The sequence below is a fragment of the Pinus tabuliformis genome, chromosome 5_2, assembly GCF_031772625.1.
Source record: "Pinus tabuliformis cultivar Carrire ecotype Pingquan chromosome 5_2, CPIR1, whole genome shotgun sequence".
Classification (NCBI taxonomy): domain Eukaryota; kingdom Viridiplantae; phylum Streptophyta; class Pinopsida; order Pinales; family Pinaceae; genus Pinus; species Pinus tabuliformis.
The window spans coordinates 417288090-417360178 of NC_142306.1; the positions used below are offsets into that span (position 1 = coordinate 417288090).

Consider the following 72089-nt stretch of genomic DNA (forward strand, 5'->3'; position numbering starts at 1 on the left):
TATACGGAAGACATGCCCTAACTTTCCTGTATGTGCATACCTTTCGTATGTGCACGTAGTTCGTGTATCTACTTCGTATACGTGCAAATTCAATATACAGAAACTGTGCATATATGGAAGACACGCGCATATCTTCCGTATATGCCAAATTTCCGTATATGCCCAATTTCTGTATATGGAATTTGCGCATGTTCGATGCAGATACACGAACGACGTGCATATACGGAAGGTATGCACATACAGGAAAATTAGGAATATACGGAAGAAATGGGTATGTCTTCCGTATATGCCCAGTTTCCGTATATGCGCACATCTTCCGTATATGCAAAGTTTCCGTATATGCGCAATTTCTGTATATGGAATTTGTACACATCTTCGTTTATGTTATAGAAACTGCGTATATAGGGAAACTGTGCATATACGGAAGATGTGCGCATATACGGAAACTGGGCATATACGGAAGATATGCGCGTGTCTTCCGTATATGCACAGTTTCCGTATATGCGCAATTTCTGTATATGGAATTTATGCATTTGCGAAGCAGATACATGAAAGATGTGCATATATGGAAGATATGCACATACAGGAAAGTTAGGGATATACGAAAGACATGCGCATATCTTCCGTATATGCCCAGTTTCCGTATATGTGCATGTCTTCCGTATATACCTAGTTTCTGTATATGCGCACATCTTCCGTATATGCACAGTTTCCGTATATGCGCAATTTATGTATATGGAATTTGCGCATATACGATGTAGAAGCATAAACGAAGATGTGTACAAATTCCATATACAGAAATTGTGCATATACGGAAACTGGGCATATACGGAAGATGTGCACCGTTTCCGTATATGTGCACCGTTTCCGTATATGCGCACATCTTCCATATATGCACAGTTTCCGTATATGCGGAATTTATGTATATGGAATTTACGCATATATAATGCAGAATGTCTTCCGTATATGCCCAGTTTCCGTATATGCGCACATCTTCCGTAAATGCACAGTTTTCGTATATGCCAATTTAATTTCTGTATATGGAAATTGTACACATCTTCGTTTATGCTTCTACATCGTATATGCGCAAATTTCATATACATAAATTGTGCATATATGGAAACTGTGCATATACAGAAGATGTGCGCATATACGGAAATTGGGCATATACGGAAGATGTGCGCATATACGGAAACTGGGCATATACGGAAGACATGCCCATGTCTTCCGTATATCCCTAACTTTCCTGTATGTGCATACCTTCCGTATGTGCACGTCATTCGTGTATCTGCATCGTATACGCGCAAATTCAATATACAGAAATTGCGCATATACAGAAACTGTGCATATACGGAAGACACGCGCATATCTTCCGTATATGCCAAATTTCCGTATATGCCCAATTTCTGTATATGGAATTTGCGCATCTGCGATGCAGATACACGAATGACGTGCATATACGGAAGGTATGCACATACAGGAAAGTTAGGGATATACGGAAGACATGGGCATGTCTTCCGTATATGCCCAGTTTCCGTATATGCGCACATCTTCCGTATATGCACAGTTTCCGTATATGCGCAATTTCTGTATATGGAATTTGTACACATCTTCGTTTATGTTATAGAAACTGTGTATATAGGGAAACTGTGCATATACGGAAGATGTGCGCATATACGGAAACTGGGCATATACGGAAGATATGCGCGTGTCTTCCGTATATGCACAGTTTCCGTATATGCGCAATTTCTGTATATGGAATTTGCGCATCTGCGATGCAGATACATGAACGACGTGCATATATGGAAGATATGCACATACAGGAAAGTTAGGGATATACGGAAGACATGCACATATCTTCCGTATATGCCTAGTTTCCGTATATGCCCAGTTTCCGTATATGCGCACAGTTTCTGTAACATAAACGAAGATACGTGAACGACTTGCATATACGGAAGATATGGACATGCAGGAAAGTTTATGTATCTGCATCGTATACACGCAAATTCAATATACAGAAATTGTGCATATACAGAAACTGGGCATATACGGAAGACATGCGCATGTCTTCCGTATATGCCCAGTTTCCATATATACGCACATCTTCTGTATACGCATAGTTTCCGTATATGTATAATTTATGTATATGGAATTTGCGCATATACGATGTAGAAGCATAAACGAAGATGTGTACAAATTCCATATACAGAAATTGCGCATATACGGAAATTGCGCATATACAGAAGATGTGCACCGTTTCCGTATATGCGCACATCTTCCATATATGCACAATTTATGTATATGGAATTTACGCATATACGATGCAGAATGTCTTCCGTATATGTCCAGTTTCTGTATGTGCGCACATCTTACGTAAATGCACAGTTTCCGTATATGCCAAATTTCTGTATGTGGAATTTGTACACATCTTCATTTATGCTTCTACATCGTATATCCGCAAATTCCATATACATAAATTGCGCATATACGGAAACTGTGCATATACAGAAGATGTGCACATATACGGAAGATGTGCGCATATACGGAAATTGGGCATATACGGAAGACATGCCCATGTCTTCCGTATATCCCTAACTTTCCTGTATGTGCATACCTTCCGTATGTGCACGTCGTTCGTGTATCTGCATCGTATACGCGCAAATTCAATATACAGAAATTGCGCATATACGGAAACTGTGCATATACGGAAGACACGCGCATATCTTCCGTATATGCCAAATTTCCGTATATGCCCAATTTCTATATATGGAATTTGCGCATCTGCGATGCAGATACACGAACGACGTGCATATACGGAAGGTATGCACATATAGGAAAGTTAGGGATATACGGAAGACATGGGCATGTCTTCCGTATATGCCCAGTTTCTGTATATGCGCACATCTTCCGTATATGCACAGTTTCTGTATATGCGCAATTTCTGTATATGGAACTTGTACACATCTTCGTTTATGTTATAGAAACTGCATATATAGGGAAACTGTTCATATACGAAAGATGTCCGCATTTCCAGCACACCACGTTTACAAGTTTTCCTGGAGATTTAGATCTCCCACTCGATGACTTATTTTTGTTTTTGTTTTGGGACCATCCTCGTACAGACAAGGCATCACCATACTCGCTCTCCATATTTTTTCGTCTCATCTCCTCCGTCAGCAAGGATGAGACTATTTCATCAAATTGCAAGGCAGTTGTATTGCTACCTATTGTAATAATCAGACTATCCCACGAATCTGGTAGAGAACACAACAAACTGATTCACTTATCTTCATCTGAAATTTTGATATCAACAAATAATCACGGACTTACCACAATATTAAATGCATTCAGATGCTCTGTCAGCGAGTCTCCATCTTTCATCCTCAGGTTATATAGCTTTTTCTGCAGGAGCAGTTTATTCACCAGAGACTTAGATTGGTACAAAGTCCCTAACTTGTCCCACAAAGCCTTCATCATAGCTTCCCCAGATACATTTAGAAAAATGAATCTGAGATGCACAATCGTATTGTGCTCTTTGCCTTCTGATCCAACTTCTTCCATTCTTCATCAGACAGTCCCGTTGGTTTAGTACCCAGATCTACTGTGATCCACTAGTCTTTATCCACCAATAGATCCTCCATCTTGAGTTTCCATTACTCAAAACTATGACCATTAAATTTCTCGATCTTTATCTTTCCACTGCTCGCCATATTCTTTCACCACTAGAATCGATCTTCCAGATTTTCCATTGAACAAGGTCTACCACAAGCCCGAGCGAAACCCCTTAGCAATAAATGCATCCCCTTGAATCCAAAACATCTATGATACCAAATGTAGGTTCTAACCCCGTATAGAAATTCCCTGCATATGATTCTAGAACACAAAAAATAAACAATGCGAGAGCATAACACATAAAAAACATATACACAAATATTTTCCCTTTGATCCCAAATTCAGGACTACCAGTTTGATTTTTCATTATGTTCCTTTCAATGTTACAATACATATTTATACATGTCGAAGCATCCAATACCATGGACCAAAAACTATCACGTCCAAAACCATGGACCAAAAACTATCACGTCCAAAACCATGTGCGAAAAATTATGCACAAAACCATAGGTAGGTCTGCCCAACCTAATATAGGGTTAACTGCACCCCTCAAACCCCATGTGACTCCCTCTGTTACGCAATCGGCGCAACGAAGGGGGGGCTCCACCCCCCTTCTAACCACTCGGTTAACTACATGGGCTAGTCGTGGAAAGAATATAACACAACCCAACAAATGACCCCTAGTGGCATGGGATAAGTTGTGTAAACCAAAGATGCATGGTGGCCTAGGACTGAAAAATCTTGAGTTGTTATCTCATGCCCTTAATGCAAAATATTGGTTGTGATGGCTACACGGAGGACAAGAGATATGGAAGCCACTTTGGGTGTGAAAATACAGGGTTACGGGTTGGAAATATCCATTGTAATACCATCATAGCCGACGAAATGACTCCTCGATCTGGAATCGAGCAAAAGACCACGAGGGCCTCATTCGAGATCACGAGTTCTGGGAACTTAGGAATGGAAGCAAGGCCAAATTTGGAAAGAGGCTTGGATACAACACCCTATATTGGATCAAGACCTTACCCTCAAATATCTCCAAGCATTTACCTCCCAGTTAGGGGAGGTTCGCGTTAAGGACTTTTAGGAGGACCCATTTCCAGAGTCAAAATGGAGGGAATGAAAATCTTCAGCTCACTGGCCAACCCATGACCCACCTCTAGACTAGATCCAAGACCCTAGATCCAATTATCTTCCTCCTCCACCAAGTCAACCTTTCAATATAGCTCAGAAACCTTCAATAGTCTCTTCTCGTCCAATATCTATGACCCAACAAAAACCCAAAATTTCAGCCCCTAGAAACTCAGAATTTCAGCCCAACTTCAGCACTGCAATTTTTTCCCTCCAATAGCTCAAAAACTCCACACGTAACAGAGAGAGAGATTATTTCAAATTCTTATTCTTGAGAGAGATATCCTACTCCTTCGCTATCAATTTCTTGGGAGGCTAACCCAATCCTCAAATATTATTTCAGCAGGGTTCCATAAGATAGAAAGGCCTCTAGCACTGCCTCTAGCATCTTGAGTCACTACTTCATAATGGGGTTTGTAGCTCTTCAGTATTTCCTTAAGCTTTAATTCAATAATCTTGGTTTCTTGGATCACCATAATACTCAACTTATATCTTCTGAGTCTGTGCTTCAAATACCTTTGTTTGCCCATGTTGTTGACGCCGCTTACATTCTAAGATGTAATTGTCATTTCAAGGGTTTGTTAAGTTGGTGGAAGATCGCTGACAATGACACGACCCTTCCAAAGTTTACCAATGTTTCTCCTACCATCTGGATGGATTCACTCAGATTTTTCCTTTCTCACTTCTTCCTTCCTTTCCCTTGCGGTCCTTGTTCCAGTCCTTGTTCCAGAACTTGGCTTGCTTGGGATCCCAAATGCTCCAATTGATCAGTGGTTGTCATTATTTGCTTGGATTTGTATTGTTGAAAGGTATCTTTGTAGAGTTTCTTCCGATCCTCCAATATGAATCACTAATCTAGATGTCGTCATTCATTCAATAATCTTTTCATTACTTGTTCTTCTCTTCTAAGATCCTCCTTTTGGCTTTCGATCTCCATGTTGGCTTGATCCACTGTTTGTATGGTGACTTCTCTTTCCTAGGGTTGCTCTTGCTCTTTTCTTTTAGTGGTGTTCCCACCCTTCTAAGGGGTTGGGTGGTGTTCCAAACCCGTATTTCCATTAAGGATTTCCACACCCTCTTCTTCCTCCTAAAGAATGTCATATCAATTATGGTTTCGTAAACCTTTACCGCTTGGAGACTGGTTGGAATTTTTTTGGTTCCTTTCATTTCGTTTCTTTCTTTGAACTTCCTAGAAACCCTATGTGTCTTCTTTTTCTTTGGTCTAGCCATTTGCGCTGGGTGATTCTTGAGGTTTGAATTGGTTCAGAGGGCATTCATGAAACATGTGCCCATACTCGTGGCATCTATGACATCTAAAAGGTATATGCTCATAGTCCAAGGGCTATTACCAAAACTCTTCATCGTATTCAAGCTCTATGCATTTAGGTAATGGCTCTGTTATATTCATGTAGACACAGATCCGAGCATAAGAGGTATACCTTCCCTTTCACGTGGAATCTGCAACCTTGAAAAAGTTTCCAATGGAGTTTCCAATCCCTTATAAAATCTCTAGATCCTAGAAGTCGTCGGGTAGGGAGAATATCGGAACCAAACAGGCGTTACTAAGAGTTTCTCCTTATTAGGGTTATAACATTCTTCTCAGTGTCCCATTCCTCTGTATATGCCCAGTTTCCGTATATGCGCAATTTCTGTATAGGGAATTTGTACACATCTTCGTTTATGCTTCTACATCGTATATGCGCAAATTCCATATACATAAATTGCGCATATATGGAAACTATGCATATACGGAAGATGTGCGCATATATGGAAACTGGGCATATACGGAAGACATGAGCATGTCTTCCGTATATGCCCAGTTTCCGTATATGCGCAATTTCTGTATATTGAATTTGCGTGTATACGATGCAGATACATGAACTTTCCTGCATGTGCATATCTTCCGTATATGCAAGTCGTTCACGTATCTTCGTTTATGTTACAGAAATTGTGCGCATATACAGAAACAGGGCATATACGGAAACTGGGCATATACGGAAGATATGCGCATGTCTTCCGTATATCCCTAACTTTCTTGTATGTGCATATCTTTCATATATGCACGTCGTTCATGTATCTACATCGCAGATGTGCAAATTCCATATACAGAAATTGTGCATATACGGAAACTGTGCATATACGGAAGACACGCGCATATCTTCCGTATATGCCCAGTTTCCGTATATGCACACATCTTCCGTATATGCACAGTTTCCCTATATACGTAGTTTCTATAACATAAACGAAGATGTGTACAAATTCCATATACAGAAATTGCACATATACAGAAATTGTGCATATACGGAAGATGTGCGCATATACGAAAACTGGGCATATACGGAAGACATGCCTATGTCTTCCGTATATCCCTAACTTTCTTGTATGTGCATACCTTCCGTATATGCACGTCGTTCGTGTATCTGCATCGCAGATGCACAAATTCCATATACAGAAATTGGGCATATACGGAAATTTGGCATATACGGAAGATATGTGCATGTATTCCGTATATGCACAGTTTCCGTATATGCGCAATTTCTGTATATTGAATTTGCGCGTATACGATGTAGATACACGAATGACGTGCACATACGGAAGGTATGCACATAGAAGAAAGTTAGCGATATACGGAAGACATGGGCATGTCTTCCGTATATGCCCAGTTTCAGTATATGCGCACATCTTCTGTATATGCACAGTTTCCGTATATGCGCAATTTATGTATATGGAATTTGCACATATACGATGTAGAAGCATAAACGAAGATGTGTACAAATTCCATATACAAAAATTTGGCATATACGGAAACTGTGCATTTACGGAATATGTGCGCATATACGGAAACTGGGCATATACAGAAGACATTCTGCATCGTATATGTGTAAATTCCATATACATAAATTGTGCATATACGAAAACTGTGCATATACAGAAGATGTGCTCATATACGGAAACGGTGCACATCTTCCGTATATGCCCAGCTTCCGTATATGCGCAATTTCTGTATATGGAATTTGTACACATCTTCGTTTATGCTTCTACATCGTATATGCGAAAATTCCATATACATAAATTGCGCATATACGGAAACTGTGCATATACGGAAGATATGCGCATATACGGAAACTGGGCATATACGGAAGACATGCGTATGTCTTCCGTATATGCCCAGTTTCCGTATATGCGCAGTTTCTGTATATTGAATTTGAGCGTATACGATGCAGATACATGAACTTTCCTGCATGTGCATATCTTCCGTATATGCACGTCGTTCACGTATCTTCGTTTATGTTACATAAACTGTGCGCATATACGAAAATTGGGCATATACGGAAGACATGCGCATATACGGAAACTGGGCATATACGAAAGACATGCACATATACGGAAACTGGGCATATACGGAAGATATGGGCATGTCTTCTGTATATCCCTAACTTTCGTGTATGTGCATATCTTCCATATATGCACGTCGTTCATGTATCTGCATCGCAGATGCGCAAATTCCATATACAGAAATTGCGCATATACGGAAACTGTGCATATACGGAAGACACGCGCATATCTTCCGTATATGCCCAGTTTCTGTATATGCGCACATCTTCCGTATATGCACAGTTTCCCTATATACGCAGTTTCTATAACATAAACGAAGATGTGTACAAATTCCATATACAAAAATTGCGCATATACGGAAACTGTGCATATACGGAAGATGTGCGCATATAAGGAAACTGGGCATATACGGAAGACATTCCCATGTCTTCCGTATATCCCTAACTTTCTTGTATGTGCATACCTTTCGTATATGCACGTCGTTCGTGTATCTGCATCGCAGATGCGCAAATTCCATATATAGAAATTGGGCATATACGGAAATTTGGCATATACGGAAGATATGCGCGTGTCTTCCGTACATCCACAGTTTCCGTATAAGCGCAATTTCTGTATATTGAATTTGCGCGTATACGATGCAGATACATGAACGACGTGCACATACAGAAGGTATGCATATACAGGAAAGTTAGGGATATACGGAAGATATGGGCATGTCTTCCTTATATGCCCAGTTTCCGTATATGCGCACATCTTCCGTAGATGCCCAGTTTCCGTATATGCGCACATCTTCTGTATATGCACAGTTTCCGTATATGAGCAATTTATGTATATGGAATTTGCGCATATACGATGTACAAGCATAAACGAAGATGTGTACAAATTCCACATACAGAAATTTGGCATATACGGAAACTGTGCATTTACGGAAGATGTGCGCATATACAGAAACTGGGCATATACGGAAGACATTCTGCATCGTATATGCGTAAATTCCATATACATAAATTGCGCATATACAGAAACTGTGCATATATGGAAGATGTGCGCATATACGGAACCGGTGCACATTTTCCGTATATGCCCAGTTTCCGTATATGCGCAATTTCTGTATATGGAATTTGTACACATCTTAGTTTATACTCCTACATCGTATATGCGCAAATTCCATATACATAAATTGTGCATATACAGAAACTGTGCATATACGGAAGATGTGCACATATATGGAAACTGGGCATATACGGAAGACACGCGCATGTCTTCCGTATATGCCCAGTTTCCGTATATGCGCAATATCTGTATATTGAATTTGCGCATATACGATGCATATACATGAACTTTCCTGCATGTGCATATCTTCCGTATATGCAGGTCGTTCACGTATCTTCGTTTATGTTACAGAAACTGTGCGCATATACGGAAACTGGGCATATACGGAAGACATGCGCATATACGGAAACTGGGCATATACGGAAGACATGCGCATATACGGAAACTGGGCATATACGGAAGATATGCGCATGTCTTCCGTATATCCCTAACTTTCCTGTATGTGCATATCTTCCATATATGTACGTCGTTCATGTATCTGCATCGGAGATGCGCAAATTCCATATACAGAAATTGCGCATATACAGAAACTGTGCATATACGTAAGACACGCGCATATCTTCTGTATATGTCCAGTTTCCGTATATGCGCACATGTTTCGTATATGCACAGTTTCCCTATATTCGAAGTTTCTATAACATAAACGAAGATGTGTACAAATTCCATATACAGAAATTGTGCATATACAGAAACTGTGCATATACGGAAGATGTGCGCATATACGGAAACTGGGCATATATGGAAGACATGCTCGTGTCTTCCATATATCCCTAACTTTCCTGTATGTGCATACCCTTCGTATATGCACGTCGTTCGTGTATCTGCATCGCAGATGCGCAAATTCCATATACAAAAATTGGGCATATACGGAAATTGTGCATATATTGAAGACACGTGCATATCTTCTCTATATGCACAGTTTCCATATATGCGGAATTTCTGTATATTGAATTTGCGCGTATACGATGCAGATACACGAACGATGTGCACATACGGAAGGTATGCACATACATGAAAGTTAGGGATATACGGAAGACATGGGCATGTCTTCCGTATATGCGCACATCTTCCGTATATGCCCAGTTTCCGTATATGCGCACATCTTCTGTATATGCACAGTTTCCGTATATGCGCAATTTATGTATATGGAATTTGTGCATATATGATGTAGAAGCATAAACGAAGATGTGTAAAAATTCTATATATAGAAATTTGGCATATAAGGAAACTATGCATTTACGGAAGATGTGCGCATATACGGAAACTCGGCATATACGGAAGACATTCTGCATCGTATATGCGTAAATTCCATATACATAAATTGTGCATATACAGAAACTGTGCATATATGGAAGATGTGCGCATATACGGAAACGGTGCACATCTTCCGTATATGCCCAGTTTCTGTATATGCGCAATTTATGTATATGGAATTTGTACACATCTTCGTTTATGCTTCTACGTCGTATATGCGCAAATTCCATATACATAAATTGCGCATATACGGAAACTGTGCATATACGGAAGATGTGCGCATATACAGAAACTGTGCATATACGGAAGATGTGCGCATATATGGAAACTGGGCATATACAGAAGACACGTGCCTGTCTTCCGTATATGCCCAGTTTCTGTATATGCACAATTTCTGTATATTGAATTTGCGCGTATACGATGCAGATACATGAATTTTCTGCATGTGCATATCTTCCGTATATGCACGTTGTTCACGTATCTTCGTTTATGTTACAGAAACTGTGCGCATATACGGAAACTGGGCATATATGGAAGACATGCAGATATACGGAAACTGGACATATATGGAAGACATGCGCATATACGGAAACTGGGCATATACGGAAGATATGCACATGTCTTCCGTATATCCCTAACTTTCCTATATGTGCATATCTTCCATATATGCACGTCGTTCATGTATCTGCATCGGAGATGCGCAAATTCCATATACAGAAATTGCACATATACGGAAACTGTGCATATAAGGAAGACACGCGCATATCTTCCGTATATGCCCAGTTTCCATATATGCGCACATCTTTCGTATATGCACAGTTTCCCTATATACGCAGTTTCTATAACATAAACGAAGATGTGTACAAATTCCATATACAGAAATTGCGCATATACGGAAACTGTGCATATACGGAAGATGTGCACATATACGGAAACTGGGCATATACGGAAGACATGCGCATGTCTTCCGTATATCCCTAACTTTCCTGTATGTGCATACCTTCCGTATATGCACGTCGTTCGTGTATCTGCATCGCAGATGCGCAAATTCCATATACAGAAATTGGGCATATACGGAAATTGTGCATATACGGAAGACACATGCATATCTTCTGTATATGCACAGTTTCGTATAAGCGCAATTTCTATATATTGAATTTGCGCGTATACGATACAGATACACGAACGATGTGCACATACGGAAGTTATGCACATACAGGAAAGTTAGGGATATATGGAAGACATGGGCATGTCTTCCGTATATGCCCAGTTTCCGTATATGCGCACATCTTCCGTATATGCCCAGTTTCCGTATATGCGCACATCTTCTGTATATGCACAGTTTCCGTATATGCGCAATTTATATATATGGAATTTGTGCATATACGATGTAGAAGCATAAACGAAGATGTGTACAAATTCCATATACCGAAATTTGGCATATACGGAAACTGTGCATTTACGGAAGATGTGCGGATATACGGAAACTGGGCATATACGGAAGACATTCTGCATCGTATATGCGTAAATTCCATATACATAAATTGCGCATGTACGGAAACTGTGCATATATGGAAGATGTGCGCATACAAGGAAACGGTGCACATCTTCCGTATATGCGCAATTTCTGTATATGGAATTTGTAGACATCTTCATTTATGTTTCTACATCGTATGTATGCAAATTCCATATACATAAATTGCGCATGTACGAAAATTGTGCATATGTGGAAGATGTGCGCATATACGGAAACTGGGCATATACGGAAGACATGCGCATGTCTTCCGTATATGCCTAGTTTCCGTATATGCGCAATTTGTGTATATTGAATTCGCGCGTATACGATGCAGATACATGAAATTTCCTGCATGTGCATATCTTTCGTATATGCACGTCGTTCACGTATCTTCGTTTATGTTACAGAAATTGTGCGCATATACGGAAACTGGGCATATACGGAAGACATGCGCTTATACGGAAACTGGGCATATACGGAAACTGGACATATACGGAAGATATGCGCATGTCTTCCGTATATCCCTAACTTTCCTGTATGTGCATATCTTCCATATATGCACGTCGTTCATGTATTTGCATCGCAGATGCGCAGATTCCATATACAGAAATTGCGCATATATGGAAACTGTGCATATACTGAAGACACGCGCATATCTTCCGTATATGCCCAGTTTCCGTATATGCGCACATCTTCCGTATATGCATAGTTTCCCTATATACGCAGTTTCTATAACATAAACGAAGATGTGTACAAATTCCATATACAGAAATTGCACATATACGGAAACTGTGCATATACGGAAGATGTGTGCATATACAGAAGATGTGCGCATATACGGAAACTGGGCATATACGGAAGACATGCGCATGTCCCAATGTATAAGCACACATTATAGAGACTCAAGGTCAACTGGATTGGATTAAAAATTGGCCTACATTGCTTTTAGGTATGTTATATGGGAGAAAGGTAGAAGAAGAAAGAAAGAAGTGGGAAGTAATAGAGAGGAATGCGGGGTTTTATCCACAAGAGGAGAAGACTACAACAAAAGCTTGGAATGTTAGGGAGACCACCAAAGCAATGAAAGACATGGACATAGATTGAGTTGCTCAGAGGATGAGCAACATTTTTAGTAGGGGTGTGATGATGAGGCTCATCAATGAGTAAATTATATGGAACTTAATGCACCTCCAGCTTACTAAAATCAACTTCTCTCATCATTCTTTACATGTTTTAATTATGTTTTGCTTAGTGAGGAGAGTAAAGATGAGATGTCATGTCTAGTGGTCTAATGTGCATTGATTGTAGGTTTTGGAGTAAATTTTGGTTAATTAAAGTGCAGGAACTTGAATGGGGATAAGCAAGAGGGATTCTAGGAGACATGATCTTCCTCCTTAACTCCTCACTCACCAGAAGAGTCCTCAATCAAATCTCATCAACTTGGAGTTGTAAGCAACCGAGTCATGAAGTTCATTGCCAGCCAAGCCAGTGATAGTTGAAGGCCAGTTGATCTTGAGATTGGAGCCAAGGCTCCCTAAATTTAAGGAATTTGTTGGTAAATTCAGCTGTATAAATCGAGAGACCTAAGACATCATTAAGATTTTGATTTTTTGTTCAAGATAGCTAAAAGGTTTTCGAGTTGAAGCATTGTAACCAAGAACTCTTATGTATTTATGATTTCTTTAATGAAAATGAGTAGCATTCCCTTGATCTAGCACTGAGTTGACACAGAGAGCTGAAGCTCTTGGATTATGGCTCAACCTTAGCAGCAAAGGTTACTTTGTTGTATATGTATGCTTAGGTTAGGTTCATAGTTAGAGTTACACTGATTTTGGTGTTGCTAATTTGCAAGCATCGATAGATTTAATTAGTTTGCTTCCATTTGTGGATAGTTCTAACAGTAGCATTGTAGTGATAAGAATATATTCCAAAAAGGCTGACAACAAGTGGTTTTCACCTCATTTATCCCTTTTAGGGATCATGGTTTGAGGAACACTTCACATACAACCCAAAAAGACAGAATTCTTGCTTTTTGTGTAATTTAGGGTTTTGTTGCTAATTTGGTCATTATCTTGCAGTTTCATAGATAAGTTGCAATTGGTATTTTATGATCTCTTAAGTTTTTCACTGCTTTCATCTCTCTTTCATATTGGTTCCAAGCATTTCCGTGCATGAGCTTAGTAAGTAAATGGTGATAACTCTGTTTTCTTTTACTTGAATACACTTTCTTGTTTTTGATGAGTTTATATATGAATTCCAAGAATGATGTTTGTTGTTGCAGGAGTTTCTAAATTGCAGGGATACCTCATCTCAGCAACCTTAGCCAAGCCATATCCACCCATGATTGCCAAAATTCACTAAGGTCTCAATTCAAATTCTTATCTTATGAGGAAAACTTGCCATCTCCATTGAGAAAATCCAACCATATTAAAGCATTGGCTTGAGTTCTAAGTAAGTGCCTACCACTCCCATGCCTTATTTCCACCTTATTCATGTTTTCCAAGCTCCACCCCACCTTCTAGACCACTCCATAAGATTTCAGCCTGTTCCTATAGTAAAACAAGGAATCCTATAGGTGAACTAGTACTTCTCATAGACATCCTATAGGAAGACATGTAGTAGCCTGTTTAGAGCCCGAATCGAGAAAAATCATCACTAAAAACCTAGCTTAGGTCCCTACTTGCCCTCCAAGTCATTTAAACCATTATACTATTTTTCCTTCACCCCTGTCTCCCCTGCCAAAGAACCAAGAAAGATTAGCATTTAGATTTTTCAAGCAAAAATATTAAAAGAAAAAGTTCTTTTATATTTATTCTTGCACACAACAGGTAGCACTCTTTAGATCAAATTTCATGCTTAGACTAGTTAAAACCTCACATGTGTTAAAATATGGTTCTTTTGCAAGCAAAGTATGTTAGCAAGTAGATAGAGGATTTCATGTTGTTTTGCAAGCATTTCTTTCAGTATTTCTTTCATGCAATAGACAACATTTCTTTTCTTCCAATTAGGGTAAGTTTCCCTTCTCCAAATTGGTAATCGGATTTCTTGTCAATAGAAGGTTGGTTTGAGAAACCCTAGTGGTCTATCACCCTAACTCAACAGTGACAAATAGTAGACCAGTTACATCTATTTGTGTATACAACACTGCCACCTCCAAGTTTGTACGAACCCCGGGTTGATGAAGTAATGTTGGTAGCCCCAGGAGTTGTAGCGTACTTGCTGCAATAATGGTGCTCATTAGGGACCCAAGAACTGGAGGGCCTTTGTTGGTGCTGCCATGATTGCCTGTTGTCGTTGCTCCTTGACTACTTGTTTCCCCAGCTGCTACGTTTCGGTAGGAGGGGATCTCTCACCCCCCTCGTAGGTGTACTCATGCCTCTATCAGAAGGCCAAAGTGAGGTAGGTACATGTGAAGGAATCGCCGCTGCTGAGGGATTGTTGTAGAGGTGTCAGGGCTTTCATACCAAAATCCTAGCCGATCACATAAACTTCTCGATATTTTTCCAAGTGTTAATTTTGATCCTTACCAATTAACTATGATTAAAAAAAAAATCATACAACTAATTATACCACTCTATAAATGAGTATAATCTCATACTATTTTTTTAAAATGGTTTGAATTTAACATTTTTAAACATGTAAATCATATGAAAACATTTTTGAGTTAATTATAAAAAAACAAATTGTCATTTTATGATCTTAATTTCACAATATAAGTGTTTGATTTAATTGTGAGTGAAGTGGATAACTATTTTCCAGCGTAAACTTAATGGATAATTACACTTTGAAAAAATAGAATCAAATTCTTATTACTAAGAATTTACATAGAGCTACTAACAATAATTATTTAAACTATTTTTCTAAACTATATTGAAAAATGACAATTAAATCATTACAACTAACGTATATATAAAACGAGTTAATTATTAAAAAAAAAATATTATTAATTTTAAAACAAAAATCATTATTAATCACAAATATTGCTTTGGAAATTTTTTATATGGTATAAAATTAAGATAATTATATAAAATAAATGTTCAACAAAGATGTTGATAGATATTATAATAAAATCAAATTCTTAGTAACTCAATTAACAATAATTAATTAAATTAATTTTCTAAATTATATTGAAAAATAATTGCTTAAAAAGTTTAATTATTAAAATTAATTATACTATGCATATATAAAATGTCAATTATTAAAAATTATAAAAAATATTATTAATCCTAACATAAAAAAACATTATTAATTACAAATTTTATTTTGAAAATTTTATATGTGATATAAAATTAAGATAATTATATAAAATAAATGGTCAATAAAAGTTGATAAACATTTAAACATGATCTTATGATACATTTCAATTTTTTTTAATGAGAACCTCACCTAATAGTGTCGAGAGAATTGAACTTATGATGCACAGAACTAAGCTAAGCCTCAAAGCTCATGATACATATCACGTTACCAACATTTAAAAAAACATTAAAATTAACTAAATTAAAACTTTATTATTATTATTATTAATTATATAAAAGAAAATTAATATGTATGTTAAACATATTTATTTTAAAAAACACATACCAAAATTATTAGCCATGGAGATTCATCCCTATTTTACCATGAAAATTCTTAATTTGCAAATAACTTTTATTATAATACTGTGTGCCAATACCAATACCATGGCTTATTAATACCAAATATCCACCAATCATAATTCATATTCTTATGACATTATTTTTTATAAATTAATTAATTAAAAGAACAAAAATACCATAAGTACTTTTAAGATAAACCTTAACTTTTAAACCGTAATTACTATTAAAACCATCTAAAAATATTTAATAAAAAATAAATCTTTAATAATTAAACTAAAATTCTAAACATTCTACTCAAAATAAAAATACTTAAAATTATACCTATAAAATGTGTATGCCTTTAAAATATCTAGTTAAAAAATATTAAATATTATGCCTTTAAAATAACTAGTTAAAAAATATCAAATATTAGGGAAAACATTGAAAATATTGTATAGCTAAAAATTAAAACAAATTCCAACTACAAAATATATACAAGGAAAACCTCAAAAGCTAAGGCATCATGGCGATATCGAATTTAATGCATCATTTCTATTCCATAAGACTCTAGTAACCCTTTCCACACTGAACCATCACTGCAGGTGGTTCATAACAACGACGGGTCTTAACATGCTGAAATTTTTGTGTACATTTCAATTCACCGCTAAAAAATTGAGAGACCAATGATTCAGAAGAATCGTCGTCTTGGACAGAACCAAGAATAAAAATCAACCGAACATTAGAAAAGGAGAAAGGCCTCTCCTCAGCTTCTTGGGATTTACAGTTAAAGGAGTCGATGTATATATGTATGTTTACGACCGACCCAGCAAAGACCAAGAGTGCCAATTTTCGGTGTATTAATGAAGTGGCAATATTTTCCATGTGAGTGATTCTTCCCTTACACTACTTCTTCATGGGATTGAGTTGTTGTCTTCCTCTTCCTAAAATCTCTCTCATTATGTAAACTTCTCCACCAAGGTGTCAAAATTAATGGACTTGAGTTGCTCACTAGAATGTCGGGATTCAAGATAGTGAGAATATGTAAGATAGAAGTCCTTAAAGAAGGTTGTGAGACGAATGCCCATCTTCGTTCCAGTGAAATCTACATTATGCCTAATGGATCTAATTTCAAAGGCTAGAGGCAAGGAGTTATCGTCTTTCAAATCAAGGTTAAAGAGTTTGACCATCAATTGAACAATCTCAAATTCAGAGTGTGACTCATATAAATATTTCAACTTTTTCAAAGAACCATAATAATTTGTAATTAAAACTATATGATGACTCACCTCTTCACTTACACAACTAGCGATTAGGGCATAAGATTTGTTTTCTTTGTTCTCCCAAATGTCGAGATCTTTGTTTGATGTGAGCTCGGTAGGTGCATTGTCCTCCTCTCCTTCACATATGTCTTACCATAAGCCATTAAAAATAAAGGTATGTCTAATATTTTTGGACCACTCTCAATGGTTCTCTTTGCCAATTAGCATGATGTCGACAATAGATACAAGAGAATGCATATTCAACAAAGTTTTTGAGTTTGAGATTGAAAAACGAATAACTTCAAATGTTTAAGAGATAAGATTTTCAGAAACCTTAAAAAAATATCCATGTCAGTCGAAACACTTGATACCATCACTTCATATTGTATTTAGATATGCCTCAATTTATTGAAATTCGATTCATTTATAAAATTATCCATCCCTCACCGACATTGTGGTATGAACCTTGTTGTTAAACCAACTTCATGATCTCGGTGCCTGTTTAGAGCTAGTTTTTTATCCCTTTCTCAAACTCTTTCTTGGTGTTTCCATTGTTGGCTAGCAGAATCAAAAATCCATCATTCGATATGTTAATCGATGGAAAATTATCACATGAAAATCACTTGAAACACATGTTACACAATATCTACATAGTAGGACAAATCATCATTGTGCACAACTAGATTCTACAAATGTATTAATTCCAACCTCATATATGAGTACAATACAAAGGAGTACAAAGAAGGATGTATTGTGAAACATCATGTACACTTAGGAATTAGAGAAAAGAAATAACAAATCAAACAAAGACCATAATTAAAGGACCAAGAGATTGCACAGAATGGGAGGAAGAGTGGATAGTGTCTTTCTTCAACAAAGAGATTTGAGCTTGCAACATGTCATGCATAGTTCAAACTCGCAATTATTGTAATTGTTGAATAATCATACAACAATTAACAAAAGTATGTGGGTAGCATTGCATTTTATAATTGCAATTATCAACCAACACCATTTTTTATGGCCATAAAGTTGGAATTTGGAATTAGAGATATTAATGAAAGGTGGAATGGTAACAATGATTGGCAGAAGAAGTGAAATATAAGCCATTGCTCAAATTTTGAATAGTTTTATCTAATTTGTAAGTTTGTAATTCTTACTTATTTAACCTCATAACATATTTCATGACTTAGTTACATTATTAGAAAGAATAATATTAATATTTTGGGTAGTTTTTAATTTAGTTTTATTCATTTGTAGAAATGTTTAATTACAATTTTATTAGAAATCCTATTATAAAGAAAAAAATCTCGTTTTATAGGTAGTTTTTAATTTGGTTTCCATTTAATCTGGATGATTAGTTTCCAATGAACAGTATATATATATATATATATATATATATATATATATATATATATAGATATATATATATAATATTTTTTTATTTAAAATAATAATCTAATTATATATTTAAATTAAACCACTAATACTATAATTAAAAAGTATAATACTGCAACACAAAAAATATCAGAGAAGTTTATGCATACTAATATAAAAGAAAAAATGCTTATCCTAACATATGGATAACTATGCATTTTCTAATTACTATTACCAACCAGTACCATGTTTTATGGTCATAAGGTAGAATTTGGAATTTGAGAAAATAATGGAAGATAGATTGATAAAATTGATTCACTGAGTAAGAAGTGAAATATCAACCATTGTTCAAATTTTGGCGAGTTTCTAATTCTTATTTGGTTTTGAATATTAATTAAACATATTTTATGATTAAAAAAATAGTATTAATGTTTTGTTAGTTTTAATTTGTTTTCATTTAATTTGTAGATTTTTAATTTTTATTCATTTAATTTTATTATTTGTTAAATATACTTGATTAAAAATTTTATTAGCAATTTTATTACAAAGAAAAATAATCTCATTTTATGGGTAGTTTTCAATTTGGTTTCCATTTAATTTGAATGTTTAATTTCCAATCACTATTAACTTTATTTTAATCATTATTTAAATATAATTAAAAATCTCATTACAAAAAATAATAATCTAATTTTGTGTTATAATTTTCAATTTGATTTTCAATTTTTTAATTTTTCTAATTTAATTTCAATCACTAATCAAACATACTTAGCTAAATAGAAAATTTATTACTAAGAAGAATAATCTGCTTAATAAAATTTCAGATAAAAAAGAATAATCTCATTTTTTGGAGTAAATTTCAATTTGGTTTTAATTTCCTTATACAGATTTTCAAATGTCTAAATATAATTTTAACCATTAATTAAATATGTTTAATTAAAAATTTTTATTACAAATCTTATTACAGTGAAAAATAATTTCATTTAAAAAAAAATCAATTTGGTTTAAAAAACTCATTCCAAATCTTATTACAAGATCCAATAATCAAATCTTATAACAAGAAAGAGTAATCTCATTTTACAAAGAGTTTTCAATCTGGTTTTAAAATCTAGTCTTAAATCTCATAGCAAGATAGAATCATCTCATTTTTAAAGCTATTTTCAATTTAATTTTTTAGGTTTCCAATTCTCACTTGTTTGATTTTAAATATTATGAAGAATTATCTCATTACAAGGAATAATCTCATTTTAGGGGCAGTTTTCAATTTAGTTTCCATTTTAACTTTTCATTTTCCAATTCCCATTAATTTGATTTTAACTATTATGAAGAATAATCTCATTTTGGTGGGCCGTTTTTTATTTATTTTCCATTTTCGATGTAACTTGTGGTTTCCAAATCCCCTTAATTTGATTATAGCTATTAATCAAACATGGCTCTTTAGAAACTCTATTACAGGGAAAAAAATATCTCATTTTATCAACCGTTTTAAATTGTTTCACATCACAAGGTAGAATAATCTCTTCAAAATTGATCCATGTAATCATATGTATTTGATGATAGTTACTCTTTCTTCAAGAGAAGATATACATGGAGCTTAAACATAAACTTAGATACTCTATACATGACATTTAGTATATTTGAGAGAAACAGCCCTATGGTTGATGCACTCTGGCATTTTCATTGATTCAGTACTCTGATACTTTGATGTGAAGTCCTTTAGGACCCACAACCCTGGAAATTTCAAAATTTCATCTCCCCCGACCTCCTCCCATCTGTCAATAATAAAATTTATATAGAAGAGACGAGAGTTACCAGATTTATCAAATGGGCATTATGAGATAACAATAATAAATGCTGTGGAATAGATTATTACCTGTGGCGAGTGACAAAATGGTGGAGAAACATGGATATCTGAACTAAACCCAATTCCTTGCCTGGGCACAGCCTGCTTCCTCCTCCGAAAGCTGTGAAATACATGACAGATTCACCGTTCTTTTCCTGAATAGAGCTATACACATTAGCCCTGTGTGACTACTCTATATCATTGGATTTAAATGTGGGTTAAATGCGGAGAAGTCTGGATAGAGAAAATTATCGTGATGGGCTTCTGTCATGTAAACATAAATTTTCCATCCTTTGGGAATCATGAAACCTTTCATTTCCATATCTTGAGTTGTTTTTCTCAAAACCCCATTTACAACAGTTGCAAGTCTCAGCGTTTCATATATCACCTGCAATCAATGAAAGCTTCTTAAGAAACAACGAGGTAAGCAATCAAAATCTGTTAATCAAATTTCAGTGAAGGTATTTTTCACTAAAAAATTTTAAGGATTTAAACATGAGGTTTATTTATAATATTTTGGATTACTATTTTGATTTGAAAAATTATTCAAATAGCATTTCATATATTACTTGTCTAAAAAAAAATTAAGAGAATCAGTGTGTATATTTTGCAGGTCTGGGGCAATAGAATCAGAAAAATATTTGGCAATAGAATCAGAAAAACATTTCATTTTGGAATGTGATGCATTCAAAGACATCAGAGAAAAATTATGGCAATATATAAAGTTATGGTAATATGTTAGCACCGGTTTCTTGGCATTGGCATTGTCTTTTTGGCAAGGAGATTGTTGGAAGGTTGGGTCAGCTCATCATCAATTTGAATAAGAAAAAGACTGAATTACAAAAAGCTAAAAATAAAAAACTAATAGTACCATAAACTATTTTTAATCTCTTGGAGATTAAAATATCAATTCATTTCTTGCTAACACAGATAAAAGTTTTTGACGAACAAAAAAGAAAAAACTAAAATGTATATATTATATTTAAGCAAAGGCATTTTTTAAAAATTTAAATATTATACCTAACAAAAAAAACTTTTAAACCAAATGAAAGAATATAATATATCCTAACAAAATAGTCTAGTATCAAATTTTGCCCCCTAAAACCCCTCTGGAAACAAATCTGGTTTATGATGATTCACATACACTCTGAGTAAACTTCATAGACTTGTAGTCATCCCAATTGACAGTTTCGCCCGGATTTTTTCTCCTCTGAATTGCTAGGTGTTCTTCCTGCAAGCAGACAGTCAGGTTTATGTATATATTCAGAACAAAAGCCTTAGATCTGAGAGATATGGATAGATTTATATTTATATTATATTAAACTCACTCTAAGCTCTCGGAGAGCCTTGGGACTGTCATGGAGATACTTGACAGCTATCATGGTTGTGGTGGAAACTGTTTCGTAGCCAGCATTGATAATAGATATTAGTAAATCAAAGATTTGTTCATATGTGAGCTTGCAATTAGCAGATGCGCCATCTGCTTCTTCTTCTTTGTCATTGAGAAGCATTGCAATCATATCATTATAAGTGTCCATGGAAGCCCTCCTTTCCTTGAGCACTTCTCTCAACATTCTCAGGATATTTTCCCTTGCCTGCACATAATGAGCAGTATGGGTGATTGATTATTCTTCAAGTTTCCAGAAAATCCACCTAAAACGTTCACCACTAATGCATATTCTAGTTTAGGGTTCACAGCATTTACCAAACTCTGGTGTGTAGAAACGCATTACTGGTTTTTGGGGGTGATTTACATACCTGGAAACCACGTTTGTAGCTGGTACCAGGAAGATTTATAGGCATGGAAATGGTTCCTTCCACGAGTTTACAGAATTCTGACAAAAATGCCTCTGCCTTCGGACCAGACTTGATACTCATTACCTGTTGTAAAGACAAAAGCAAAACCATCTGCAGCCACCGAATCATGGATAGTTATTATTATTTATTGGACATTATTGTATTTCTTGGCCATCTTTATCACAGATTCATAAATTTGATGGGGAAGAACTAGGTTAACAATTATTTTTACTCTCTTTTTCTCCTGGTCCTTGGGATTTCATTATTTTATTTCTTGGCGATCTTCACTGCGGATTCCTAAATTTGATAGCCAAAACAGAGCCTTCATTGCTTCATTCATTGTCTGCTCTTGAGTTTTATCCCTAGATGATGCAGCCCAGGCCACTCCCAGGCCACTCCTACCAGGATCTTTCTCCCATCAAGCATATAAAGCTTGATTCATGACTTTCCCTTACGCTCCTCTGCAATCTAATCACTGCAATTTATCAACGCATGCAATATGGACATATGGCTAAAACTCATATGACTGCCCACTACCTTATTTGTTCAACACACAGGCAGGTTATGGTATTCTTTATAGAAACATACTATAATGGCCAAAAGCATACCATACATATATATAGGTATTTGCTTACGCATATCCACACCAAAACCTCCCCTTTCTTTGCTACCAACACAGGTTAGAGGCTGTCTCTTATTACTCTAACCAAATCTCGTGGATATATGTATAGCCTTTATTTTAAACAAAGTATGGAGCATCGAATACATGTATTGGGTTACCATAGATAAAGCGCATATACACCTCTGTCTCAACACACTATTTTTGTCTGCGCATATACATAATTCGCATTGCATATATGATTACGTGTGGCCTCATAATGTGGTGCCTGTCCCGCAGTTCGGGTAGCTCAAAACCCGAATTTCGTTGTATATGCAATTGCCCAATCAAACAGGCTCTCCAGAACTTTGTTACACTGTGACTTCAGTTAACTTTGCATGGCTTCGACCTTCGATTTTAATGTGGAAGCTGACCATCGTAACCTACAGATTGCCACCAACTCATGGTAATAACATGATGTAAATGACTTGGAATACCAGCGTGTCAACAGCTAACAGTTAATGGTTAACAATATTTGCATGTTGGAAAAACCCGATGTCCACCATTTAATCAAAGAATTAACATCTAAACGCTGTCCGCCCACAGATTTAAACATATATCCAAGGAAAATCAAATGCGCCCTGTGGAGATTGCGGAAGGGCTAAACTCAGTACATAGACTTTTCTTTAAATAGCATTACCATTATAATTGCGCAATACAGAGGAATTTAATCTGTTTGTAATGAAATGAAATCAGAACGCCGTTCTAAACTCAAAGTAGATACCACCATACGAAGGCAAGCGAATTCCATTATGAACACACATCAGTTGCCCCTTGAATAAGAACCATTCATTTCAGGATTTAACTGAACCTCTATCCATACATAAAACCAGTGAACTCAAGAACAATCCAGTCAGTACCAATTTCACGCCTTTCTCATTCAATCAATAATATATATATATATATATATATATATGTCTGAAACATTGTTTACATAAAACAAAAGGAGACTACTTACAAACTTATCTTTGGCCAGATATTCGATGTTGATGGCCTTTTACAAACTGCCCGAAGGCTCCCAAGGAGAACCCTTGTTCACTCCTCACACTCACTCCTCACACTTCTCTGCCTTCAATGCCTTTGAGGCTCCCTAATTTATTAAACTCAGCATGATAAGAAAATCCTAAAATCACTCAACTAAAGCTTATGCAATGCATACATATGGCAAAAGCAACTTTTTAGCTTTATTCTTGTCTTTTTCCTATTTAAAAATAGAAAAGTTATCCTTATCACTTAAAGTCCATATCCACTCCTTTATGCCTAAAAGCTCTCCTGATTTTATTTGAGAATATCTAATTAACTAATGCATGACCCCTATTTCTATTATTTACAATAATTTCCCTTTGGACTAGATGCTCCCGCATCATACTGCCAAGGTAGAAAAATTTCATGATCTCCTGATCATGTGTTCAGCTCTATGTTTGCATGGATCCCATATCTTGTGTTGTAACTTTGCACTTGCCGCTGCTTCTATCGGTTTTTCTTCTCCAGGTCTCCACACTTTATGCTGCTTTGCTCACTAGCTGCACTCTTGCAATCTTTTGCTATCTTCCTCTTGCTGCTTCTGCTACTTCTCTTCTTTGCTGATGTCTTTTTCTGAGACACTTTCATCATGATTCTTCTGATTAATTCAATTTCCTTGTCCAATAAATATTCAAGCTGCTGATTTCTTGCTTCTATGCTGGTCTCTGTTCTGACTGCCACCCGATCATCCACCCTCTCTTGTCTTCTGGAACAGAGAACTTCTTTCCCCTTTAATTGACTGTTCAGCTGAGTCAAATGTTTCTCAGCACTGGCGACCATACCTGCATTCAAAGAACACATGTTAAAATTAAAATCACAAGGCATCAGTGCCTTACTTCCCTCTGCCAGTATCTCAGTATGTTGTTCCATCCCAATCAGCACATTAGTATGCTGATTTGCCTTCACCATGAGACTGTTAGCTAGTCCTTCCTTCTTACTATCTTCAGCTTTATGATCGTCATTCATAAAGTGTCTCTTCCCTTGTTTGTCCATCCAATAAGTCCTCTGTCTCTCCAACTCTCTTCTTTGGAGATCTAGTTTCCTATATAATTCAACAACTTCATTAGGAGTAGACCTTGGAAATTTCACATGATTTTCTATACCTCCACTAGTTTTTGACCAATCATCAGCTGGTCCTTCTCTTTCTGCCTCAACATCTTGATTAGACTCCTTCTTCTCCATCTGCTTCTGAGATCTTGCTAACTCATTATCGATCTGAACAGCTTTCAGGTTCAACTCTTCTTGCACAAACTCTAAAGCTTGTTTATCTTCCTGTTCTGTACCTGCAAACATGCACAACTCATTAGTTTTAAAACCATGAGACTTTTCAGTCTTGACTGCTTCCTTCAACATTTTTCTTTTAATATATCTGCATGTGGGAATTTCAAACTCCAACTCTGGCGCAAGAACTCTAAGTCCCTTTTTCAACAAGGCAATCATAATTTGCTTCAACCTCCTCTGCAACTGTCGCCAAATCACTCTCTTTCCCTTCAGTGGAAAGATCCATTTTCCATTTTGATCTTTCTGCTCTTGCAGCCATTCTTCCAGTACCTGCAATTGTACCTTCATTACTTCAATCTTTCTTTCTCGAATTCCCGCAGTCATCCCATCAACTAATTGTCTTTCACCTGCAAACATCCACAAATTGTCAGATTTTAAAATATATGACCCTTTGGTTTTACTTGAAGTTTCAGTCTTCAAGCCTTCATCTTCACTATCTCCTAGAAATTCTCCTTGTTCTGGTTCACAAATGTATTCTTCAACTTCCTCTGGACTTATATTCTTGCCATTTACCTTGGCATCCTCTTTCTTATGTCCTTTACCGTGGCTTTTCCCTGAACCTCTGTTATGACCATCAGTAGTCATCTTCTCCTTCGCCATGAGTTCCTCACCTATGAGTTGCATGAAGCCTCTGCCACAGCAAATTCTCTTGCTGCCACTTACCTCACCAATCCTTCCCTCCGGATCTGGTCTTTTGGTAATCATTGGTCCTCTGCTGGAACCTTTCGAGCATCCTCTACTGCTCTTTCAGGCTTCTCTCATCTGCAACTTTCTTCAACCTCTGTTGATTCTCCTTTGCAACAAGCCTCTGCAACAGTCAGTCCTCCTGGCTGCAATCTTACCTCACTAAGCTCTCCTTACTTAGTCTTTTGGTAAGCACGGTCCTTTGTCTAGAACCTTCTTCTGAGCAACACCTTTGCTCCCTCTAGGCTTCTGCAATCTCCTTCTCTCTCCTGAGAACACTTCAGTTGTCCTCTTTATCCAATTCCTTATTGGATTCTTCAGGTTCACTGCCACTTTTCTGCAACCATAAACTTCAATTACAAATTTCAAGTCAGAAAAATAATCTCACCTCTTAAGATCTTACATGATCTTGTCCTCCCTCTTCTTCTGCAATCCTGTTCACTTGTGTAGTTTGCATATCAGATAAAAAAAAATCATTCATCACACATTCAAAGAAACATACTTCAGTTTTCAACTGCACTCATGAAAAAAAACAAACAATCTTCAACAAAGTATTCCTTCTCTGATACCACCTGATGCAGCCCAGGCCACTCCCAGGCCACTCCTACCAGGATCTTTCTCCCATCAAGCATATAAAGCTTGATTCATGACTTTTCCCTTACGCTCCTCCGCAATCTAATCACTGCAATTTATCAACACATGCAATATGGACATATGGCGAAACTCATATGACTGCCCACTACCTTATTTGTTCAACACACAGGCAGGTTATGGTATTCTTTATAGAAACATACTACAATGGCCAAACGCATACCATACATATATATATGTATTTGCTTACGCATATCCACACCAAAACCTCCCCTTTCTTTGCTACCAGCGCAGGTTAGAGGCTGTCTCTTATTACTCTAACCAAATCTCATGGATATATGTATAGCCTTTATTTTAAACAAAATATGGAGCATCGAATACATGTATTGGCTTACCATAGATAAAGCGCATATACACCTCTGTCTCAGCACACTATTTTTGTCTGCGCATATACATAATTCGCATTGCATATATGATTACATGCGGCCTCATAATGTGGCGCCTGTCCCGCAGTTCGGGTAGCTCAAAACCCGAATTTCGTTGTATATGCAATTGCCCAAACAAACAGGCTCTCCAGAACTTTGTTACACTGTGACTTCAGTTAACTTTGCATGGCTTCGACCTTCGATTTTAATGCGGAAGCTGACCATCGTAACCTACAGATTGCCACCAACTCATGGTAATAACATGATGTAAATGACTTGGAATACCAGCGTGTCAACAACTAACAGTTAATGGTTAACAATATTTGCGTGTTGGAAAAACCCGATGTCCACCATTTAATCAAAGAATTAACATCTAAACGCTGTCCGCCCACAGATTTAAACATATATCCAAGGAAAATCAAATGCGCCCTGTGGAGACTGCGGAAGGGCTAAACTCAGTACATAGACTTTTCTTTAAATAGCATTACCATTATAATTGCGCAATACAGAGGAATTTAATCTGTTTGTAACGAAATGAAATCAGAACGCCGTTCTAAACTCAAAGTAGATACCACCATACGAAGGCAAGCGAATTCCATTATGAACACACATCAGTTGCGCCTTGAATAAGAACCATTCATTTCAGGATTTAACTGAACCTCTATCCATACATAAAACCAGTGAACTCAAGGAACAATCCAGTCAGTACCAATTTCACGCCTTTCTCATTCAATCAATAATATATATATATGTCTGAAACATTGTTTACATAAAACAAAAGGAGACTACTTACAAACTTATCTTTGGCCAGATATTCGATGCTGATGGCCTTTTACAAACTGCCCGAAGGCTCCCAAGGAGAACCCTTGCTCACTCCTCACACTCACTCCTCACACTTCTCTGCCTTCAATGCCTTTGAGGCTCCCTAATTTATTAAACTCAGCATGATAAGAAAATCCTAAAATCACTCAACTAAAGCTTATGCAATGCATACATATGGCAAAAGCAACTTTTTAGCTTTATTCTTGTCTTTTTCCTATTTAAAAATAGAAAAGTTATCCTTATCACTTAAAGTCCATATCCACTCCTTTATGCCTAAAAGCTCTCCTGATTTTATTTGAGAATATCTAATTAACTAATGCATGACCCCTATTTCTATTATTTACAATAATTTCCCTTTGGACTAGATGCTCCCGCATCACTGGAATACCGAATTTGAAGGGCGAGGTCATGATATTCTATCGTCTGCAACTTCATTGACAAAACAAAACTGAACAGAGAATCAATATGCAAAAGAGCGGGCCGGCCTTTTTGAAAATATTTGAAATGATCGCGGGAGATACAGATGTGCGATTTTTCCGGTTGACGAAGCTCTGAAGAAATTCGAATGTGGTTGCTGAAATATAGATGAGCGCTGAATTTTGGGCGCTTAAATTCAAATTTGAATTTGAATTCAAATGGGCTCATTATTTGAATAACATTAATGCCGTGATTACTATCAGTGCATCGGAGCGCACTACTTGCATTGATTACGCTGAACCGTTGGGCAACTCGGGCAGGAACACCGGCGCTGGAGGCGGGCAGGAACACGCATCGCCGGAACTGGGTGAGGAGAGATGGATGCATGGATGCATGCCCATGATCAATGGTCCCGGTGACGTCAAGCTCCTGTCAGGTGAGTGTAAGGACGGAGCATTAACTTTTCTATAGAGGTGGATTTAGGAATCGCCGGAAACTAGTGGTCTTGTACGTTATGGTTGATATACATAATTCTCATGAATTACATTTATAGGAAATCTGGGTCTGTTCAGGATAACTCTTACCAAGATCTGTTCAGAATAACTCTCACCAATTACCGATTATCGATATACGTAATTCTCATCAATCACATCTATAAAAAACTAGTGATCCCAAGAAACATCATCTACAAAAATTCATTGATTTCCTTCGAATGAATCTTGAATTCATAAATCTAGGCAGATGAAATGGATCTTGAATTTTTGTAAAGCACATAACTTTGGTTTAATTTGAAAGCTAACTAAATCCCTCACTCTGTTTTGCAGAAATTCCGTAATTGATTCAATTGCAACTTCTTAACTTCCTAACTTCAAGTATCACGTTCCATTCAAATTCCAAAACACGTTGTAACTTCAGGTGCTGTAGTTATCAGCCGTTGCTCATAATTTTTAAGTTTTATTTTTTTGGTGGGTTAAGTGGCGGTGAATCAGTAATTCTAACATCAGCCCAATCAACTTCTATGGAAAGTCCGGTAAGCAATTTCCATGTTAAAATTTAATTTCATATTAATACATTTTTAATATACAAAGGATGGATTTTTTTTCTATTTTATTAGATAGCAAGACTTTCGGAACTTTGTTAAACTTCTTATTATTATTATTATTATTTTGAAAAAGTTATGGGTTCAATTATATTATTATCCTATCAGTCAAAGAGTTATATAAACGTTATTATTAATTATAAATTAGAATTTATTACGTAAAAAAATTTGCCAGTGATTAAAAGAATTTGGTAAATTTTGTTAAAAAGGTAAAAATTTATTTTTATATAATTATTTTGAGTTTTGGATAGTTAATTATTTTATATTTAAGAAAACAAACTCTTAATTAAGATAAAAATAGTTTAAGATCATATTCTAAATAAAATCATTTCCTAAAGTATGATTATATTATTATCCCTCATCTCATAAAATAAAATAAATTATATAACTTTAAGTAATATTTCATTTATATATATAAAACACTAAATTATTTATAACTGAAACTTATTAAATTGCAATAAATAATTTATTAAAATTTTAAAATAATAATAATAATATTTATTTTATCTTTTTTTATATGGAAATATTGAATATATCACATATATTACAATAATTTTAATTAATAATGTAATAATGTAAGGTGTATATTATTTACCCTCATAAGAATGGAGTTCATCAACTTTATTTTATTTATTTGGAAATAATGAAATACCAAGTTTATTAGATAAATGGGAAAGAGAGCAATTTTTAATACGATATAAATTTATAAAACGAATTAAAAAATAAATAAAAAGAAAATAGGTAAATATTAACAATATTTAAATCATTTGTTTAGAAAATTTTTTGGCGAAATCACATAATTGATCATTTGTCGATGCGTTTCGAACCAACTAGTGTGGTTGTCCTGACGATGAACCACACTAGTTGGTTCGAAACGCGTCGACAAATGATCAATTATGTGATTTCGCCAAAATTTTTTCTAAACAAACGTTATGGATCACAGAAGTCTAAATTCCTTGAATATTTAAATCAATCAATTTGTTATACATATATTAGTTTTTATTTGGGATTTGGGAATCAATTATATATATATATATATATATATATATATATATATATATATATATATATATATATATATATTGGTTTTTATTTGGGATCTAAGAATAAAGAAGAGTTGGTTTATTAAATTATTGCAAATATTAACAATATTTAAATCATAATGAGATTGTTTTTCGAATTAATCACATTATTAAAATTTGGTCGACATTTCTAACCAACCATTGTGCTTAATCCTCAAGATAAAAATGAAAAAATTAATCTATCTATAATATCCCTATTTGGGGTATATTTTACACAGAATATTAATTAAAATTTAGTTATCCTTTATTACATGACAGTTGGATTAGAATTTAGTTAGGGTTTGGCTCTTGATAAGTGTCATTTCCTTTTACTGTCATTTCCTTTTACTTACTGGTTGTGCATTGTTTTCTAAATGGGATGGCCATGGCGAGGCAAAGGACATATGAAACTTTATTAAAATTTGGTTTCTACCACAATGTCTCCTTTCCATAACCAGTTTATTCTTTAGCTCATGGCCGGTGGAGCCGCCATTTAAGAGCAAAGCAAAAGTAATTGGTGGAGATGCCATTTAAGAGCACAACAAAAGTAATTGCTCAGCCAAGGAATAAGTAAATGCTCTGAAGGAGGCATATGTGGATTGGACGACATATTGAATATACTGGCCTGAAAACATTGAAGCATCCAAATGCCCTTCGTTGAGGCGAAACCATTTGCCAGTTCATGGGTATTGCGGTTAAGATAAGTATATCCATTTGCCATTTCATGGTTATTGCGATTAAGATAAGTATATCCATTTTCCATTTCATGGGTATTGTGTTAGATAAGTATATCCATTTGCCAGTTCATGGGTTAATTATATATTTTATTTACATTCTGTTTCTTGAAAAGAAAAGATACAATATGAATATTCTTGCACATATTTTGTTATACATTTTATATGTGAATTTTGTGTGTTAAAAACTAATTAGATTTGTGATTTATTGAAATGGAAGATAAGTGAAAATGATTTAGATTTTGTGGTTACACAAAACTCACGTTAGTTTTCTTAGTAAAGAAAATATATTACTACCCTTTCTTGTCTTTATATAACATTTCATGTGCCTTTTATGTAAGAAAAGATAAGGCACATGCTCTTTTCTTAAAAAGGGATTTCATAGTCATTTTCCTTTTCCTGGAAGTGAATATAGATTAAAGAGGGTAATTTGTGAAATATTCTCATAGCTAAGAGAGTTCTTTTGAAAAATAATACTTAGTATGAGAAAATATAATAACCTATGCATAGATGAAATGCACAAAGACAATATAAGTCATAGGAATCTTCTTTGGAAAGAATATGTTTTTTTCCTACGCATAAAAGATGAGTTAATTGTGTTAATTCCTTTGCAAGAGTTTGCAAAAGTTGCATGTATGAAGATATAATTATTGTGTTAGATATTTTAAAGAGAAACATGAATTTGTAGAACTATTGTGTTAGATCATTTAAAGATAAATATGGCATGCATAAAAGGTTACCATTATTATTATCTTAGTTCTTAAGCCCAAAAGAAAGATTGATTATAATACTTTCTTGAAAACAAATGCATGAGAAATTTGTTATGATGATTTCTTGAGAACAAATGCATAATAACTTTGTACATAAATGATAGAGAAACTATGTTGGATTCTTGAAAATAACTATGTGAAAAGAACACATATGCACATATGCAGAAGTTGATTACCATAATTGATTACATGTATGAAGATATAACTATTGTGTTAGATATTTTAAAGAGAAACATGGATTTGTAGAAATATTGTGTTAGATCTTTTAAACAGAAATATGGATTTGTGTGCAGAAAAGAGTAAGTATTATGGAAAATAAAACAAGTAGTTACTTGGAATAAATTTACTATCTTTCCTTTGTAAAATACATATATCCGCATGTAAGAAATAATGACTAACACATTAGTTCTCATTTAGAGCAATGCATATCATTGCGCACATATCATTGCACATACAATAGATTTGGTAAATAACTTTATCTTGGGAAAGATGCTTTTCAAAAAGGGACTTGTAATTGCTTGCGCGATAATAATGTCTATCATGTTAGTCTTTCCTTATAAGAGATATGTATTTTTATGTATTATAATTATATCTACTGTATTGGAAAGATTACTTAGCAACATGCACAGAAAAGAAGCTAAGGGTTTAGCTGTCTTTGAATAAGTTTTTATCTAATTACATGCATGAAAAACAAAGATAAGTTTCTAGTATCCTTTAAGTGAAATGGATGGTTACAGTGGTTTCCTTTGGATATGAATGTGTGATGGTGCGAGAATGATCATATTAATGGGGTAATTATTTGACATGCTTGATAATTATTTGTTTATACATGCATAATGTTGTAAGAAGAAGAATGTTGCAATATTATATTTACATCTCGTGTATGCACATGAATAGATGTTAAAAGATCGCTTTCAAAGAATGATTATTGATTGATTAATACTTTATCTAATCATGTTACCAAAGATTTTTGATGACATCAATGATAGGAAATGATGGTGATTTGTGCAAAAGACAAATCATGTTCAATATTGTGACAAATAAGAACTAATGGTCTATGCTAATGAGTATGAGTTGTAGGATGGTCCACTGATGGGACAATCATGCCACAAGCATATAAAGAGTGGTCAATTGTGGGTAAATGGTTTTCATGATCATTGTAATAAATTTTAGTTGGGTATGTTGTATTTTAAATGATATTCCATTGTAATATTTTGTGACAGTGGTTAAGGGATGGAATCACTTATAATCCATTGAGTGAGGGGTGAACACCCTCACGAGCACTTAATAATAAAACTAAATGTTTGTTGGCCAACACCCTACGGGGTTTCCAGGGTATATCCGTGTTCAATGATGCGATTTCTTATTATTTCAGTTTGGTGATGTTCATTCTTTGCATAATGTGATGTTGATAATGTCAAGTATGTGATTAATTAATATGGTTAAAGGAATCATGAAATGGATGCAAGGTTAGATCATATAGTTTATGTTAATTTACTACAATAATGGTTGTTAATGGTTATGCAATTTATTGTTCCTCTACTGAAAGTTACTCTATGTAATGATCAAGATTTTATCAAATGGTTAATGAGGAATCTAGATTAATAATTTGGATAGTTACCGATGGGTAATTTGTGTAAAAATTTTCTAACTCCCTTCATTTTCATGTGAGGCTATCGAGGTATGTTACAAGTGGTATCAGAGCAAAAGGTTGCAGCACTGATGTCTTTGGGAATTTTTAAGCAAAAAGGAAATCGAGGTATGCTATTAGTGAGAATCAACTCAGATATGAGTCTAACAACCTACACACACACACACATATATATATATATATATATTTATATATATATATATATATATATATATATATATATATATATATATATATATATATATAATATATATATATATATATATATATATATATATATATATCCTGATGAGGATAAAAGGCAATAAAACATTTGTCACACTTATGAACAATCTTGAAGTCTCACTAAGGAAGGTGACAATTAACTACCAACATTTGCAAATATGGAAATATTAATGATACATTTAGTGAACATGAAATTTACAATGCACTACTTTTAATGAGTGAATGCATGAATGTAAAATATGGGGAATGTCCTTAAATAGTACAATAGAGTGTTTGGGAAGGACATTGGAAGAACCCCTTTAGATATTGAAAATAAACACTAATTCAAGTAGTGAGATTAGACTGTAATAACTAATTGCTGATTAAGTCTTGTCATGGCTGCATTAAGATGGTTGGTAGTTGTGATTGGTTAGTGTTGCATGAATAACTAATAAAACTTATATGCATGAATTGAATTTGATTTAAGCTTATTACAATTCGTAAATGAGTGATTATGGTAGTTAATTCATGTATTGGTCTGTTAATGACAATACACTGTGGAAATTGGAAATGATTTAGAAAGTGAATACTTGTTAAATGATGCATATTTATGACTAACATTGCTGATGGGATTAAGTAGTGGTAGCTTAATGGCAACAAGAAAACCTGTCAAGGTAAAATCACATTGCAACCGTAAATGATAAAGTATAATTTTATATGATATGTATGATTGTGTTACCTGGAAAATCAAAATGCATACAATATGTATGTTATTTGTGCTTCATTATGTAAATTATTTTGGGAAAGAGTGCTAAAAGAGAAATTTAACATGCCAGATAATTATCGACAATTGTGAAAGGCTAGAAGGCCTTGGGTTGATGGCAGTTACCTACCCGGAGGGGTTGATGGTACTTACCTATCCGGATTTCCTCTCCCTAGAGATAAATGATCTCAGTAAGGGAAAAGAGTTGGCCAAGATGGTGAAGAGGGTAAAAAGCCTGAGGCAGCTCTGTTGATTTGGAGCTTGTTGGAGGAGGCCCAAAATTATTCATAGATGGGACGCTGTCAGAGGAGTAGACAAGATGCTGCCAAGAGGAATCCTACATTGGACCCTGTGTGGTCATTGGAATTCTTGAGTTGGTTGGCCAGTGGAATTCCATACTGGACCTAGTATGGTCTTTGTCAAAGAACTGTCTGGATGTGAAAATGACTCGATTTGGTTGTGGAAACCAGTTCCCATGAGTTGGGAGGAGCATTATTTTTCCATTATGGTTATCATAGGAGAACAAATTAATTAATTAGTTATGTGTTGTGTTAAAAATGAATTTTATATATAATTGTGTAAAAGATGTTATGCACATCTTAACACAAAAGGAGCTTAGTGCTCAATAAGGAGTTATTGGAATTTTAGTTCCTTTATTGTATGATCAGAGAGCTAGGTGTTCTTTGGGTACTTTTAGAAGTACTTGTGTATATGTCTTTAGTAGGGGCTAAGACAGTGTGCATGTGGTGTAGTGATTTATCATTTTTATGATTAGAGTGTTAGTGCTCTCTAAGTACTTGTAAAAGTATTGTGATTTAAATATCACTTGACATTGCATAATTGATTGATAGTTAAAAGTATTTCGTTTGATTAAAATGTTGTGACTAATGTGATTGAATTTGTTAGTCATACATTATAGGTTGCTTACCATGGAGTGTTGATGGGAATCACTATTGAAGTGTTTTCGTAAAAGTGACCATGACTTGTAAGAGTAATTGGTAAGTAACAATAAGTTGGTATAGAGATTTTGTTTTGTGTTATGGAAAGTAGAAATTTCTTAGTTTTGCAGTTATAAATGCTTATGACTATAGATAAGAATTATTTCTTTTTTTTATTGGTATTCCTTAGTAATGGAATCCTTCATTTTGAAGGGAAATGATCTTGTTTTCAGTTGTTTGGATTTTTATACTGAGTAGCAATTACATCCCAGTGATAGATGAACATCGGGGATGGTGTTCTCTTTAAGGTGGGGAGTATGTAATATCCCTATTCGGCATATATTTTACATAGAATATTAATTAAAATTTAGTTATCCTTTATTACATGACAGTTGGATTAGAATTTAGTTAGGTTCGGTTCTTGATAACTGTCATTTCCTTTCATTGTCCTTTCCTTTTACTTACTGGTTGTGCGTTGTGTTCTGAATGGGATGGCGAGGAAAAGGACATATGCTAGAGCTTCTTTAAAATTTGGGTTCTACCACTATGTCTTCTTTCCATAACTAGTTTATTCTTTGGCTCATGGCCGATGGAGCCGCCATTTAAGAGCAAAGCAAAAGTAATTGGTGGAGCCACCATTTAAGAGCATAATAAAAGTAATTGTCGAGCAAAGGAATAAGTAAATGCTCTGAAAGAGGCATATGTGGATTGGAAGACATAGTGAATGTACTAGTCTGCAAAACGTCGAAGCATCCAAGTGCCCTTCGTTGAGACCAAACCATTTTCCAGTTGATGGGTGTTGTGGTTAAGATAAGTATATCCATTTTCCATTTCATGGATATTGTGGTTAAGATAAGTATATATTTTATTTACATTTTGTTTCTTGAAAAGAAAAGATACAATATGAATATTCTTGCACATATTTTATTCCACATATTATATGTGAATTTTGTGTGTTAAAAACTAAGTAGATTTGTGTTTACATTTCGTTTCTTGAAAAGAAAAGATACAATATGAATACTCTTGCACATATTTTATTTCACATATTATATGTGAATTTTGTGTGTTAAAAACTAAGTAGATTTGTGTTTACATTTCGTTTCTTGAAAATAAAAGATACAATATGAATATTCTTGCACATATTTTATTCCAGATATTATATGTGAATTTTGTGTGTTAAAAACTAAGTAGATTTGTGATTTCTTGAAATGGAAGATAACTGAAAATGATCTAGATTTTGTGGTTACACAAAACTCACGTTAGTTTTCTTAGTAAAGAAAATATATTACTCCATGTAGATAAAGATTGATTTTATATATTTTTCTTAGTAAAGAGAATATATTACTGGATGTAGATAAAGATTGTTATTACTATATATAGAAAAAGATTGTGATTATATATATTTGCAGCGTTAAAAGATAAGTAATCTTTCTTGTCTTTATATAACATTGCATGTGCCTTTTATGTAAGAAAAGATATAAAAGATAGGGTGCATGTTATTTTCTTAAAAAGAAATTTCGTAGTCATTTTCCTTTTCCTAGAAGTGAATATAGATTAAAGAGGGTAATTTATGAAATATTCTCATGGGTAAGAGAGTTCTTTTGAAAAAGACTACTTAGTATGAGAAAATAGAATAACCTATGCATAGATGAAATGCACAGAGATAATATAAGTCATAGGAATCTTCTTTGGAAAGAATATGTTTTTTTCCTATGTGTGAAAGATAAGTTAATTGTGTTAATTCCTTTGCAAGAGTTTGAAAAAGTTACATGTATGAAGATATAACTATTGTTTTAGGTATTTTAAAGAGAAACATGGATTTGTAGAACTATTGTGTTAGATTCTTTAAAGAGAAATATGGAATGCATAAAAGGTTACCATTATTATTATCTTAGTTCTTATGCCCAAAAGAAAGGTTGATTATGATACTTTCTTGAAAACAAATGCATGAGAACTTTGTTATTATAATTTATTGGGAATAGTGTATAATAACTTTGTACATAAATGATAGAGAAACTATGTTGGATTCTTGAAAATAACTATGTGAAAAGAACACATATGCAGAAGCATAGAAACAATAGTTGATTACATGTATGAAGATATAACTATTGTGTTAGATATTTTAAAGAGAAAAATGGATTTGTAGAACTATTGTGTTAGATCTTTTAGAGAGAAATATGGATTTTTGAGCAAAAAAGAGTAAGTATTATGGAAAGTAAAACAAGTAGTTACTTGGAATAAATTTACTAGCTTTCCTTTGTAAAATATATATATCCGCATGCAAGAAATAATGACTAACACATTAGTTCTCGTTTAGAGCAATGCATATCTTTGTGCATACAATAGATTTTGTAAATAACTCTATCTTGGGAAAGATTTTTTTCAAAAAGGGACTTGTATTTGCTTGCACGATAATAGTTTCTATCATTTTAGTCTTTCCTTATAAGAGGCATGTATTTTTATGGATTATAATAATATCTATTGTATTGGAAAGATTACTTAGTTACATGCACAAAAAATAAGCTTAGGGGTTATCTCTCTTCGAATAAGTTTTTATCTAATTACATGCATGAAAAACAAAGATAAGTTTCTAGTATTTTTTAAATGAAATGGATGGTTACAATGGTTTCCTTTGGATATAAATGTGTGTTGGTGCGAGAATCATCATAGTAATGGGATAATTATTTTGATATGCTTGATAATTATTTGTTTATACATGCATAATGTTGTAAGAATAAGCATGTTGTAATATTATATTTACATCTCATGTATGCACATGAATTGGATGTTAAAAGATCGCTTTCAAAGAATGATTATTGATTGATTAATATTTTATCTAATCATGTTACCAAAGATTGTTGATGACATCAATGACAGGAAATGATGGTGATTTGTGCAAAAGACAAGTTATGTTCAACATTGTGACAGATAAGAACTAATGGTCTATGCTAATGAGTACGAGCTGTAGGATGGTCCATTGATGGGACAATCATGCCAAAAGCATATAAAGAGTGGTCATTTGCGGGTAAATGGTTTTCATGATCACTGTAATAGCTTTTAGCTGGGTATGTTGTATTTTAAATGATATTCCATTGTAATATTTTGTGACAATGGTTAAGGGATGGACTCCCTTATAAGCCATTGAGTGAGGAATGAACACCCTCACGAGTGTTTAATAATTAAATTAAATGTTCGCTGATTTTCACCCTATAGGGTTTCCAGGGTATATCGGTGTTCAATGATGTGATTTCCTATTATGTCAGTTTGGTGATGTTGATTCCTTGCATAATGTGATGTTAATAATGTCAAGTATATGATTAATTAATGTGGTTAAAGGAATCATGAAATGGGTGCAATGTTACATCATACAGTTGTTAATTTACTACAACAGTGGTTGTTAATGGTTATGCAACTTATTATTCCTCTACTGAAAGTTTTTTATGTAATGATCAAGATTTTATCATATGGTTAATGAAGAATCTGGATTAGTAATTTGGATAGTTACCAATGGGTAATTTATGTAAAAAATTTCTAACTCCCTTCGTTTTCATGTGAGGCTATCGTGGTATGTTATAGTATCCAAATGTTTAAATAACATGAATTTATTTATTTATTAATTGCCTTTATTTAGTAAGATGCCTTTAATTGCGGATGAGATGCACCACTAAGAAAGAGTGCGCCTTCAGGGATGTACCCTCCTCATAGTACTTGTGGAGGCCTACATTCCTCAAGAGCGCTTGGGACGCTGGACTAATAGGGCAAGGGTATAATTACCTCTCCCTTTGTCTCGCATGGTCACTGGGTCCACCTGTTGCTTCTGCAACTGCTACTGTTCCCTCTTCTGACATATCTGCTACATGATTGACATATAAAATACATCAACCTAATACATAAAATACATTTTTTTTTACTAAATGAAACAAGTATTTATAACTATGGAAACATAACTTTCAATTAAAATAAAAATAAAAATTACTGGTGCGCTCAAAACATAGTCATGCACTAGCGCTGATGCGCTTTATACTATAACCACATGAGTGACGGTGCACACATACATATGACGCACCATGGGTGTTTCAGAAATTTAACATTTCATAGCGGTACGACATACTTGTGCACTGGTGCACACATATAACTTGTTGGTACCGATACGATACGTTCAGGTTATCGAACACATCGAACTAAAGGAATATTTTTAAATATTAATTTGTGACATGTTTGGTAAATATAAAAGGATTACGAGTGATGCACCAACACAAAATCTTTCACATCTTTCCCGATGCGTTTATATCTACAAAATGCACTGCCACAATGGTGGTGCATTAGTTCACACACTCAATTGCGACACTGCTCCAAGTGCGAGGCGAACATATCGAACAAACCACGCATCATTTTTTTTTTGCAAAACAACCTAATTTACAATTATAATCCACTAAAAACTTAAATTAGAAAGAAACATAAAGATCACCTGGACATTTAGTCATTAGGGAGGCATTGTGGACATACAATGGAGAAAAACAAAATTTCACACCGTTTGAAAAAATTGGAAACTCAAACAATGAGCACGGTATTGAAAGGTGGTGAACAAGAGAAGCACTAACGTCAGGGCACTTTCACGTGGCAAGAATGGCACCGATACTTCATAGATCTCCTGCACTATATATGGTAAAAATGAAAATTATGTCTAGGAGAGTTTTTTTTATTTAAACCTCCTCCGGTATGTTTCACGGAGCACATTGGGATGGGCTATATCCAAAAGCACCATGTTTTTTTTAAATTTAAAATTATCACGGTGCTTTATCAAGATGCACTGGGGCTTTACATTACTGTAACGCATTGATGTTGTGGTTTTACAATAACACTAGTGTTTTCTAGAAATTACAAATCGTCTATCGATATGCTTTATAAGATTCCCCAAGGTGTTGTTATATCTTTTCTACACCGGGACATCGTTGTCGAATGACACTGGTACGTTTTACTATATGAAGGAGTTTGATGCTAGTGAATATTCAAGCATCGATGCGTTTGGGTATTTAGTGCACCGCGTTTTTTAATTTTTCAAAAAAAAAAAAAAATCTATGGTGCACCATGGTACTCCTGTGCTTGTATGCATAATAAACCACTAGCGCACTTGAATAATTTAGACGCATCGTCAAAGAAACATCTTCTAAAACATATGTCCTCACCTCCACTACAAACGAATTTTTGGGCTATTTTTATAGGGCCTCTGCAAAAACCTCCACTTGAAGGTATTTTCCTTGTAGTGAAGTGATTCAAAGGGCATAGTAAAGCATATATATAGATATATATATATATATATATATATATATATATATATATATATATATATATATATATATATATATATATATATATATATATATATATATATATATATATATATATATATATATATATATATATGATTCCAAAATGCCTCCCAAACAACAAAATTCTACACCCATTAAGCCCTCATAAAGTTCTACTATGATGCATGAAGAAAAAGGAATGCAACATGGTATGTCAAAGTTATGGGACCATGTACAACAACTTTCGCTCTTACAAAGAGCAACCAAAATGAATTGGAAGCAATGATGAATGTTAAGATGGATAGTTAAAAAGTAGAAATAGAAGGCTTGAAGGAAGTTTTGACAAAGTTGCTAGAAGAAATATTACCTAATGGTGATAAGGTATTCCATGAAATTCATGATGAGAACAAAAGGAATGTGAATCATGATTTTAGAGACTCTAAGTTTAGGAAGTTTTATGGAAAGGATCTAGTAACATGGATACTACAAATGGAGCAATTCTTTGACATACACGATGTACAACACACACAAAATGTATACATTGCATCTTCATATTTAGAACCCAATTAGTTTGTGTGGTATCGATGGATTTGTTCTCATAAATCACTTATCACTTACAATTTTTACAAAGGAATTGATAACACATGATGAAGATACAAAGAGAATACCTTCTTTAGCCAATCGATAAATCCCAAACAAAAGAGTTTACTTGGGGAGCACATTGAGGACTTCCAAAGAATGAATATCAAGGTAACTAATATTCGAGAGGATCATTTTACTATTGTTTTCATATATATATATATATATATATATATAGAGAGAGAGAGAGAGAGAGAGAGAGGTGCAAACATTTTCTCAAGTTTTGCACTAAAAAATAAGTTTTCATTTTAAAGAGATTTGATTCCTCTCGATAATGGGTAGATCCGAACTTAAGGTAACTATATGATGTTATAATATAAATTTTAGGACAATATTATATTTGATATATTATAATATATATTAAGATATTAAGATATATATTAATATCATAAAATTATTATTCATATATATTACATATTAATATATGAAGCTAAACATAAGTTTAATATAATTGTTTCAATCACGTATGGTAGAGAGATGTTGTAAAGTAATCAATGTCATGTAAACATTTTCACTTGGTAAAAATAAAATAAAAATAAAAATAACCCTATGTTAAGATGAAAATAACTTTAAAGTAAAACATGTGGAATATATTCTATTTAACTCTGGATCTAGCAAATGCAAACTTCTTTTAGAGTGAAAAGAGATTTGATCCCTCTAGGAATGATAGAGCTAGATCTCTTGAGATGTAAACCTCGAAATTTGATCTCTCTAGACTTGATAGAGCTGAAATTTGATCTTTTCCTCCGAGTTTTCTGATATTGTATTTGTCTTTTGAATAGGTTTGGGGTTACACCAACGCTGGTAAACTGTATTTGTATTTGTGTCACTAAATTGTTCAAACGGGTAGCTAGGATTCCAAGGGTTAAAATTATGGATTCTATAAATGTACCTTGATTCCACCAACATTTCCTGAAAAAGAAAAAGCCTAACCTGTCTAATGAACTTTATGGTTGCAAGGAAGCTATGGATGAATACAGCACAGAGTTGTTCAAGTTATTTGAATATTTGATGAAGGTATTGTCTCATGATCTAGGCTTAGAAAAACTCTCTGAACGAGAGCGTGGGAGGGGAGAGGAAGGAACTACAAATAAGGATAAATTACTATCCATTGTGTCCTCAACCAGATCTGGTGGTGGGAGTGGCACCCCATTCTAATCTTGTCGCTATCACAATTCTCCTTCACGACAAAATCCCAGGGTTGCAGATTCACAAAGATAGAGCCTGGATTGATATGCAATTCCTTCCCGGTGCTCTGGTTGTCAATATCGGCGATCAACTCGAGGTACCTCAATATTCATAACAATTCGTCATAAAACTTGTAAGATGTTAATTGTTGGATGTAATTACTCTGAGTCGTTGGCATGTAGTTTCGGTTTCTTTACACATAATCTAAATTTAGGAAGTGTTTAGTTATCCTAGAGTTTTATTTAGAAATTTGGCTAAGATTAATATATTTATTCCTATTTAATTATGTAGTTTTAAGAAATTAAATCAATTTAATTTAGTAATTAACACTCGATTATGTTCCTCAATTTTGATTAATGTCTTTTGCACCTTTGTAATGTACATTGTTGGAGAAAGGCTATGAGTGACCTGAACTAGGGTTCCGATCGGCATACAGTCTACTATCACAAACTCTGGCGGAGGGCAATGCCCTATTCGCAGAGTTGCAGAGGCACGGGCTGGCCCTGGCCCAACAGATGAGGCGAGCGGGGTCTAATGGGGCCCTTTCATACAAACAAGAAATGATGGATAAAGGGAAGGCCCCATTGGAAGGGGTGCAAATCTCTAGCTCTGCAAATGCAAGAAAGGATGAGCTAAGCAAGAAGAAAAAGGTGGGTGGGCAAACCAAGGAAACCCAAAGTCAAAAAAGAACCAATGAAATCAATACTCTAGATGGAAAAGACAAAGGTAACCCCATTCCCGAGCGGGCCCCACAAGAAGTAGAAGGAAGAAACAAAATAACTGTGGAAACTAAGGCCCTACCCCAATACGACACAAATCTAGAGGGATCTGCCACAGTGACCAGAAAATAGAATGACCTGGGGTGCTGCAAGCCCAAAACGACAGAAAGTCTGCAGGTTGTTATCACCGACCCTAAAATGCAAGCTTACAGAGACCATATGTCAATACATGTGGTGATCTGTAGTTCATGGGCTTCTAGCCTATGGAAAAATCCCTCTGCTTTTGGATCAAACAACAATGGAAGCCTAAGGGGGATATCAAGCTACACCTGGGAGCCAAAAGATTCTTTATTGTAGTCTTTGCGAACCTGGAAGATAGGGATCGCATTTTTGATGGAAGACCGTATTTTTATGCCTTGGCAGGCCTCTATATGAGACCCTGGAAACCCAACTTTGCACCAGAATAGGAAACTTTCACGCATGTACCTGTTTGGATTCGCTTATTCTCTCTCCCCATTGACTACTGGAGACCTGCAGCACTGGAACAAATAGGCAACAAACTGGGAACCTTCATCCAAGCCTCAGAGGCTACCATGCAAAAAAGGAACACATCTTGTGCAAGAATATGTGTTGAAATGGATGTTTCAAGTGCATTACATGAAGGTCTATGGCTAGAATTTAGAGATGAAGTCTTCTTCCAGGCCATAAATTATGAACAAATCCACTTTCGGTGTCGAAAGTGCCACGAACATGGACACTTTTTTAGGGAATGCCCAATGAATAAGCCAATCGAGAAAGCCAAAGAAAACTAGGCAAGGATCAGGAACGTTTCACCCGTCCAATTGGGAGACAACGAGCTAATCGGAAACACCAACCCAAAACAAGCACCTCCATCAAGAGCACAGTCAATGCCTTTGAAGTTCTTGGGTCCAGAACAGTGGTAGCTGAAGCCCCACAAGCACCAAACCTAACGCAGGAAATCCAGGATGCTCCCACACAGGAAGCCCAAGATCCCAATCCAAAACCGACAAACGAGGCCCTACAAGTTTATGAGTTGAAAAAAGACTTAGAAGAAGATGCGGAAATGATAGCCAGTGAAATAGGAACAAAGGATATGGAACTCAGTGACATACTAGAGAGGGAGGGCATGGATCTCAATACCATGATAGAGCAATGGAAGCAAAGAGGAATGGAACATATCCCAGAGGAGGAAGTAGCCAAAGTAAATTCTCTCTTCCTAGCAAGGCAAGATGCAAAACTAAAAGGGCAGAAAAGAGGCTTTGGTGCCACAAAGGGTCTGGGCGTTAAGGCCCAAGGATTATATCAAACAAATACCAATGCCAAACACAGGAAGAAGAGAGGCTGACGAACAAACAATGAAGCACTTCAATAGCTAGGTCAGATGCTCCTTAACTCAGGTAAGATGAAAGCCTTTGAGGCTTTCATGATATCCTCTTAAAAACCCTGTTAATTATGAAGATTCTTTCATGGAATGCTAGAGGGCTAAACAGTGAAAGGAAACAAAGACTTCTGAGAAAGAAAGTCAAAAATGAAAATCCTGACATGATTTTTTTACAAGAAACCAAGTGCTCCAGCCAGAAAATGAAAGGGATAAGTAGAAATTTAGGAAAAATAATGGAATACATGGAAGTGGAAGGGAATGGAATGGAGGGAGTGTTGGGTTGTGTTATATTCTTTCCACGACTAGCCCACGTAGTTAACCGGGGGGTTAGAGGGGGGGCGGAGCACCCCCTCGTTGCGCCGATTGTGTAGCGAGGGGGGTCACAGGGGGTTTGAGGTGTACCCATAACCCCACTTTATGGGGTCTGGGACCCTATGTTAGGTTGGGCAGACCCACCTATGGTTTTGTGCATGATTTTCGCACATGTTTTTTGGACACGATGATTTTCGGTCCATGGTATTGGACACGATGGTTTTCGGTCCATGGTATTGGATGCTTCGGCATGTATAAATATGTATTATAACATTGAAAGGAACATAATGAAAAATCAAGCTGGTAATCCGATTTTGGGATCCAGGGGAAAATCTCTGTGTATATGTGTTTTATGTGTTATGCTCTCGCATTGTTTATTTTTTGTGATTTAGAATTCGTATGCAAGTCATTTCTGTACGGGGTTAAAACCTACATTTGGTATCAGAGTAGATTTGGCTTCAAGGGGACGCCTTTGTTACTGAGGGGTTTCGCTCGGGCCTGTGGTAGACCCTGTTCAATGGGAGATCTGCGAGATCGATTTTGGTGGTGAAAGAAGATGGCGAGCAATGGAAAGATAGAGATCGAGAAATTTAATGGTTAGAGTTTTGAGTTGTGGAAACTCAAGATGGAGGATCTGTTGGTGGATAAAGATCAGTGGATCACAGTAGATCCAGGTACTAAACCAACGGGAGTGTCCGATGAAGAATGGAAGAAGTTGGATCAGAAGGCAAAGAGCACAATACGATTGTGTGTCTCAGATTCAGTATTGCTGAATGTATCAGGGGAAGCTACGACGAAGGCTTTGTGGGACAAGTTAGGGACTTTGTACCAATATAAGTCTTTGGTGAATAAACTATTCCTACAGAAAAAGCTGTATAACCTGAGGATGAAAGATGGAGACTCGGTGACAGAGCATCTAAATGCATTTAATACTGTGGTAAGTCAGTTAGCATCTGTTGATATTAAAATTTCAGATGAAGATAAGTGCATCAGTTTGTTGTGTTCTCTACTAGATTCGTGGGATAGTCTTGTCATTGCAATAGATAGCAATGCAACTGCCTTGCAGTTTGATGAAATAGTCTCAGCCTTGCTAATAGAGGAGATGAGACGGAAAAATATGGAGAGCCAGAATGGTGATGCCTTCTCTGTACGAGGATGGTCCTAGAACAGAAACAAAAATAAATCATCGAGTGGGAGATCTAAATCTAGAGGGAGATCTAAATCTCCAGGAAAACCTGTAAAGGTGATGTGCTGGAAATGCGGAAAGGAAGGCCACTTTAAAAGGGACTGTAAATCTAAAGCTCCTGACAAAGGAAAGGGATCTGATGAGGCTCCTTCTGTAGAGGCAAAAACCACCTCAGATGAAGGTGGGGATGTGTACTTGGCTTCTTCAAGTACACATGTAGATCATGAGGCATGGTTGATTGACTCAGGTGCAACCTTTCACTTCACTCCCCATAGAGAGTGGTTCTGCGAGTATGAGAAATATGATGGTGGTGATGTCTTCTTGGGGGATGACAGGAAGGCTAGAATCATTGGTCGCGGAAAAGTAAAGTTGAAGTTGCAAGGTGGAAGGGTTAGAACACTTCCAGGTGTTCTAAATATTCCTGCATTAGCCAGAAATTGATTTCTATAAGCAAGCTGGATGATGCAAGTGTAAAAACAATGTTCGAGAAGGATACCTGCAAAATGGTTCGGAGAGCACTAGTATTGATGCGGGGAGTTCGGATTGGAACTCTGTACAAGTTGCAAGGTAGCACTATTCTTGATGGGTGCAATAGTTCTATGGTTCCTAAAAGTGGAGCAGAAAATCTAATGGTCTCTGGAGAGAAGACCATGCCATGGCATCAAAGGCTTGGACATATTAGAGAGAAGGGCCTTCGAATACTTCATGGTAAAGGTATGGTAGAAGGTATGAGTAATAGCTCTCTAGATTTTGATTTCTATGAAAATTGTGTATATGGGAAGCAGAATCGGGTGAGTTTCCCCTCTGGTGGTAAGAGGGCGAAACAGATATTAGAGCTTGTGCACAGTGATGTGTTTGGACCTGTGAAGGTTCCATCACTGGGTAAGTCTGTGTACTATGTATCATTTATCGATGACTTCTCAAGGAATACATGGATATATTTCCTTAAGAATAAATCTGAAGTCTTTGATAGGTTTAAAGAATTTAAGGCTCTGGTGGAAAACCAAACAGAGAAGAAGATAAAGGTGCTGAGGACAGATAATGGTGGAGAGTTTTGCAGCAAGGAATTTGAAGAATTCTGTAAGAAGTGTGGTATATCACGGTAGAAGACTACTCCATATACACCTCAACAAAATGGAGTTGCAAAAAGAATGAACAAGACGTTGATGTAAAGGGCAAGAAGCATGCTAAGTGGTGTTGGGTTAGGACAGGAATTCTGGGCAGAGGCGGTGGATACTGCATGTTAACTGGTCAACAGGTCACCTTCATCAGCGTTGGAGGATAAGACTCCACAAGAGGTATGGACTAGTAAGAAACCCTCTCTTTCACATCTAAGGGTATTTGGATGTGATGCATATGTACATGTTCCAAAGGAGAAACGAACCAAGTTGGATAGTAAATCTGAAAAGTGCATCTTTATTGGGTATAAGGATGGTTTAAAGGGTTATAAGCTTTGGAACCCAGTAACAAGGAAGGTTGTGTACAACCGAGATGTGGTGTTCAGAGAGGTGAAATATGTTATTAAACAAGAATTCCAACCAAAGGAACCTGAGAAAAAGGAAGAAGAATAAAACTCTACAGCACAGGAGGAATCAAAAGATGAAGAGCCACAAACTCCGGCTGTGAGAAGATCAGTTCGAGAAAGAAGGTAGCCAAAAAGGTATAGTCCATCTACTTTCTGTTCAAATTTTGCTTTGTCTATTACAGATGATGATCCCAGAACTGTGAAGGAAGCAGTGGATTCAGAGGATGGAAAACTCTAGAAAGAGGCCATGGTTGATGAAATGGTATCTTTGCACAAAAATGAGGCTTGGGATCTGGTGGAGTTTCCGGCTGGAAGGAAACCCATTGGCAGCAAATGGGTGTTCAAAAAGAAGATAAATGTAGAAGGAAAAGTGGAGAAATACAAAGCTCGGTTGGTAGCAAAAGGTTATTCCCAGGTGCTCGGAATTGATTTTGGTGATATTTTTTCTCTTGTTGCCAAGGTAACTTCTATTAGATTACTTTTATTTGTTGTTGCTGCTTTTGATTTTGAGGTAGAACAAATGGATGTGAAGACAACATTTCTTCACGGGGATCTGGAAGAGGAGATCTACATGAAGCAACCTGAAGGCTTTGCGGTGAAGGGTAAGAAAGATCTGGTATGCAAGTTAAAGAAGTCTCTGTATGGGTTAAAACAGTCACCAAGGATGTGGTATCAGAAATTTGATACATTTATACGGGGACTTGGCTTCACCAGAAGCAAAGCAGATCACTGTGTATTTTAAATTAATTGTTGACCGTGTTATTTATCTGGTCTTGTATGTGGATGATATGTTGCTAGTTGGAAATGACAAAGAAATTATCCAGGATTTGAAGACCCAATTGTCCTCCAAATTTGACATGAAAAATCTTGATGCTCCAAACTATATTTTGGGCATGGAAATTAAAAGAGATCATACAAAGAGGAAGCTCTAGTTAAACCAGAGGAAGTATGTCGAGACAATACTGCAAAGGTTTAATATGCAAGATAGTAAACCAGTGAAGGTTCCTATTCCTGTAGATGTGAGGTTATCTGTTGAACAGTGTCCCAAGACACAAGAAGAGGAAGAGGACATGTCCCGTGTTCCATATGCAAGTGCAGTCGGTAGCCTGATGTATGCAATGGTCTGTACTAGACCAGACATTGCACATGTAGTGGGAGTATTGAGGAGGTTTATGTCAAAACCAGGGAAGGAGCACTGGACAACAGTGAAGCGGGTTTTTAGGTATTTGCGTGGCATTAGTGATTATGGTTTGTGCTACCAAGGAAGACCAGGATTAGACAGAGTGTTGGATATTCATGGCTTTGCTGATGCAGACTGGGCTGGATATCTAGATCAGAGAAGATCTACAAGTGGGTATGTGTTTAACCTATTTGGAGGTGCAGTCAATTGGATGAGTAAGAAACAATCTGTAGTGGCACTATCAACTACAGAGGCAGAATACATGGCAGCCACTCATGCAAGCAAGGAAGCAGTTTGGTTGCAGAGATTGTGTTCAAGTATGGGGTTAGAACAGGAAGCTATAAGGATAGACTGTGACAGCCAAAGTGCAATTTCCTTGGCAAAGAACCCTGCATATCATTCAAAGACAAAGCACATTGATGTTCAGTATCACTTTGTGAGGGATATGATAGAAGACAAAAAAGTGTTGCTGGTAAAGGTGGACACTTTGAAGAATACTGCAGATGCATTAACAAAATCTGTGAGCTCTGAGAAGTTCTCTTGGTGTAAAGAAACAATGGGCGTTTTAGGGCTGGAAAAATGACTAAGCTCTCTTGTGGCCCCCTGTGGAAAGAAAACAACAAGTGGGAGAATGTTGGGTTGTGTTAGAGGGGGGACGGAGCACCCCCTTCGTTGCACCAATTGTGTAGCGAGGGGGGGTCACAAGGGGTTTGAGGTGTACCCGTAACCCCACTTTATGGAGTCCGGGGCAACGCCCCAAAAATTTTGGTTATGCTAGGTTGGGCAGACCCACCTATGGTTTTGTGCATGATTTTCGCACATGTTTTTTGGATGCGATGGTTTTCGGTCCATGGTATTGGATGCTTCGGCAAGTATAAATATGTATTATAACATTGAAAGGAAAATAATGAAAAATCAAGCTAGTAGTCCCAGTTTTGGGATCCAAGGGAAAATCTCTGTGTATATGTGTTATGCTCTCGCATTGTTTATTTTCGGTGTTTTAGAATTTGTATGCAGGTAATTTCTGTACAGGGTTAAAACCTATAGGGAGGCCTGGCCACTCTCTGGAATCCCCATGCCCTCCATCTTATAAATGCAGAGGCTTCCAGATCATACATCTCCCTAGAAATGCAAATCATAGGGGAATCCAATACATACTTGTGTACTAATATTTACAACCCCCAAAGACTAGAGGATAAACTGTTGATGTTAGATCGCCTCTCCAAGATGCAACGTAGACATCCTACGGCTAAAGCTATCTATGGAGGAGATTTTAACATGATTACCTCACTGACAGAAAAGAAAGGAGGGGTAAGAATGCTAAATCGAGATGCAAAGGCATTCAATAGCTTCATCAGAACAACAAATCTTGTTGATATCCTCCCCAAAAATGGGCTCTACACTTGGAATAACAAAAGAGGAGGAGAAATACAGATTGCCTCCAGACTAGACCGTTTTCTTATAGCAAAAGCCACCCTCCTTGAGGGGGTCAATGTAGAATCAAACATTATTCCTTGTGGAGGCTCTGATCATTGGCCCATCACCATGGATGCAGCCATCCTCGGCACTCCAAAAAACAGACCTTTCAGGTTTGAAAAATTTTGGTTAAGCCACCCGGAATTCACTTCTAAAATCAAACATTAGTGGCATGAGAAGCTAGACACCAAAGGCACCAAAATGTACTGGTTCCAATCCAGATTAAAGCACCTCAAAGCTCGGTTAAAGTCCTGGAACCAAGAGGTCTTCGGGAACGTCTTCAAAGACAAACAAGTCCTGGAGGAACAGATGGCACAGATCCACACAACATGGTTCAAAGGGGACATCACCAAGGATCCCATTAGCACATAGCAAATCCTCATGCAGAAATGGAATGAAAGATGCCAGGAGGAGGAAATACTATGGAGACAAAAGTCTTGCATTCAATGGCTCAATGAAGGGGAAAAAAACACCAAGTTTCTCCATCGTTCGGCTATAGATTACAGGTGCACCAACAAAATCACCCGGCTGAAGGATGAACAAGGTACTCCCCTCCACTCTCATTAGGATATTTCCTCCCTCCTCACTGATCACTTTAGCCACATAGAAACAAAACCACACATTAACAGGGAAGAGGCTATTAGGGAAGTCATGTCCTCTATACCAAGTTTAATTACTAAAGATCATAATAAATCTTTAGACCACCCTGTTACCATGGAGGAGGTGAAAGATGGAGTGAAAGAGATGCCTAATGGAAAGGCACCAGGACCGAATGGTTTCACCATTGATTTTTATAAAGCTTGTTGGGAAATTGTGCGATTGGAAGTGTGGGAGGTGGTGGAAGATTTCTGAAAATCTTCTTCCATCCTCAAATCCCTTAATTCTACCTTCATCGCCCTTATTCTCAAAGAGGAGGCAGCATGCACCCCTTCAAAATTTCGACCTATCGCTCTGTGCAATGTTCTTTGTAAGATTATCTCCAAAGTAATGGCCAACAGACTGAAGCCTATTCTTCCTTTGATAATCTCAGAGGAGCAATCTGGTTACGTGGAGGGCAGACAGATCATGGATAATGTCCTGCTAGCACAAGAAATGGTTCACACTCTTCAATCCCAGAAAAAAGCAGGTATGATCATTCAGTTGGACCTCTCGAAAGCCTATGACAAGGTCAGGTGGAGATATCTGGAAGCCATTCTAGAAGCCTTAGGATTTGGCCAACGATGGATCAACTGGATTCTAGCCCTAGTCAAATCCCCTAGCTTTTCTATCCTGGTCAATGGAGCTCCCACCTTCCCCTTTGCCCCCTCTAGAGGCATTCGTCAAGGGGATCCCATTTCCCCTTTTCTTTTTGTAATTTTGATGGAAGGCCTGAGTCGCATCATTAAAACTGCAAAGGAGAGAGACCTTATCCAAGGCCTCCAACCCCTGCCACCCTGCCTGGCCACTACTCATCAACAATTTGTGGACGATACCATGCTCTAGGGAACTCCAACGATTTGGGAAGCCCAAGTTTTTAAATCTATCCTTAATCTCTTCAGTCAAGCAACAGGTATGGACCTCAATTTGGACAAATCCTCCATTTTCTTTTTCAATACTCACTTAGCGATCCAGAAAAATCTTACTGCTATCCTTGGGTTCAAAAGGCAAAGCCTTCCCTCTAAGTATCTAGGTATCCTTCTCACTGATAAACCCTGGCAAAAGATCCACTAGGAGAAACTGCTCTCCAACCTCGAAAATCAGAGTAATCACTGGACTAATAGGGTCCTTAACTTCGCTGGCCGGCTTGTCCTGACTAAGGCTGTCCTACAAGCCATCCCTTAGTATATGCTTTCCATCCTCCTGGCTCCCAAAGGAGTGCTCCAGAAGATTAGAAACATTCAAAGAACCTTCTTATGGTCTGGAAAATCTGACAAACAGAAATGGGCTCTAGCAGCTTGGGAAAAACTCTGTAAACCCAAGATCCTAGGTGGTTTGGGACTTCAAGACCTGGACACAGTAAACAAAGCCTGTGGGGCCAAAATCTGGTGGAGATGGGTCAAAGAACCACAGACACCCTGGGCCAGACTTTGGAAAGCCAGGTATGCTGAAAACTAGCACCCTTAGTATCTCATTCGAATTACCGACCCTCCAGCCGGTTCCCCCATTTGGAACTTGGCAAAGGCCAATCGAAACATCATACAACATCACTACTTCTGGGAAATATGCAATGGTAACACATCTCTCTTTTGGGAAGATGCTTGGCAACAAATTCCCAAGCTTGAAAGTCCTAATTATCTTCCCCTACAGCACAGGTACCAGGAACAAGGAAAGCTCACGGTGAACCAATACTGGAAAGACAATATTACAGACCAGCACTGGAGGCATTGGGACCCTAATACTACCCCACAGGCAAATGGAATGGATAACCTTATCTTATCCTTGCACTCTTGTCTGGATAAAAGGAAGATCCGTTACTCTTAGGATGAAGATCAACTAAGATGGGGCAATCTAGATGGAGGCACCTTCAACGTAAAGGAAGCCAGACTTTATTTAGAACATAGGGATCAGGAAGAGAAAGTGAATTGGCACAAAAATGTCTGGGACACCACCATTTGGCTGAAGATAAAAACTTTCTTATGGCTCTTAATGCATTGTAAGATCCTTACTTGGGAGAACCTATGCAAAAAAGGTTTCATTGGTCCATCCTGATGTCCCCTCTATGAAAAAGAATAGGAGTCGATGAATCATCTCCTCAACAACTGCCAATGGACCAAAAAACTATGGGTTTGGATGGAGGAAATCTTCAAACAAACAAATAGGAACAAAGAATCCATACAAGATAGCATAACCAATTGGTGAACCAAGTATTCTAGCTACGACACTGTAAACATCCTATGGAAGCTAAGCCCTGGTTTTATAATCTGGTCCACATGGAAAGAAAGAAATAAAAGAATTTTTCAGAAGGATTCCAGGCAGCTAGATACCATTAAGACAAACATAATGCAGAATATGCATGAAACTACCCTTACCAGGTGTAAAGTAGAACAGGCAAACAGGCTATTCGCAAATGACAGGCGAATTCTGCAGTCTTTTGGAATAAGTGTTGCAATTGACTTCAACTCTCCGGCGCAAAGACCTCAACCCGATTCTTCTCTGCTGTCCTGGCAACCTCCTCTACTGGGATTTCACAAATTAAATTTTGATGGAGCCTCTCGGGGCAACCCTGGCCCTACCGGCCTTGGAGGTGTAATTCGCAACCACAATGGAGAAATTCTTCACATATACAACAACTCTCTGGGGGAAGCCACCAACAACGGGGCAGAATTTGCAGCTCTGGAGCAAGGTTTGCAAATCCTAATCAGATTGGGGAATGGGGCAACAATAGTGGAAGGAGACTCGCTCTTAGCCATCAATGCTGCGAGAAAAATGCAAAATGGTTTGTGTTCTGAGAAGGTAACAAAGCACTGGTGCCTAGCCATGGTCACTGAGCTCATCGCCAAACATCTCTCCACTCTCAATGGGGTCGTTCTGCAGGCAATCAGGCATAGTGCGAATGCAATGGTGGATATCCTAGCCAACCACATGGTCGACCATCGGAATGATAACATTAACACTTGTTGTCAGGATGTCGCATGTGCCAATCTTCGGGACAAACGCCTACAAATCTCAAGGCAAGACCTCACAGGGATGTGAGGAGAGAAGGATGACATACAGGATATCGATCATCAATGATTTATGTGGTTCGCTAGAAAGTTTCACTCCCTAATCCATAATGCCTGGAAATGGCACCACTGGGGGGTGTCCTATGGCTTGCATCGGGAAAGGTGGAAGATCTACCACAGGGATAGAGGTCAGCTCACCTATCACGATTCAAAGTACATGGGGCCTCGTTTCTTCAGTAATGAGAGTGGCAATCTAAATGCACACAAATGTAATAATGAGAAGTTCGTCAATCACCTGTTGGGGATTCAGACTGTCAGAAACATGGAAAACACAGAGCTTTCGGTTAAGACTGTGGGCCCTCACACCACATCCCTCACTATTAGTACATAGACCACCTGGATAGATTTTACATGCCTCCATTATTTTTCAGAGCTCAGCCTTGTGTGTACTATGTCGTGTATAGTAATCCAATTGTCAATTGCAAGAACCTACAATAGGGTTATGGCCGAGAGAAACATCCATAGCACTAGAGCGACCAGGGAACTAAAAAGAGCCTGGGAGAATTACAAGGCTTCTGTCTCCAAGAAAGGTAAACAGTATATTGAAGAACTCCAAGTCAAGGTGAACGAAGCCCATGAAGGGATGGACATTAATACTATTAGTGAGGAGGTTGATTGGCTCTCGGACCTGGGCACCCCAGCAACTAGAGCAATCTAGTTCCTAAGAACTCAAAGTGAGGTTTGGCGAATGAAAACAATGCTAGTTAAAGCCTTGAGCATGCAAGGAGCGGCTTTGAAGGAAGCCTACCAAGCGAACTCCCTAGCCTCGGCCAAGAATTCAGCGAGGCTAGACAAGATGGAAATAACCATAAACTCCCTCATGGGCGAACTGTGAATGCTGGCTCAAAGCTTGGAAGGTTTCATTCGGCTTTTCAAGCTGTCTATTCGCCAGGGGCTTAATGTCGCTATTGATATCCTTGAGGACGACTCCAAACAACCATCATCAAACGTCACAGATCCCGCAGTACTCCCAAGGGAGATGATGGAGCTGGTTCGAGTTTTGTTGTTCCATCCGAAGTCGCAAAAATTGACCAGTAGGATTCCAAGGAGGTGGTCCTCTTCTGTGGGTTCCTATATGTCCTATGTTGTTTGGTTTTTCTTTACCAGTGTCTGTTGAATGTAAATTGTAGCGGGCCTTTAAGTGGCCTTCTATGTCTATAGTTACTTTAGTTATGTCTGGCAGCACTGTGCGGTTAGCCATTCTCTGTTTCAACCTATGTTTGACTACGGTTCAGCTATAGATGCTTATACGCATAAAATTTCCTGTCCAATATGGCCTTTGTAAGCGGACTTATGTTTTGACAAGCCTACTTATCTCTAGTCTTTCTAGAAATGACAGACCCCTCTTGTAACCATATGTAATATTTTTGTGATCTAATATATCAACTGATTTACAACAAAAAACACACTCAATTATGTTATTATGTATATTAATAACAATCGCAACCTTTATGTTAACAATGTTATTGTATTATTAATTATAAATTAAATTTTATGGAAATCTAGATCTATCAACTTTGTTTTTTAATTTGTATATATTCTAAAACATGTTCATTTATATATGTTAATTCTAAAATGTTTTTTTTTAATTTTATTTATTTTGTATAATTATTTATTTCTGAATTTAAGTTTAATGTAGATTTCGAAAATATTCTAGTTAATTTTGGATTATTAAAATATTTCTAGATGCAATAGACATTAACTAGATAAATTATTTGATTCCACCAATATCCATTAAATCTCAAAATATTCTAAAAATCCGTAATCAACCTAAAAATGACCAATACCCAATTTGCATGGCTCTGATATCGATATTTTTGTGTTGGTGAAATTCGATAACCTTTATCCTGAGCAGATATTGAGTAACGGGAAATACAGCAGCATTGAGCACAGGAGCGTGGTACACAAGGACTGCTCAAGGATGTCATGGGCCGTGTTTTGCACTCCGCCATGTGATGCGCTGATTTCACCCCGGAGAGAATTGATAGATGACCGTCATCCTCCATTATACCAGCAGATTTCTTATCGGGAGTATCTCAAGAACTTTTTCAAGAAAGGATTGGATGGAAAGGGCCATGTCACACAACAAAATCCATTGCCTTCTTGAATGTCACATCGAGCAATATTGCCTATAACTTACTATCTATAAATCTCAATTTGTCCTCTCCATGAGGACTTATGTATCCACACATCTGTAATTCAGTGATAATTCAATATGCATTATGTTGCATATAATTTTTCAGTATTTTTACATTAGAATTATAAATAAATAAATTAAAAAATATGAAATAGAAATCATCTTTTTTTATGCATTTAATGGTTCATTAATAGAAATTACAAGTGATAAGGGTGTTATTTAAATATTTGATGTTTTGGAGTGTTTTTGGCTAATTTTATTTTATATTTTTAAATTTTGTTGTTTAAATTGATTTTTGATTGTATATGTTAATATATATATATATATATATATATATAGAGAGAGAGAGAGAGAGAGAGAGAGAGAGAGAGATTTTAATTTTTATTGTTTAAATTGGTTTTTGATTATATATACTAATTCAGTAATATTAATATTTTTATTTCTAATATTTATTTTTATTATTTAAATTGATTTTTGATTATATATACCAATTCAATGCCTTGAGAAATTACACGACACTCAAATCATAAAAAAGAAAATCACTCAAGTTTATGATCTAACCAATTTTAAGAAATTTTATTTTGACCCAAAAAAATAGAAAATATGTTTTCAAAACATCTAACAAATACACTAGCCGGATAAACATCCTTGGCCCATCTGCCTGTCATTTATGACAATTTTCTGCCCATCTGACCGTTAGTCTGTCACTTATCTTCCATCCTCCTCTTCCACTTGCCTTCGCTAACCTCAGCCGTTTCTCTGAACTATCGCTCAAACCTGTCTGTGGCAGTCTACTCCTCCCGCACTCATTACTCTTGGTGCTCTCTCATTTTCGGGATCCTGTCAACCACGTTGCAGAGGAAAAATTCTCCATTTCGATATAAAACTTCATTTTGATTCATGTGTTGGGTTTAGTGCATTTCCCAGTTGAACATACCTTGTGTCAGAATAATCACGCACGTATGTTCACATTTAGGCAAAGATTAAATATGATGTCTATTCATATGCCAACGAAGAATTATTTGTCGACATTGTAGGTAATAGAGAAATTAATAGTTGGCAAGGTAATCAACGGAGTCACTATTGAATCTACTGCTCATTCATGTATAAATTAGAGTGTTTGTGAATGAAATTTGCAAGATTGTACTCTAATATTGTATCAGAGCCGGTGGAGATCAGAATTGGGTATGAGTGTTGCAATTGTTTGTAGTTGTAACCGGCTGCATGGAGATTAGACCAGGATAAGTGTCTATAGTTGTAACCGGCTGTGTGGAGATTAGACGGACATAAGTGTCTGCAGTTGTGTGACTATTATATCTAAAGATTCAGAATTTGTAACCCGCTGCCACCGAGATGTGAGGAGTGTCTGCAATGGTAGTCGCCGAAGGATTGCTGTTAAGAAACCCCTGCACGTTTTAGCGTGTCACCTTCAACCACAAGATATTTAGGTATTGTTTGCAGTCTCTTTTTTTTTGCAGTCATGACCACCGTTTTGGTTGCTCAGAGTGCATGTAATGCATTGTGAAGCTTTCCTTGAATTTGCATACAGTTCTTAATTTTCCATCTGCTCTCCACGACACTGTGTAAGAGGTTAAAAGATTGATTTTTTAATTTTAAAGCCAAAGCCTTGTTCGAAACCCCTGAGCTTAAGTCGATTGCTAATTCCCCAAACATTTGGGAATCAGATGGACATGGGTGCGATTTGATTCCCATTCGAATCAACAATCGACATAAGGAAGACCGTTGGAAACACTTGTTTTGGCTTTGTTGTTATGGAGAGAAAATTACTTATGGTTTAAGGAGACATAAGAGCTTTGGTTTTGTTATATGTGAAGAGTATTTCTATCCATTTTTTTTAAGAGAGTTGCATAATTAAAAAAAAGGTTTGTTTATCAAAAATGAAAAATAATGTTTTCGAAAGGAAGTTTTTTGTTGTTGTTAAGCTTGGCAGGTCTTTCTTTTTCTATTTATAAACAATGGATTTACACCACATATGTGAGATAGGTGGGCCTCAACTTGCCCAGTGGAACATCAAGTCTGTTGGCCATCTATCCTCGTTATAAGCCATCCAAAAATAGTAAATCATTTTAACAAAGCTAGATAAGTATCAGTTTCATGGTAAGATTCTATATGTCTATCATAAGCATGCATATTTTAAAGTAAATGCTACCCGTAAAAATAAAAAATGCCCAGGTAACTAGTTATTCCTGTTGTTCTTCTGAAGCTGGCTCGACTAATGTTGGGTCCTTGGCAGAGTCACTAGGCATCTCAGCCAGTTCAATGATGCAAGGGATGTGCCTTTGAATTCTGTCCAGGCAAATGTCCTATTTGTGAAGCTGAAATTGAATTTGCTACAAATCTTTTTTATAGTTAGGCATGTCTTGGAGAGTCAGTGCCATCCCCACTAATATTTGCTCCATCGCCTTCCCCATAAGGCTCTTCATAAGCCAGTATAGATAAAGGGTCTGTTTAAACTAGGTTATTCTGCCTCTCGTGTTCCCACGGTCCGGGATTACAGTCTGCCAGTTCTCCATCTCCTCCTCGGATTCACCTTCCTGTTTAATATCCCCCTTCCATTCTTCCAACAACTTGCAGACGCTAGCATCCGTTCCCTCCCTGTAGGCTGCCACAGCTTCGCTAATGAGGTGTTCTACCGGTTTCTACCTCTTCTCGGTTCCGAGGTGCTTGGGCCATTTTCCTATGCAGGCTCCCTCCCACATCTTCCATGCCCTCTTCCTCTTACCGGCCGAGCCATCTCCTCTTTGTCCACTCCTTGTTCACTTGCTTCTTGGAAAAATGACTGGTTGCTTGATTCAGGAGCAACCTGCCACATGACTCATAGAAAAGATTTTTTTGAAGATTTCACTGACAATGTTGATGGAGCAGTATACTTTGCAGATCAATCAAAAATCAAGCCATCAGGGCTCGGCACAATCAGGCTTAAACTGCATGATCTTCCAGACTTTCTTCTGCATCATGTTCTATATCTTCCACAGCTCAAGAGAAACTTGTTGTCCTTGGTCCAAATTCACCAGCAAGGTCACTCCATTCATATGTTTGATGGCAAGCTTGAGGTAAGAAAAGCATCTGACCACTCACTTGTCATGAGGGGAATAGAAGAAGAAAGGCTTATCAAGCTGCAAGGAACCTCTGCTCGAGCACAACATTTCTCATACAATTATCATCACTAAAAAGGTACACTTCCATCAAGTTTATTATGGCATGCTAGATTTGGAAATTTGAACTATGACAGTCTCCGCTTGTTGAAGAAAAATGGTGTTGTTGGTTTGCTACAATTCCTAGGAAACTTAAGCAATGTGATTCTTGCATTCTAGGAAAGCATAGCAAACAGTCTTTTCATGATTCACATTCAAGAGAACATAGAAAACTTGAACTCATTCATTCAGATTTATGTGGTCCAATGCCTGTTCCTTCTACAAATGGAAATAAATATATCATGACATTTATTGATGACTACACCAGAATGTGTTGGGTTTATTTATTGAAGAACAAATTTGATGCTTTTCAAACATTCAAGAATTTTCATAAATGGATTGAAAATAATGCACAATCTCATATTGGGTCTATTCACACTGATAATGGAAAAGAATACACATCAAATGAATTTGAAAACTATCTTCGCCAACATGGGATCAAGTATCAAACAACTGTGCCTTATAATCCCCAACAGAATGGTGTCGCAGAAAGAATGAATAGGACAATCTTAAATATGGTACGATCCATGCTGTTCTTCAAAAATGTAAAGATAATGTTTTGGGCTAATGCTATTCTATGTGTTGCATATATAAAGAATAGATGTCCATCTAATGCTATAAGAAACAAGACTCCATATGAAATGTGGTATGCACATGTTCCTTCGGTAAAGCATCTCAGGGTCTTTGGTTCCGCCTGTTATGCCTTGATACCAAAGGTACATAGAAACAAACTTGGTGCTATAAGTCGTAAGTGTATCTTCCTGGGGTATTCAAACACCTCCAAAGCATACCACCTCTATGATGAAGTAAATAAGAAGTTTGTTGTATCTAGAGATGTAATTTTTCTTGAATCATCCAAAACTGACAATGTTGTTGAGTGGCAACTTGATCACTTGGATAGATTCAAAAAAGCAAAATAATTTCAAGAATTTGATAATCAGATTCCACATCTTGAAGGGGGGATTCCTATACTAGATCAACATGTGGAATCTTCTTCGGAAGAAAACTCTCCCCTGCATGAAAATCCAACAAAGGATGATGCTTTAAGTGATGTAATTGATAGAATTGGGAGACTCCATCTTGATTCAGTCCCAACTCAATCAATGGAGCAGCCTGGACCATCTGAGAAAGGTTCCCCAAAGTGGCTGACAAAGACACTTGAAAGTGTTCATCCTGATGAAGTTGGAAAGACAGGAACCAGAAATTCAAACTGGAAAAATGGAGGTGATGTAGATGACTCTAATTCACCTGTTGATATGGATGCTTCTTATGATTGTGAATTGAACTTGTCTACAGATTTTGAACCAACTTCCTTCAAAGAAGCTGCTTCTCATGATGAATGGAAGAAGCGATGCAAAAGGAGTATGATGCCCCCATAAACAAAAACACTTGGAAGCTGGTTGATCCTCCATTAGGAACCAAACCAATTGGCTGCAAGTGGGTCTACAAGAACAAGTATAAATCTGATGGCTCACTTGACAAGCACAAAGCTAGGCTTGTGGCAAAAGGTTTTGCACAGAAGGAAGGGTTCGATTATGAGGAGACTTTTTCCCCCACAGCAAAATGGGCTACCATCCGAACACTCTTTGCACTAGCAGCTGAGAACGGTTGGAAAGTCCATCAAATGGATGTAAGAATTGCTTTCTTGAATGGAGATCTAAAAGAGAATATTTTTATGTCCCAGCCTGAAGGATTTGTTGTGAAAGGATATGAACATAAGGTATGCAAACTTGTGAAGTCCTTGTATGGCCTCAAACAAGCACCGCGAGCTTGGTATGAAAAACTAAGGAGCATCTTCTGAAACTCAATTTCAAACATTTTGATCTAGATGATGCAACTTTATTTGTCAAGAAAGTTGGCAAAACAGTTGTATATCTTATGGTATATGTAGATGATATTTTGATGACAAGGAACAATGAAAGCTACATTTCATTCATAAAGAAGGAATTGGGGAAAAGTTTTGAAATGACTGATTTGGGCTATGTTCATTACTATCTTGGCATTGAAGTAACCCAACATCCAAATTCCATATTTCTTTCTCAAAAGAAATACATTAGAGATTTGTTGATTAGGTTTGGCATGACAGAGTGCAATGCTCTTACTACTCCAATGGAACAAAACTTAAAGCTCACATCTATTGAAGGAAAAGAATTTGAGGATGCAACAAAGTATAGACAGCTTGTAGGAAGTCTCAACTACCTAGCTACTATTAAACCAGACATTTCATTTGTTGTTGGAATCCTCTCCAGGTTTATGCAAAATCCTTGTGAGGGACATTGGTCTGCTGCAAAAAGAGTTCTAAGGTACTTGAAGGGAACTCAAGACTTTGGAATCAACTATACACAGGTACATGACTTTAGCTTGATTGGATACTCTGATTTAGACTTCGATGGAGACAAAGAAACTGGGGTATCAACTTCAGGATATGCTATGAGTCTTGGATCAGGAGCTATCTCCTGGAGATCACACAAACAATCAGTTCCATCAGATTCCACAACAAAATCACAATACGTGGCAACAGCTGAAGCAACAAAAGAAATTGTGTGGCTCAGGAAAATTCTTGAATATTTGTAGGTAAAACAAGTACAATCAACTCCACTCATGATTGACAATACCTCTGTAATAAAGTTGGCCAAGAACCCAAAATTCCATGACCGAATGAAGCACATCAATACTAAATATCATCTAATTCGACATCATGTTGAGGCCAATACAATCCATCTCCGTCATTATTCCACAAATGAGCAAATTGCAGACATCTTCACCAAAGCGCTTGGAAGAGAAAAGCTTGAATGATTCAGAATGATGTTTGGACTCACCAACATCACTTCAGATTAAGGGGGGAATGTTGACACCGAATCCTTGTGATTGGGTGAATTTATGTAAATAGATAAATTAGAAATATGAACAGTCATCGGGAGATGAACTGAACAATCTCTCCCTCATGTATATAATGAAGACCTACCTGATGGAATAAAAAACACGAATCATTTTTTCCTTATGGAGTTACTGCCTGACTTGACAAAAACACAGTCATGCACTAGCATTGATGCGCTTTATACTATAACCACATGAGTGATGGTGCACACATACATATGACGAACCATGGGTGTTTCAGAAATTTAAATTTCATAGTGGTACGACATACTTGTGCACTAGTGCACACATATAGCTTGTTGGTACTGATAAGGTACATTCAGGTTATCGAACTATAGGAAAATTTTTAAATATTTATTTGTGACATGTTTGTTAAATATAAATGGATTAGGAGTGGTACACCAACACAAAATCTTTCACATCTTTCCCGATGTGTTTATATTTACAAAATGCATTGCCACAATGGTGGTGCATTATGTTCATGCACTCAATTGCGACACTGCACCAAGTGCGAGTTGAACATATCGAGAGAACCACACATCAAAATATTTTTTTTTTGCAAAAGCAATGAGAAATTCAACCTAATTTGCAATTATAATCCACTAAAAACTTAAATTATAAAGAAACATAAAAATCACCTGGACATTTAGTCATTGGGGAGGCATTGTGGACATACAATGGAGAAAAAAAAATTCACACCATTTGAAAAAATTGGAAACTCAAACAATGAGCACGGTATTGCAAGGTGGTGAACAAGAGAAGCACTGATGTAAGGGCACTTGCACGTGGCAAGAATGGCACCGATACTTCATAGCTCTCCTGCAATATATATGGTAAAAATGAAAATTATGTCTAGGAGAGTTTTTTTTATTTAACCCTCCTCTGGTGTTTTTCAAGGAGCGCACTGGGGTGGGCTATAACCAAAAGCACCATGTTTTTCTAAAATTTAAAATTATCTCGGTGCTTTATCGAGATGCCATGGGGCTTTACATGACTGGTAACACACCAGTGTTGTGGTTTTACAATAACACTATTTTTTTTTAATTCCAAATTGTCTTTCGATATGCTTTATAAGATTCCCCAGGGCGTTGTTATATGTTTGCTAAATCGGGACATCGTTTTCGAATGACACTGGTACATTTTACTATATGAAGGAATTTGATGCTAGTGAATATTCAAACATTCATGCGTTTGGGTATTTAGCGCACCGTGTTTTTTTATTTTTCAAAAAAAAAAGAATCTACGGTGCACCATGGTATATGAAACTCCTGTGCGTGTATGGATAATAAAGCGCTGGCGTGCTTGAATAATTTAGATGCACCATCAAAAAAACATTTGCTAAAACATATGTCCGCCCGCCTCCACTACAAACAAAATTTTGGGCTATTTTTATAGGGCCTCTGCAAAAACCTCCACTTGAAGGTTTTTTCCTTGTAGTGAAGTGATTCAAAGGGCATATATATATATATATATATATATATATATATATATATATATATACATACATATAATTGATTCCAAAATGCCTCCCAAACAACAAAATTCTACACCCATTAAGCCCTCATAAAGCTCTACTATGACGCATGAAGAAGAAGAAATGCAACATGGTATATCAAAGTTATGGGACCATGTACAACAACTTTCGCTCTCACAAAGAGCAAACAAAAATGAATTGGAAGCAATGATGAATGTTAACATGGATGGTTAAAAAGTAGAAATAGAAGGCTTGAAGGAAGTTTTGACAAAGTTGCTACAAGAAATGTTACCTAATGGTGATAAGGTATTCCATGAAATTCATGATGAGAACAAAAGGAATGTGAATCATGATTTTAGAGACTCTAAGTTTAGGAAGTTTTATGGAAAGGACCTTTTAACATGGATACTACAAATGGAGCAATTCTTTGATCTACACGATGTACAACACACACAAAATGTATACATTGCATCTTCATATTTAAAGCCCAATTAGTTTGTGTGGTATCGATGGATTTGTTCTCATAAATCACTTATCACTTGACAATTTTTACAAAGGAATTGATAGCACATGATGATGATACAAAGAGAAATACCTTCTTTAGCCAATCGAAAAATCCCAAACAAAAGGGTTTACTTGGGGAGCACATTGAGGACTTCCAAAGATTGAATATCAAGGTAACTAATATTCGAGAGGATCATTTTACAAATGTTTTCATATATAAATTATATAGAGAAAGAGATCAATGGAGGTGCAAACATTTTCTCAAGTTTTGCACTAAAAAAAAGTTCTCATTTTAAAGAGATTTGATTCCTCTCGATAATAGGTAGATCTGAACTTAAGATAACTATATGATGTTATAATATAAATTTTAGGATAATATTATATTCGATATATTATAATATATATTAAGATATATATTAATATCCCTATATATTACATATTAATATATGAAGCTAAACATAAGTTTAATACAATTGTTACAATCAAGTATGATAGAGAGATGTTGTAAAGTAATCAATGTTATGTAAACGTTTTTACTAGGTAAAATTAAAATAACCTTATGTTAAGATGAAAATAACTTTAAAGTAAAATATGTGAAATATATTTTATTTAACTCTGGATCTACCAAATGCAAACTTCTTTTAGAGTGAAAAGAGATTTGATCCCTCTAGGCATGATAGAGCCAAATCTCTTGAAATGTAAGCTCGTTATTCTCAATCACTTTATATAATATAATCATAATTGACATTAAAATATTTTAGTACCTATTTTTAATAAATAACGTATATTAATTTCATATTAAAAATAAAATAAATTATATATTTTTTACTTTTGGAAAAATAATTGAAATTTACATAAAATTATTGTATTTAAAATAAATATCAAATAATTTTAATTTTTTGTATATATAAAATTGATATAAAAAATATTAATTAATAAAAGTATTCCAATATTTTTATTGGAAATTAAGATTAAAATATTAAAAAAAATACATGGTCTCATGGCGTACAAACGTGTTTTTTTTTAATTTCTGAAAAGTTTTTAAAGTCGTGCCAACTCTAAAGTCGGCTAGTTATCAACATCCACGGGATTACTGTGTTTTGGATTATAGAGCCTTGTCCCCACTCATTCTCCTTTTAAAGTGGCTTGCGATGTCAATGGGATGTTATCAACATCCACGGGATTACTGTGTTTTGGATTATAGAGCCTTGTCCCCACTCATTCTCCTTTTAAAGTCGCTCACGATGTCAATGGGATGTCCTATGGACCCACTGTACGTTATGGTTGATATACGTAATTCTCATGGATCACATCTATAGGAAACTAGTGGTCTTGTACGTTATGGTTGATATACGTAATTCTCATGAATCACATCTATAGGAAATTAGTGGTCTAGTATATATATGACCTGTTGTGTCTTGGCTAGAAGAGTAGGTGACTCCATAGCAGACATCTTCACTAGTGGCAGCCAATAAGATTTGATCTGGGTCTGTTAAGGATAACTCTCACCAAGGTCTGTTCAGGATAACTCTCACCAATTACCGATTATCGATATACTTAATTCTCATCAATCACATCTATAAAAAACTAGTGGTGCCAGGAAACATCTATAAAAAACTAGTGATCCCGGGAAACATCATCTACATAAATTCATTGATTTCCTTCGAATGAATATTGAATTCATAAATCTAGGCAGATGAAATGGATCTTGAATTTTTGTAAAGCACATTACTTTGGCTTAATTTGAAAGCTAACTAAATCCCTCACTCTGTTTTGCAGAAATTCCGTAATTGATTCAATTGCAACTTCTTAACTTCGTAAATTCAAGGAGGCATATGTGGATTGGACGACATAGTGAATATACTGGCCTGAAAACATTGAAGCATCCAAATGCCCTTCGTTGAGGTGAAACCATTTGCCAGTTCATGGGTATTGCGGTTAAGATAAGTATATCCATTTGCCATTTCATGGTTATTGCGGTTAAGATAAGTATATCCATTTTCCATTTCATGGGTATTGCGGTTAGATAAGTATATCCATTTTCCAGTTCATGGGTCAAGTATATATTTTATTTACATTCTGTTTCTTGAAAAGAAAAGATACAATATGAATATTCTTGCACATATTTTATTATACATATTATATGTGAATTTTGTGTGTTAAAAAATAATTAGATTTGTGATTTATTGAAATGGAAGATAAGTGAAAATGATTTAGATTTTGTGGTTACACAAAACTCACATTAGTTTTCTTAGTAAAGAAAATATATTACTACCCTTTCTTGTCTTTATATAACATTTCATGTGCCTTTTATGTAAGAAAAGGTAAGGCGCATGCTCTTTTCTTAAAAAGGGATTTCATAGTCATTTTCCTTTTCCTGAAAGTGAATATAGATTAAAGAGGGTAATTTGTGAAATATTCTCATAGCTAAGAGAGTTCTTTTGAAAAATAATACTTAGTATGAGAAAATATAATAACCTATGCATAGATGAAATGCACAGAGATAATATAAGTCATAGGAATCTTCTTTGGAAAGAATATGTTTTTTTCCTACGCATAAAAGATGAGTTAATTGTGGTAATTCCTTTGCAAGAGTTTGCAAAAGTTGCATGTATGAAGATATAATTATTGTGTTAGATATTTTAAAGAGAAACATGAATTTGTAGAACTATTGTGTTAGATCGTTTAAAGATAAATATGGCATGCATAAAAGGTTACCATTATTATTATCTTAGTTCTTAAGCCCAAAAGAAAGGTTGATTATAATACTTTCTTGAAAACAAATGCATGAGAAATTTGTTATGATGATTTCTTGAGAACAAATGCATAATAACTTTGTACATAAATGATAGAGAAACTATGTTGGATTCTTGAAAATAACTATGTGAAAAGAACACATATGCACATATGCAGAAGTTGATTACCATAATTGATTACATGTATGAAGATATAACTATTGTGTTAGATATTTTAAAGAGAAACATGGATTTGTATAAATATTGTGTTAGATCTTTTAAAGAGAAATATGGATTTGTGTGCATAAAAGAGTAAGTATTATGGAAAATAAAACAAGTAGTTACTTGGAATAAATTTACTAGCTTTCCTTTGTAAAATACATATATCCGCATGTAAGAAATAATGACTAACACATTAGTTCTCATTTAGAGCAATGCATATCATTGCGCACATATCATTGCGCATACAATAGATTTGGTAAATAACTTTATCTTGGGAAAGATGCTTTTCGAAAAGGGCCTTGTAATTGCTTGCACGATAATAATGTCTATCATGTTAGTCTTTCCTTATAAGAGATATGTACTTTTATGTATTATAATTATATCTACTGTATTGGAAAGATTACTTAGCAACATGCACAGAAAAGAAGCTAAGGGGTTAGCTGTCTTTGAATAAGTTTTTATCTAATTACATGCATGAAAAACAAAGATAAGTTTCTAGTATCCTTTAAGTGAAATGGATGGTTACAGTGGTTTCCTTTGGATATGAATGTGTGATGGTGCGAGAATGATCATATTAATGGGGTAATTATTTTGACATGCTTGATAATTATTTGTTTATACATGCATAATGTTGTAAGAAGAAGAATGTTGCAATATTATATTTACATCTCGTGTATGCACATGAATAGATGTTAAAAGATCGCTTTCAAAGAATGATTATTGATTGATTAATACTTTATCTAATCATGTTACCAAATATTTTTGATGACATCAATGATAGGAAATGATGGTGATTTGTGCAAAAGACAAATCATGTTCAATATTGTGACAAATAAGAACTAATGGTCTATGCTGATGAGTATGAGTTGTAGGATGGTCCACTGATGGGACAATCATGCCACAAGCATATAAAGAGTGGTCATTTGTGGGTAAATGGTTTTCATGATCATTGTAATAAATTTCAGTTGGGTATGTTGTATTTTAAATGATATTCCATTGTAATATTTTGTGACAGTGGTTAAGGGATGGAATCCCTTATAATCCATTGAGTGAGGGGTGAACACCCTCACGAGCACTTAATAATAAAACTAAATGTTTGTTGGTCAACACCCTACGGGGTTTCCAGGGTATATCCGTGTTCAATGATGCGATTTCTTATTATTTCAGTTCGGTGATGTTCATTCTTTGCATAATGTGATGTTGATAATGTCAAGTATGTGATTAATTAATATGGTTAAAGGAATCATGAAATGGATGCAAGGTTAGATCATACAGTTTATGTTAATTTACTACAATAATGGTTGTTAATGGTTATGCAATTATTGTTCCTCTACTGAAAGTTACTCTATGTAATGATCAAGATTTTATCAAATGGTTAATGAGGAATCTAGATTAATAATTTGGATAGTTACCGATGGGTAATTTGTGTAAAAATTTTCTAACTCCCTTCATTTTCATGTGAGGCTATCGAGGTATGTTACAAGTGGTATCAGAGCAAAAGGTTGCAGCACTGATGTCTTTGGGAATTTTTAAGCAAAAAGGAAATCGAGGTATGCTACTAGTGAGAATCAACTCAGATATGAGTCTAACAACCTACATATATATATATAGTAGACTACTTTTGACATGATATGTGTGATTCATGTTTATAAATGCAAGGAGTAGTAAGTAATAAAGTTTGCTGCAAAACTACATTCATGACATTTGAATCCTGATGAGGATAAAAGGCAATAAAACATTTGTCACACTTATGAACAATCTTGAAGTCTCACTAAGGAAGGTGACAATTAACTACCAACATTTGCAAATATGGAAATATTAATGATACATTTAGTGAACATGAAATTTACAATGCACTACTTTTAATGAGTGAATGCATGAATGTAAAATATGGGGAATGTCCTTAAATAGGACAATAGAGTGTTTTGGAAGGACATTGGAAGAACCCCTTTAGATATTGAAAATAAACACTAATTCAAGTAGTGAGATTAGACTGTAATAACTAATTGTTGATTAAGTCTTGTCATGGCTGCATTAAGATGGTTGGTAGTTGTGATTGGTTAGTGTTGCATGAATAACTAATAAAACTTATATGCATGAATTGAATTTGATTTAAGCTTATTACAATTCGTAAACAAGTGATTATGGTAGTTACTTCATGTATTGGTTTGTTAATGACAATACACTGTGGAAATTGGAAATGATTTAGAAAGTGAATACTTGTTAAATGATGCATATTTATGACTAACATTGCTGATGGGATTAAGTAGTGGTAGCTTAATGGCAACAAGAAAACCTGTCAAGGTAAAATCACATTGCAACCGTAAATGATAAAGTATAATGTTATATGATATGTATGATTGTGTTACTTGGAAAATCAAAATGCATACAATATGTATGTTATTTATGCTTCATTATGTAAATTATTTTGGGAAAGAGTGCTAAAAGAGAAATTTAACATGCCAGATAATTGTCGACAATTGTGAAAGGCTAGAAGGCCTTGGGTTGATGGCAGTTACCTACCCGGAGGGGTTGATGGTACTTACCTATCCGGATTTCCTCTCCCTAGAGATAAATGATCTCAGTAAGGGAAAAGAGTTGGCCAAGATGGTGAAGAGGGTAAAAAGCCTGAGGCAACTCTGTTGATTTGGAGCCTGTTGGAGGAGGCCCAAAATTATTCATAGACGGGACGCTGTCAGAGGAGTAGACAGGATGCTGCCAAGAGGAATCCTACATTGGACCCTGTGTGGTCATTGGAATTCTTGAGTTGGTTGGCCAGTGGAATTCCATACTTGACCTAGTATGGTCTCTGTCAAAGAACTGTCTGGATGTGAAAATGACTCGATTTGGTTGTGGAAACCAGTTCCCATGAGTTGGGAGGAGAATTATTTTGCCATTATGGTTATCGTAGGAGAACAAATTAATTAATTAGTTATGTGCTGTGTTAAAAATGAATTTTATATATAATTGTGTAAAAGATGTTATGCACATCTTAACACAAAAGGAGCTTAGTGCTCAATAAGGAGTTATTGGAATTTTAGTTCCTTTATTGTATGATCAGAGAGCTAGGTGTTCTTTGGGTACTTTTAGAAGTACTTGTGTATATGTCTTTAGTAGGAGCTAAGACAGTGTGCATGTGGTGTAGTGATTTATCATTTTTATGATTAGAGTGTTAGTGCTCTCTAAGTACTTGTAAAAGTATTGTGATTTAAATATCACCTGACATTGCATAATTGATTGATAGTTAAAAGTATTTCGTTTGATTAAAAATGTTGTGACTAATGTGATTGAATTTGTTAGTCATACATTATAGGTTGCTTACCATGGAGTGTTGATGGGAATCACTATTGAAGTGTTTTCGTAAAAGTGACCATGACCTGTAAGAGTAATTGGTAAGTAACAATAAGTTGGTATAGAGATTTTGTTTTGTGTTATGGAAAGTAGAAATTTCTTAGTTTTGCAGTTATAAATGCTTATGACTATAGATAAGAATTATTTCTTTTTTTTATTGGTATTCCTTAGAAATGGAATTCTTCATTTTGAAGGGAAATGATCTTGTTTTCAGTTGTTTGGATTTTTATACTGAGTAGCAATTACATCCCAGTGATAGATGAACATCGGGGATGGTGTTCTCTTTAAGGTGGGGAGTATGTAATATCCCTATTCGTATATTTTACATAGAATATTAATTAAAATTTAGTTATCCTTTATTACATGACAGTTGGATTAGAATTTAGTTAGGGTTCGGTTCTTGATAACTGTCATTTCCTTTCATTGTCCTTTCCTTTTACTTACTGGTTGTGCGTTGTGTTCTGAATGGGATGGCGAGGCAAAGGACATATGCTAGAGCTTCTTTAAAATTTGGGTTCTACCACTATGTCTTCTTTCCATAACTAGTTTATTCTTTGGCTCATGGCCGATGGAGCCGCCATTTAAGAGCAAAGCAAAAGTAATTGGTGGAGCCACCATTTAAGAGCATAATAAAAGTAATTGTCGAGTGAAGGAATAAGTAAATGCTCTGAAAGAGGCATATGTGGATTGGAAGACATAGTGAATGTACTAGTCTGCAAAACGTCGAAGCATCCAAATGCCCTTCGTTGAGACCAAACCATTTTCCAGTTGATGGGTATTGCGGTTAAGATAAGTATATCCATTTTCCATTTCATGGATATTGTGGTTAAGATAAGTATATATTTTATTTACATTTCGTTTCTTGAAAAGAAAAGATACAATATGAATATTCTTGCACATATTTTATTCCACATATTATATGTGAATTTTGTGTGTTAAAAACTAAGTAGATTTGTGTTTACATTTCGTTTCTTGAAAAGAAAAGATACAATATGAATACTCTTGCACAT

The 72089-nt window shown here is 35.9% G+C and overlaps 2 pseudogenes; one reads left to right on the plus strand and one right to left on the minus strand.

The window, feature by feature from the left end:
• Nucleotides 1-20679: 20679 nt before the first annotated feature.
• Nucleotides 20680-26368, minus strand: LOC149159333 (cytochrome P450 85A1-like; annotated as a pseudogene).
• Nucleotides 26369-28875: 2507 nt separating this feature from the next.
• On the plus strand, nt 28876-56671 carry LOC149159334 (flavonol synthase/flavanone 3-hydroxylase-like; annotated as a pseudogene).
• The last annotated feature ends 15418 nt before the right edge of the window (nt 56672-72089 follow it).